Source organism: Calypte anna, chromosome 2 (assembly GCF_003957555.1).
Source record: "Calypte anna isolate BGI_N300 chromosome 2, bCalAnn1_v1.p, whole genome shotgun sequence".
NCBI lineage: Eukaryota > Metazoa > Chordata > Aves > Apodiformes > Trochilidae > Calypte > Calypte anna.
Window position 1 is genome coordinate 72,864,446 of NC_044245.1, and position 72,089 is coordinate 72,936,534.

A 72,089-nucleotide genomic window follows, 5' to 3' on the forward strand; every position below is an offset into this window, starting at 1 on the left:
GATCTTGCAATTCCATTTGTTAGAAAGATGGGTGGACTTTTTGAGCATAACAGGCAACTAAGTAGATGCCTGAGTAACAGTCAATCTTTCTTGGCACACTGCATTGACACTGTTGTTTGTACACAGTTTATTTCTATCCACTCCTGCATTTTGTGTTCACACACTCCTACCATAGTTAGCCTGTCTAAAGTCTTCTGTCATTCAGAACAGAATGCATTTCAGAGAGGTGCATCAGAGCACCTCAAATTCCAAAAGATAGGTAATTTTGTCTTTCTTGGACCAAACACGCTGTATTTATATCTCTAGTACAATTGTACTTGTCCCTCACTCTGGGACCAGCATGACACATGGCTGCTTTTTTCAGACTTACGTTTTCCTTAAAAAATACTTTTTCACTGTTTGTTCATTATTACAAGATGAAGTCCTTGTTGGTATCCAAGGCCATATCAAAGCTGACCCCGTGAACATACTTAATACTCTGGATCTTGTGTTTCTGGATGTGATGAACTTCAGAGGATAAGACACTAGAAACTAAGTACTTTACCTGAATGATCACTGACTGGAACTTAAAAAATCTTTTCTCCACTGCAGATACTGCAGTTCTTTATTTTGCTTATAAATATGACTGAATGACAAATTGTTTGTTTTGCTTCCTGGGAGATGAATGCATATCCATACAGATCAGAAACCGTAGAGATTTGGATACATTGGCACAGTCTGATACCAAGTTGACATGATGTTTAAAAAAAGGATATATGAATTTCTCACTATCAAGTTGTATGTTAACTGCAGAGGAACAGTCCATAACTCATGAAGTGACTGCAATGCTACTAATTTGTGCTGTTGGGTAAACTAAAGAACTTTCATGCTTCATACTTTAATTGACTATTAACAGAGAACTGTAGAATAAAGAATGGAAAGTAGGGATTTGAAAGTTTTTGCAAAAATCATGTTAATAGTCTTACCCTATTTTTAGAACAAAGCCTTAGCTCCACACATGTTTCTATACTTTTGCATAGTTAATGTTCTAAATATTTAAAATTTATCATGTGGTTTAAGTACTTTTGCCTTGATTTCTTAGTAAAATGTGTGTATATTGTCCTCAACAAGAATATTCTGAAGCATCACTCCTGTACCTGTGATTGCTATAGAAATCATGAACTCATATCAACAAGAATGGCTTGGTCCATTAGGATAAAAGAATTCAGATTCAATAGAGAGCTCTCAAAAAGTCTAAAGGTGATGTCTGTGGCACCTATTAAACACCTAATAAACAAATGCTACAAAAGAGATTTTCTGGGTAATCAAGACTTACTGAGTGTATAGGAAAGAGAAGATGTGTAAGGAAAGAATTTTATAATTGAAAGGGATACTTTGTTGAAATATTATTTTGATTCACTTCAGAGAGTCCAATGCAATGGCACATTTTTTACCTGTTTTCTTGCATTCAAAACACCCAGCTAAATATTTGTAACAAGTAAGTTCATTACTGGAAATCCTATGAAAATGCACTATCCTACCCCCAATCTGTGCATATATTCAGGTTTGCACTCTGTACGGTTATATTAAAATTCATAGGAGTTTTATGCACATAAGAAATGCACACAAAACAAATCTTCATATTGAAAATGGCATATATCAGAAATAAGGAGCCCATTTCCCTAGATGGGCATTAGCTTCATATTTGTATGCTGTGCAGAGAGCTGACAACTGGCTACCCTCATTCTCAAGGTGTTGATTATAATTTGTATTGTGTAAGCACTTTTAAGTGTGTATGCATGTATCTTAAAAAAAACATGTACATACTTAATTGTAGGTATGTGTGCAAACGAGGAAGCAAGTGCAGTTGTATAGATACCCAGAAATGGTAACTGCATTATGGTGCTATGTTTACCACCTACTTTAAGTGATTCATCTAGGCCTCCTTATGTCACTCCAACACATGGTGCAGGAATGTACACACATATAAACAATATTGAAGATCAAAGTGAAAATGAAGTGAAAAGAACAAAGTGCTGATGAACCATAAGTGATGTTGTCTACAAATATACATTTGCATTGCATCTGCAGTTATGTCAATAAAAACAGTGGCACTTCTTATTACCCACAAAACAGAGACTACCCAATATTATTTGACAACACAAGCCTCTGTTTGACAGTATCAACCATACAAAATCAGAAAATCTAGATACTAAAAGACTATTCTTTCAGCAGACCATCCATTAGACAGAAATGATAGTAAAAATAATTAGAAAAGGCTCCTTTAGAAATGTCTTTTTAGTACAAAGTAATACTGATATCAATATAATACGAATACCAATGTTATACCAATACCACTGATCTGGTTTAACTGGTAATATCTCTTTGTGCCACACTTCATAAAATGTAGTCAGAGTTTTATTTTTCCTTTTTTTTTAAAATTCCCATATGTTTCTTTCACTCGTTCTCTTGTAAAAACATTCTGTCTGGACCCTGCCTTAGAAACTCACATTAAATATTGAAAGTTGTAATAGCTCAGGAAGGCTTTCTGATCAATGATCAATGAACCAAGCAATTTACAGAGCAAGTTCAAAGGACACTTACCTATAAGTCCAACATTTCCCTTGCAAAACCCCAAAATTAATTTGAATTTCCTCTAAGATATTTACAGGACAAGTCACAACAAACTAGATGAATTTGTAAACAGTAGAACGATATATGTCCTTTTGTGTTTTGAGCAGTAAGACTGCAAATACAATTTGATTCGTATATTACTGATCAAATTACTTTAGATTACTTCCCTCATTCAGAAGAAAAGAGCTAGAATAAAAAACAAAATCAAAACCAGCTAAAATCAGAGATTTTGCCTTTATTCAATGTCTATATGTGTGCAGTGATGATAAAAATTGCCAGATTAAGAGTGTTGATACTTTCACAAGCTACAGGACAATTAAATGATACTTCGACACTTTTCTTGTTTCCAAAAATAAAGGGGGAGGGGAGTGTAGGGAAACATGGATGTGATATTTGATTTTTTTTTTTTTTTGGTCATAAACAGATATTATTAAACCACTGTTGTCAAAAGTTTGAATGCTTCAGCTAGTGCTCAGCTAATTTAACCACAGTGTTAAAACTGTCAGTGCTACCCTTTGTGCAGTAATTGAATGGTGCTAAGGAGCTTCATGACCTTTGAAAATGCCAGCTCCCAACCAAGACCTGATGAAAAGTCTTAGCAAGCACACGCATCCTTCTACAAGATGTAACTGTTACAGCTGTCACACTTAGTTTTTTTCTAATGTCAAACTCAGTTTGTCGTGTTTGGCGTATTGAGTTCTGTGAATATGGGAGATGTCTTTTTATTTAAAAAAATAATAATTTTTAAAAAATGCCAGAGGTCTTTTTATATATTTCATTTAATGGTTTTTAGAAACATAAGCAAAACGGCGGTGTTAGATAGGTTTTGTCTAAAGATTGAAAGATAATGTCTTCGCTCTGACTGCCTCCTAAGGTTTATGCATTAATAGTAATTACCTGAAAAATCTGAGTTTCCACTTTTTGTTAGAATGCTATTTCACTGAAAGAATTTCAGCATTTATTTCACAACATGTAATGGAATTGATTATGATGAAATTCAAGAGGGCTTCTTATTATGAAAAGGTACCACAGGAAAAATGACACTCTTGCTTCTATTTTATTAATACTGTATGCATAAATTCCTATGCATTAATTTATAATGAGCTAATATTTCCACACAGAGTAGCTAAATAAAAGGTTAGAAAAGAATATGAATCATAGGAAAAAGGAGGTGGTATTTCACACTTCAGATTCTGAGCTCAGTGAAAATTGCTTTAGGTAGTTCTCAGGAACACTAAGAAGGCCTCCTGACACCTCTGCCAAATATTACAATTTCATTCTTAAGAAAGAATGAAAATAAGTCTGTGTAAACAATAAAATACATTATCAGTACAAATATTCTGGTAGCATGGGAGAAAGATTGTAATGCAAGACAGACAAATATACAACTGTAAACAGAGCTAGAGAAATGTAACTACTGTTTTTTCAAAATTATTTATATAATAGATTTTGGGGCAGTCTAGTTACTCAATCAAAAATAATAAAAATAATATCAATCATTTTAAAAATAATATTTGCTTGGGGTTTTGCTTGTTTTCCTAGCAGAAAAAAATGAAACATCAGGATGCAACATTTCCACAAGAGTATTTTACTAGACTTTGTGTATTCCAAATGGACTCCCCATCAGCCTCTTTTGCTGGAGTTATGTTATATTACTTGGAGCATTTCCATTCAGACGGGAGGAGGACAGAGAAACACAGACTCAGAATTAGGACAACAGTTTGAAGACAGGACCTCCAAAAAACCAAAAAAAAAATTAAATCATGAAGTCTTTCTCAGTTTCAGCAAAACCAACAAAGACTGCAAGGCATTTAGAGAAATTATTTCAAGTTAGAAAACTGTGTGACCTTTCTCTAAAGAATCAATGCCACTCCCTAGCAGTCATGGGTTTCTTTAGACTAATAGGATTTTTTGTTGAGATTTCTCAGTTGTGTTTTCCTCAGCTGTGTTAGAAATCCCTGGTTAAAGTTTCCCTGAGAATCTAACTTGATTATCTTCTGTTTTCCACATCTATTATGCTACATTACATGTAGGATATATAGGGGAAAACGCCATATATTTATTTGTTCTGTTTGAAGGTAAAATAAAAATACATTTTTATTTTTCCAGATTGCCTACACATGTTCACATCTGTTACAGTTTAACCCTGGGCCAGCAATTAAATGAATGAATGATGATCTCTATTAATCCTTCTCTCTGACAAGGGATATAAGACAATAAGGGATACTTAGAGTTTTGAAACTAAAATACACAGTTTTAATAAGCAGGAATGATGAAAGAGAAAGGTTAATAGATACATACAAATATATACAAAAGTAATATCACATTCCTCTTCCCTTTTCCCCCAGTAATGCCCAGGCTGCAGGGCAGCCTGTGAGAAGTCCCAGGCTGGGCTCCTGGAGTCAGTGGCGTGCAGGATCTGAAGGCAGGAACACACAAATTCAGGAGATCACTCACTGGGATCAAAGGCAGATGAACGAATGGATGGAATCCTCCCTGATGGACCCTTGATCTCTCAAATTTATACAGAGTATGATGCTTATGGGATGGAATACTGTGGTCAATTTTGGTCACCTATCTGGTCTACTCCTCCCTAAAGGAGGGTTGCAGGTGTAACCCCTTTACTCCCTTTCTTTTCCTGGAGTGTAAGATATTTTTCAGAACTCAGCAGTAGCCTCATACCTTTACATACCATTCTCAAGCCGTAATTGTAAACATAAAGTGTTATCCATTCTAGAAGCAGACACTGACTGAGAAACATGCTGCTAACTTCAGCAAGTACAGCTGCTAAGTAGAGACTTAACTGAAGGTAAAATTACAAGAAAGAAAACCAGTCTTATCCTGGCCTAGACCAGGACATGTCATAGTATCTTAATTATGGTATAAAAAATGTGTCATTCTGTGGTCAAAAGAAGAGGTAACTAAGGTAAACTCCGGAACTGTGCACTGTACAATGAAGGTGTTTTGTTCCTGATGGAAACTGAAACCTATGTCACCAAAACCTTCGAGTTCCTTAGACTTCTTGCTCTTAGAGGTATACAGTACTAAATATGTACACACAGTAAAAATTGACCTCTTAAATACTTCATCTTGAAAATAAAGCCAACACAAAGTTTAACAACCAGAAGAAAATTGCTCGGATAAAATCAGAGCAGAAATGTTGACTGTAGGTTTTTATTTATTACATCTTCTGACAGGGAAATTACATATATGATGAACATATAGGCTTGTGGTTTGCACTGGTCTTACAAAGAAATAGTAGGTATACTAAACCTATGTATTACTGTGATAGCATGTATCCAAACAGTTATCCTGCATTCCTTGTCCTCAATATTGCCCTTAGTTTCTTCCTTATACCACTAAGGACTAGAGAACAGATAAACATGTAATTTTCCAGTGCAGAACTTGAACACCAAGCATACCTTTTTATAACGTATTCTGACATATTATGGACCCGACAACCTTTATAATTTTAATATTAAGAACATGAATGTAGATCAAATCCAAGATAAGCAATGATGCAAATAACTCTTGTTTTCCATTAGTAAGCTATTATTTGGAGTTATTATTCATATACCTGTATGAAAAACCAGAAAAAAAAAAGGTAGGAGTTTTATACAAAGACACTTACATAAACATGCTATGATAGAACAAAAAATATAAGAACTGTACAGTGAAAATCAACAGTTTGACTTAAAAGTAAAGTTTTCCGTGGACTAAACCTATTTTCACTACATTAACAACACGAATTTGTTAGCTGACATTGAAGCAGAAGTCATTTATATGTCCAACAGTACAGGCTTGATCAAAAAAACAATTAAGTCAATCAAAATGCGCTCATTGACTTGATTGGGTTTTGGGTCAGTATATAAGTTGCATAAGTAATAAACCCCAAGTTTTGCTGCTAAACTTTGAAAGGTACTTTCATGTTATTTATCAGAAAGGTTGTCAAATTAAAATTACTAGTTTCTGACATTGTAATTTAGTTTGCAAGATTTTATGAACAGTACAATGTTGTGGCACAGCTACTTCTTCACATATGTCTCACTTTATACAAAATTTTCCTGCAATACAATGCAAATTATACTTTCTGGGCCTCAGTGACCATTTTCTGTAGAACAAACCTGGTAACCAAGAATGTCCTCTGAACAAGCACATTGCACTGCTAGTGGTCTGAAAGCCATAGAGCTCAGAGTGGAAGTATAAATTATCTGATTAAAGGAATTCTGCCTGCGGAGCACGTAGGTTAACATCACACACCTGAGGATTTCTCCAGAGGTGACTGCTGAGGTAAACTGGCTGCTATTGAACTGGAATTTCCTTGAAATATTTATTGTTTATCCTTCTCCTTAGATTTGTGCCATTTTACAGTGATTCCTACTTCAGCCCCTGATTCACAGACCTGTTCTAGCTTTAAATTTTGAATAAAATTTGTAACCTTCTGTAAGTACATCTGCACATCTGCAAGCATTAGCACTACATATTCAAAATGTGTAACATTCAAAAGTTGCTGGGTCTGGCCCCTCAAGCTGAATCAACTGATCTAAGACTATTTGCAAGTGTTGTGCTCCCTGGTTCTGCTCTTTTACAGTGGGATTAGGAACATTTTATAAGAGGACAGGGAAAATCCCATGCCAGTGCCAAAAAGAATATGGGGTAATTGTCTCATTTTGCATATCTAACATGTTTTTTATGAAAATTAAAGGAGAAGAATTATAAATTTTAGGATTGTTTCAAATAAAGTAATTTTTTTTATCATTCTAAGTAAGCAACATTGTGATTGTCTCAGGTACTTTTATATTGTGCTTTTACTTTTAGTACGCTTTTTTTGTCTTGAGCATTATGCGAAGTATTTGTAACTGCTACAGTTCAGTATCACATAAGCCATTGCTGAATTTTGTGCAGGGCACCAAGAGGTTTGAGTAATTCTTAGTTTGTTGTCTCAGCAAACTCTATTTCAGAATTGAGTTCTACACAAAGAGTTGCACATCTAAGATCAAACCAATTCTTCCAACTTAAAATGTCCAGTTTCCTGAAGGATTTACCCATCCCTGAACAAGCTAAAGGCCTATGTTAATCTGGGTTAATGAATAAGAATATGAGATCTTGGTTAATGAATAATGAGTAGCAAAAAGAAAAACCAGGCACAGTAAAACATGCATTGTAACTGTTTCTGAATATGAAAGCATTACTGAGGCAAAATCTTCAGTCAACTATATGTTGATTATAATTCAAATCAGTTAAACATGCACACAGATGGACTGTCAATAGTGATGGATATAGATAATTCTCTTGTTTTTTCCTTACAGTGCCCCATTATCACATTTATTATTTGTAACCTGGTGCTGTCTGCTAAGAATTAATCTTGTTCCACTACAGAAAGTCGTTAGGGGTCAGGTCACTGATCTTCACAAAAGAGTGCAAACCAACAGCATAGGTACAGCAGATTCATCAGCGTTCATGACAGAGTGCAAAAAAACATAATCAATTTGTTTACAGACAAAGGTGTGGGTTTTTTCCAGCTATTGATTTGTATTTATTCTTCTACACCCTTAGGAAATGAAGTTTTATGATTTCTGAATAAAATTGTCCTCTTCTGTTTTGTAATGACAAGTGGATGATTGAATTACCATTTGCATGTGCCAGATAGATCTCGTACTAGCAGCAATCAACTAGTAGCAAACTCCTAAATGTTTTGTATGGTCTATTATGAAGCAGAAGCATAATCAAGGCATAGAGATGCTTGACAGAAAGCAACAAATATTATGTAAGTATTGACTGAAAGTAGCTAAGCAACGTAAACTTTAAAACTTTCCTGGAAATCCAGAAATCCACAAAACATTGCTCCTACTGGATTGTATCTTGTTTTCTGTAAAGTTAAGAGAACAGGAACATTCCTGTGATTACTCCAAGTGCAAATCTCCTTATAGTGCTCTGTTAGTGGTCCTTAGCTGTGATACAGAAATGAAAGCACAATCAGGCATCCAGGCCAATTTCTTTACAAAGTTCCACTGAGCAAGCCAGAGGTAATACCATTAGTAAGAGTGTCTCAGTAGGGTAGAGTAGCTGGTCATCATGTCTGATCAGAGCCCATCATCCTATTAAAGGATTTTGCTGGTATAGAGAATTAGAGGAAGAAAAGAAAGTGAAGAAGAAAACAGAAGGAAAAAGTGCATTTTGGTACCTCTTTTTGTCATGTGGAGACAGAAGGGAGGGAGGGAGGGAGGGAGGGAGGGAGGGAGGGAGGGAGGGAGGGAGGGAGGGAGGGAGGGCGGAGGGAAGGAAGGAAGGAAGGAAGGAAGGAAGGAAGGAAGGAAGGAAGGAAGGAAGGAAGGAAGGAAGGAAGGAAGGAAGGAAGGAAGGAAGGAAGGAAGGAAGGAAGGAAGGAAGGAAGGAAGGAAGGAAGGAAGGAAGGAAGGAAGGAAGGAAAGAAAACTACTTATGGCAATATTTAGTGAAAACCATGCCCATAATGTTGATTTACCTCAAAACCCACCTTGGAAGGATAAGCTTCCAAAATCAGAGGACAGCAAGACAGGTATAGTTTCTGAGTTTGAAAGAAACTACTTTCAGTCTTTGTGATAAAAAACACCAGCATCATGGTCACATCAAGTATGACCTATATTCAAACCAAAGACCTGGACATAAGTACATCTTATCTCTTACCACAGTTTTCAGCAGCAGAGAAAAATCTGACAAATGGGTTTACTCCCTTTCCTTTTTTAATTGTCAAAATTTGTATGAAAATTAAAAAATCTACAGCAATAATAAATGACTAGACATATTTCCAGTATATACCCTATTCAGTACATAAAAAAGTCTATATTTCTGGGAAAGTCAATAAAATTGAAGTGTTTGGGTTTTTTTGCTTGGTTGTTTTTTTGTTTGGTAGTTTTTTTTATATGCACACAGACAAATGTACAAGCACACAAATACACTTCAATAAGAAGATACAGGGCTATGAACAGTGCTCAGGCTCTTTGTTATGTTTTATTTTTTTAAATTTATCTAAAACACATGGGATAGAGCTAGAAAACTCTTCAAGTCTTGGCCTTGTGACAAATAATATAGAAAAACCTGTTTAGTTTTCTGTATGTTTAAGCATTTTCTATTTCTTGCCAAACATCACTCTACTATATTCCTCATACTGTAGTGAAATGAGGTAATGAGGCAACCAGGTGCCACTAATTACCAGGCAGTGGGCATGAGCTTGTGTTAAGCCCACCTGTGCCTAATTAGGGCGGGCCCCAACTGTGGATGAGCAGGATTAGGGGGCCAATAAAAGGTGAGGCTTGAAGCACAGGCTCAGCTCATTCCTAAACAAGCCAGCAGAGAGGTCAGTTGGATATGGAGCAGTAGCACTGAACCAGGCTAACCAGTCCTGAGGGCAACAGACCCAGAGCACTATTTGTGCACTTCTGCTGGAACACCTGTTGGACCTCAGAGTGCCGTGCCCTAAGAGAGGTTCGTCTTGCAACATCATACTTTTTGTAGTCAGCTATTTATTCTGATGTACATGAATTGAGCTTTGTTACTGCTTTAAGGCAGTTATAAATTTACTGATATATATATGAATGTATGATAATGTTACATGAATTTGTAATTACAGAATAACCCACATATCAACCCTAAAAATTATTTTTCTAATTTGAAAAGTAAATTAGATAACTTTTTGTCAATTAGAAAGGGAGAAGTAAAAATTAAAAGGTATCATAGTTAATTCTTTTAATGATTTTTATTACTTTAATAAACATCAAGCAATTTATCTTCTATGAAACAAAAAAAATTATTAAAAGGGTTGGCACTGAATTAACTGTAATATAACAATATTCCAGCTTCTGTAATAGTCTGTTTAACATGAATCACTGAAAGATGGCAATAAAATTTCATTTATCATTTACTACTGCACTGGTTCCAGGTAGACAGAATGATTTTTGTATAAACACATAATTGATAAAAGAAACAGGGAGAAAGATTTTTTTGTTTATTACTTAACTATCACATTGAAAAAAGCTTGATTTTGTTAACTGTAAAGAGTCACTAAAACAGAATTTCTATGGATATAGGAAAGCCAGCTTAAAAGAATAATATTTCAGCTGAAAATAAATGTTAACCCAAAATAGGTGAAATGAAAATACTAACATTAATAATTTAATTATTTGTTTATAGAAAAGCCTCAGTCACTTTCAAAGAACTAAAGAAAAGGAATATCAAATACAATGAGGAAAAAAAAAAGAAATGAGAGAGCAAAAGTAGATTAAAAATAATTATTTCCAAACTTTAGGAATATTTTCAATTGCTTATGGTGAAAACTTGAAAACTGACCTTAAGATACTGGTAGGAGCATAAAGCTGGGACAGAAAAGTCATAACTGCAAATGCCAACCTTTAACCTTCTCTTTAAGCCAAAATGACTTCAAAAGTAAGTATTCACTTACTTTTTTGATGGATGCATAACCTGAGAGCTAAATGGGTTGAGATCACTCTCGCTCTGATGACCTAAAAGAGACATGCAGGTCATGCTTCAGCACTTATTTGTTAGTAAAGCTTCTTAGCACACATGAAACTGTGGGCATTGAAATCTTCATCTCAAAAAGAATTTTTAAAATTCCCCAAACTGGCTGAGCTTCTATGGCTCATTTACTCTGCTTCCTTGCTCTCTGCAGAGAGAGAGAGCAAGATAAGTAGAATTCATGCAGAACTGTGCTATGCTATCAACAGAAAAGAGACTCCCTGGGACAGACAGGATACTTTCCTTTATGGTTTTAAAAGCCAACTGCATTTTAACACTCAATAAGGGTCCCCTGACACAGCATAGCCCCCATTAACCCCTCTACTTGGCAGAGCACTTATGCGTGGGGGAGGAGGGCCTGGAGGGGGATGAGAGTATGACCTAAAGCAAGTGAGATCATCTGCTTTCTTATGTGAGGCTGTTCTGGTGCTGGCTTCATATGTTACTGATATTTTGAGCTGTGTTAAATCGTATTGTTTGCTCCCTGACCTCTTAAGGGAAGCCAGAAGAAGTAAAAGGCTGAGACTTGGATGGGTGCCAGCATAGAGTAATCTCAGTTTGTGGGTGCAAACCTGCAGGAATTCTGGTGTCATGTTCTGTGTAACAATAATGTATGGGTGCCTGAGGCCACATATTAAAAGCCATTAGCAAACCTAACACAAAATTTCTCCTTCCTGGGGATGTAAGTATGATTTTGGTTTTTTAGAGGTTCCTCAGGAACCAGTGGTGTAACTCTTTCCAGAGGTTCAACTGTATTTGATTTGAGTTCTGGTTTTGATACAGTATAGCTAGGTAACTTGGCTCTGCCTTCTGGGGAAATGGTAAGCTCTTAGAAAGAGCTGTGAAGTCTTTAGTTCAGTGACACTCAAAGAAGAAAGGTAAGATTCCAGAAAGAGTTAAGACAGTTGAGACAGTAATAGTTATCTGCCCTAAGATTCATGAGGAAAAGCACTGATGTGAAAAGGCATAAAATCCTAAGGAAAAAAACCCTGGTGTCATAAAATAGCAATTCAGCAACACTGAGGATTAGCTCATTCCAAGAAGTAACACAAGCTGACCCTTCCCATCAGTCAGATTATTGCTTGGACAACAAAGACTCATATATAATATTAAGGGTGAGTGTAATAGTTAATTTTCTTTAACTACCTATTTTGTGGTTCAGCCATGAAATAATTGCTTTGCATATCCTGTTTGCAGAGGTACTTTGCTTATGTTAAACATCTTTCTGAACAGAGAGACTCAGAGAGGGTTTTTACATAAGCCTAGAGTTGGGACAACAAAAAGAGACACAGGCCTCATAGTGGCTCAAATTTATCAAAATTTGACATAACCAAACCCAGTCAATCATAAAGGTATCATATACACTCTGTATGCATGCAGTACCCAGCACTCCTTCACCCAACTGGTATTCATGCACCTGACCTGTACAGGTGGAAAACAGTCCTTGATTTCTCATAAAAAGCTAAGCCCATCAACATTCTTCTGATATCAAGTCCCTCACTAAATCCAAGACACAATGTTAGTCTAGCCGCTAAGAAGGAACTCACCTCTATGCAACTGAAATGAGGACAAGAACAGTGCTACAAATAACAATGTATTCTGTCTTGGGAGATTTGTCTTGGACAGTAGTGCAAAAGTTCCATCTTCTCTACTGCAAGAGTAGTTCAGTGATTTAACAGGCTATGTGCATACAGAAGTTGCAGGATGACCAGCCTTGGAGGTTTCCAGTATTTGGCTAGGCAAAGTCTTGCCTGATCTGACCTAGTGCTGGTCATGGGCCCACAATGTGAGGGGCATCAGACAACATGTCTTTGAGGTCATTTCTTACCAGTGTTTCCATAAAATACTACAATATTCTACGGGTAAATTGTGTGAAAATATGTTTGTACAAAATGCAGAAAGCAGGGCACATTATAGGCAGTGTTACAATTCTGCTTATTTCCAAATGTATTTTGAAGCTGACTGCTGTCTACCAACTTGCAAATCAGAAAGAATGCTTGGTAATAGCACTGTTGGACCTAAATATTCCTAGTTCGAATCTCGCCTTCCGACAATTAGAATTTCACAGCATGTATAGTAGACTTTGCCTTTCTACCCCACCTTCTTTTTTATAATAATGTCCTTCATGCCTTAATCCTTTCTGACTTTATTCTGTCCTTTGAAATCAAATAATGACAGTAAAAGGTTAGCTTTGAAGCCCACTGTTCTCTAAACTATTTCCTCACCACAGAAGCTTAACCTGAATGTCACAGTGCAACTCTAGAGTTAAGAAAAATCTGTATCTGTGTATATATTTGAAACTTGCTTGACAACATTGAAAGCTCCACTGAGTATCCAGAGGAGCCCTAGGATTTTCTCTTTTAAAATAACCACAGGAAAAATAAGTATAAAAATATAGAATAATTATCAACCTCAAGTCTGTCAAAGTAATAAACACATGAACCCGATTCTGCAAAACTTGACCTGTAACCTAGAGAGGCATAAATCTGCAAGTGAGTCACTCCACAAAGTCACAACACAGTTGTCAGGCCAATATCATCAGTTACAAGCTGAAACATACTTGTTCTGTCAGAATTCAAATTGCTTTTGAATAGTTTCATTACTATATCGCCAGGGTCCTGTGCAGAATTATTTGCTATGTTGTAATCTTTTTCCAAAATCAGATAAAATTACATTGTGATGACTAATCCACAAGTACTGTCAATATGAATGAAGACTGATCTATGGAAGAGACAACAGGTCCCAAGATGCTCATTTCTCTGTTTTTTAAAAACCAATAAAGGTTTGTTGGCTTTTTTCCCTTTTAGTACCCATCTTTCCTTTAGGAATGTCTCCATTAATTGAGGGAATATTATGAGGCAGATTCTTCCAGACATGACTGATAATTCATAATAAAATTTTCATACATTAATATCAAATTACCATTTATTATCATCACATTTATATTTGGATCAAAACAGCAAACTGAAAGGTTCTAGTTCAAAAGCTCTAGTTCAAATACTCAAGTGCTCACCTCTGCTCCCATGAAGAAGAACTTAATGGATACATTGAGAATTTTCTTGCAGTAAAAGGAATATGGACATAGGAGTTTGTAATAAGGGATATCAAATTCCAGTATTGCTAAACCCCTTGTTTCAAAATAAATGCAGCAAAGAAAAAATAAAAATAAAGCACAGTTTCTTTTGAAATATTAAACAAAAAACTTATAGAATTGCAGTTCACAGTTACCTCTGTTATTCCATACAGATTATAGCCATTCTGTGTACGAAGAGGGTTTATTAATCTCATTAAAGCTGAGGGGTACATCACTCACATGGGCATGCAGATACTAAAGACAAAATTGAAGTATAAACTTTGAATCAAACTGGAGTACAATTTGGATTGTGTTTTACTGGCTTATACTGAATGGAGATTTTATAGCAAATATGTTGTAGAACAAATAGAAAGCTGGTTTCAAAAATAATAAACACTGTTTTATTTTGTTTTATCCATAAATACATTATAAACCTGTTTATGTGTCAGATCTTACCCAAAGTCCCAGAAATTAAGTGGCAATAACAAAAGAAAATTTTTGTGAATTAGTTCAATAATTTTTATAAGGGGTAAGATTGACTCATTTTATTCAATATTACATTGTGAATTAACTCTTTAATTTATAGTTAATTACATTTAAGACATTTCTAAAATCTCAGAAACAGAATAAAAAAAAAGTTCCGTAGAATTTAACAACTTAGTTATTGATCTTAGTAAATGAAAATATCGAGCAGGAGGGTATCAGTGAATTCCACTACTTTCATCCAAGTAAATACACCCTTGCAAATAAACAAAAAGACATAGTTAAGGGACAATGCAAAAAACTCTCAGAAGGTCAATCCAAGAGCCATCCTTGAAGCACCTACAACATCCTGTTCTCACTGATGCACAAAGCAGGAAACAGGAAAAGGAAAGCTCCACTCACTTTCCATCCCAGCACACAGGGAGGACTTCCAGGTCACTGGCCTCTTATTTACACGAGCATTCCAGTAACATTTATGTGAAGAATCAGAAGAATGAGCCAGACTGTTCCTTCCTATGGCTAGCCCCCTTTTCCCCTTGTCATGTCACTCCTGCAGATGGAGACCCACCAGTCTAGATGACATATTTCAAGTGTTCTTTCGCCACTGGGAAACTCATACTTGAGAGGAGCTGACCTGCTATTACTGCTGCTGATGTGTCCCTTAAAGCAGGAACAGTCTATAAGTACAATTAATATAGGGAGTGATCTGTGTGCTCTTTGCAACAAAATTACATGCATTAAAGAGCAGCTTTTGAAAGGAACATCTTATCAGCTGGTGACTGGCTGAAAGACAGTACTGTTCACAACAAAAAGTCAAAGGAATTATTTTCTGATTCTTGTTATTTGAAGAGGAGAGGTAAAGTAAAAATGCTTGTCTTCACTTTCATTTGTGAAGTAGGACATCCTTTTCTATCCTATACACACAGAAGTGTTGCTACAAAACGTAAACAAATATATAAGCATGATTTAGAAAATAATAAAATGCTAGGAATCAAGAAAAGAAACCTTTCTCTGGATGATTACTTCCATAAATCTTACCTGTGAGGCTTCTGGAATATCTGTAAGAGCTACTGGCCATTCAGCCCAGAATACTACATCAGTATCATTGTAGTAGTTCCTACATTGTGGTTTATTTTATTTTTTTCAGGTAAATGTTTAACATGGGCACATTTTCAGAATAATGTAAAACTAACCAGAAGGGATAAACTATTTGGCAAAAATGGATTCTACATTAAAAATGGGAAGCTTTGCCATTTCCACACACTTTTTTCTGTAGCTAATAATCCCAGAAGGATAAAAAAAAATACAACAAAACATGTCTTAAGGATGTGATGAATAAAAATGCTACCCTGCAAGTAATTTTTTCAATAATGAAATTATTCCTGTTTCCCCCCTTTAGAACCAAGCAAAAACCAAAAAACCAAGCAAAACCAAACAAAAACAACAAACAAAACCAAACAAAAAACCCAAACAAAACCAAACAAAAAAACAACAAACAAACAAAAAAAAAGCACCCAAAACCAGAGCATGCTTTCATTCAGACAAGAGTCCTCACTACAGGAAACCATGGTGTATTTCTGTGCTGAAGTACACTGGCTCCCGAGGCACAGGGAAAATAATCATATATCAAAAGGTAGCTACACCCACTGAGTAAAGAGTGCAACCAGCAGCTAGAGTAGTAGAACAGTTAAGACTGCATGTTCTTGGTTCAGTCTGAATTCAGTGCCCAAATCCAGATAGATGCAAAGAGTAAAAAAGTAAAACCCAAAAGAGAGTATTGCAGTAGAGAGCAACTAGTTAACAAGAATGTGTTCTTGGGAAAAGGGCTACCTCATAATGTTATGTGATGCCTCCATCTACACAGTCTTTTGACACAATTCTCATCTGATGTGGCTCACAGGTGTGGTGCACTCATAAATCCTTGAGAAAATGGTCCTGTCCCTGGGGCTGGAGAAATTTGTACATTTTAATCAAATAAAGAGAGAAATTACTTCTTAAGGATTAAAAACCAAAACGCTGATTCAAGTATATTGGGGCATATTGCGTGGCAGACATTGCGGATACAAACACTCAGGGTGTGAGGAGCTGACAGGATTAACTCAGGAGGTGTTCAGGTCCCCCCGGGCATGGTTTCTGACTGACAGTCTCTTCAGGACTGGAGAGTCAGATTAATCCCCACAGACGAGGAAAATCCTAACTTCGTTTTCAGATTATTTCATCATTTTTTTTTTTCCCCTTACCTAGTTCTAGCCTGAATGTTTGAATGTGTACCAGGTGGAGATGTCCCGGTACCGGCAGCAGCATCAGCCCCGGGTGCGGGTTCGGGGAGGCCCCCGTGAGGAGCGGTGGGGAGCACGTTGGGTTCCAGGAGGCTCCAAGGGCCCCAGCGCAGGGCAGAGCTGAGCCCCTCAGCCACGGGCGGGCGCCTCGGGGAAAGCCTGGGTCAGAAAGGGCAAAACGCTGCCTGGCAGCCAGGGCTGAGGGAAACAGGGGGAGAAACAGCCCTGCGAGCCCCGAGGCTCCGGAGAGCAGGAGGAGGGCAGGAGGGGCTCCGGGCGCTCCAGCAGAGATGCCCCTGCGGCCCCGGGAGAGAGGGACCCCAATGGGGCGGGGGTTTCCCTGCAGCCCCGGGGAAGGCCCCAGGATGGAGCAGGGAAAAGTCTGAGGAGGAGGAAGGAGAGGTAGAGAGGGACTGACTGCAGCTCCTATTCCCCATCTGCTTGAAGGGGAGGAGGTAATGCATGCAGTCAGGAATGAAGGAGTGAAGCTGAGCTTGGGAAGAAAGGAAGGGTGTTCTTGTCTCTTTTTTAATCTATTTATTTTCTGACCATTCAATTTTACTTTACAATAAATTAAAATAACGTTCCCTCATGTCATGTTTGTTTTGCCTGTGAACACCACAGAGTGCCACTGTAAAATTCAGCCAGCCTTTTATTTTACTGAAAAAAACATCAAAACCAGCAACATTAGCAGATAAATACTAGGATTCCTGCAATTTTTAAAAGACAGGCTAAATAAATAAAATGCAAAAAGGAAAACTAGTCTAGTCTGTTCCTGAGTTGTAATATAAGCAACCTGTGACTCATGTGCCCTGCTGATGATTTCTGTTGCATTTCTGTACTAACAGTATCAGTTGTGAGCACACAGAAAACATTTTCTTTGGGTATTGGCCAGCCACTGAGAGCCAGAGAATTCTTAGTAAGCAGAATGGGGAGTGTTTCAGAATATAGCAGAGGAAAAAATGACAAGTGAAGGGTGAACATGTAGTCTGAAGCAGTGAGAACAAGAAATGAATACAATATGAAGGGAACAAGAGAAAGAAATGTGGGCAAAGTGTTTGGAGAGCTTTCCCCTGAATGTTACTAAAGCAGTGTTCCTGTTGACATACATGAATGCTGCATCATACACATTAGTAGTTCAGCTCCACAGAGAACGGAAAGTTAAAGGAAATCCATCAGGATATCAGAGTTCAGACATGACATTTCTGTAACTGAGGGCACACAAGGGAGCAATACTACTGGTAATATTCTGGAAATATCTTTCTACTTTCAGTACTGAAGTGGCCATTTCTATGCAGCTTGCTGGAGAAAGGGGAGGCTGGGAGAACTCTTTAGTTCAAGCCTGGAAAGACATTCAAAGTCATCGCTTCCTGACAACATTTTGCAATCACATCCCCCCAAACACATTCATGAATAGTTATAACATTTTCAGACAAAATGTTTCCGAGTTTTTTAAGCCTGCTACTGAAGAAAACAAAATAATCCTATTAAATATTTTCTGTCTGCCTTATTGTTGTACAGCAACACAGTTTTCAAGCAAAACCATTTTCTCCAAACACTGTAATGAGCCATTAGCAGCTTTTGTGCAGCTGCCACTGAAGAGTCATTGGCAAGTCACTGTTTTGTCTCACATTTCCCATGGTAAGAGACCTTACTATGAAAAGATTCTGAAGCTGATTACCTAAACTGTCCCAGGTCATCTCAGAAGCTGGCCAATTTTCAAGAAATTACTAGAAAATCCCAGAATCCATTACCAGTTTATGGAAACTTTAGGGAACCCAGAGACCTGAATTCAGGTGTGAACTCAGTCAACAAAAAAAGAGGAAATAGAGCCTGAGGAATTAATTGGTTTATGTGTTCTTGTGACCTGAAGGTGCAGAATGAGAAGAGAACGTACTATAATTGCAAAGGAAATCTTAAGTATCATGATCACTTCCCCTCAGTCCTTCACCGTTCACTGCTACTTATCATGCTTTAACTGCTTTAGGCACGATTTGGGCCCATCTCCTATGAGCTGCCAACAGTTCCTAACACTGTTCACTCCCCCTCTCACCACCCTCTAGTGTGTCATTTCCCATTTCTTGAATATGTTACAGAGCAGCATTTGGCTTCCCTCACCTGCTCAGCAGCTTCTCACAGGAGCCACCTCTGTGCACACACATGCCAGTGCCAAAACTCCACTGCACTAACCCAAAACACTGTTTCTCCATACAACTACTCCCTCATGGTCATGGGATTAGATAACTGGTAATATACTTTGAAAGACCTCTTGCACATTTGCCTTAAGCTTCAGATTCAAAGCAGCACCATTTTTATCTGTGGCACTCTGCAGCTCAGCTTTAGTGTTACCATATGTGCTCATGTGACATTATTTGCATAACAAATGATATCTGTCTTGGTGGATTTAAGGCATGTGATATTAGAGTGACAGTGCAGCAACACAGCAAAAATCTTATCTAAAAATAAAATGTAACTACAAGTGGATTTGTATCCAGTATTTTTAAAGCACATTTCAAGCATCTAGGTGTTACATCTCAGTGGGAATGTAGCTTACTTGATTTAAGGCACTAAGACTCTTACTTGGTACAATTATGGCAGCACAGGGAATTTTATTCTTTCACATTTGAGCAAAATATCTACAGTACTTGAGGTTTTCAGCAGAGAAGTAGGAAACCTAAAGGTAACCAAACACCCTGTGCTGTTGGGGTGAGGAGAGTGAGGAGGAGGTAGGAAAATTGTGAGCAAAGTAATTTCAACCTGGGAAGAAGGGAGGGAGTGAGGGAAGTTGTTTTTAAGATCTGATTTGATTGGTGACAAATTAAACAATTTTTTTTTCCTCCAAGTCTGTTTTGCCCATGACCATAATTGGTGAGTGAACTCTCCCTGTCCTTGTCTCAACCCATGAGCTTGTTCTTATATTTTGTCCTGCCCATCCCACAGTGGGGGGGTAGTTGCCAGCTGGGCCTAAATCACAACTGCTATAAACATATGTATTCTGAGATCATCATTTGACCCATGTATTTTATACCTAGCTTAGTTATTGTTCCCCTTTCTTTTGCCCTCTTACTCAGAGTGAGGATCTATAAAGCCAATTTATTTCTGTTCAGCATATGTCACAGCACTGAGCTATGAATAGGCAAATGACCATTTCTAATGTAATTCGTTTAATATAACACACAAGAGCTCTCAGGTTAAAATAGTGTTACCTAGGGTATGCATTTAATTTTTAACAATTCCATTTAATAGTGGCTGGTTATGTGACACATGGAACACTTTCACCCATGTCTTTTGCCTTTAGTTCTGTAGGCAAGATCCAATTAGTAATTCAGATTTTTAGGTGCTTGGTTTGAACATATATTTACTTTCACAAAAGTATCAGGCATCAAATTCAGTCTTTAGACTAGAACAATATGCAGTTGTACTTGTTTCTAAACCTTCTTCAGTTTGTCTTATCATAGATATTCTGGTACATATTTTAGTTTTATTACCAGTGAATTTCTTTAGCTGTGCAAGTGTTGTCGAGGACATCAGCTGCTTACATGGCTTGATTGAAGTTAGACAAATATTTTGGTTTTCTTGTGACTGATGGTAGGTAAGGTCCTAAAAAATTTGTAGTTAGTGAGAATTCAAATATAAGTCAGACTAAAACAGATTCACTTTGCAATCAGAATTGAGTAAGGCATAGGGAAAACCAGCAAGAAGTAAGGATATGACATCCAGTTAACATAAAACACATTGAAGCAGCAGCACTGAAGAAAGCACGAACAAATATATAAAGGGTTTTTCCCTACATTTGTCAGGTCTTTGGTGTGAAAGAGTTCTCTAAGTGCAAGGAAAGGTGACACTGGAAATGAGCAATTTGTCCAAACAAATTTTTAAAAGCAAAAAAACAAAGTTGAAAAAATAAAGACACTAAACATAGTTAAGTATAAACACAATAATCACAATAACCCATATATGTGGAATGAAAGGCAAAGAGAGGAGTGAATTTCTGGTGAGTTGACCTTGGATGGACATCAGGTGCCTACTAAGGTGTTCTATCACTGCCTTCCTTAGCAGGCCAGGAAGGAGAGAAAATAAGATTAAAAAGATCCCTTGTGGGTCAAGATAAAGGCAGTTTAATAAAGCAAAGGCTGCACCAGAAGCAAAGGAAAATAAAAAACATTTATTCTCTACTTCCCATTAGCAGGTGATATCCAGCTACTTCCTGGGGAGGAGGTATTCTGTTTGAATAGATGTTGCTTTAGAGGACAGACACTGTAATAAGGGACACTCCCTCCGCTTCCTTCTTTTTCTTAACTTTTTTGGTTTAGCAGGAGTCATATGGTATGGAATATCCCTTTGGTCAGTTTGGGTCAGCTCCCTTGGCTGTGCACCCTCTCTACCCACACCCAGCCTGCTGGTGCAGGAGGAATGCTTAAGAGATGCCCCTGATGTGATGTGAGGTCTGCTCAGCAGTAGCCACAGCACTGGTGATACCAACACCTTTCTACCTACCAATTGCCACAGTTTTGGACAGTAACCAGGCAGTGAAAGATGCTTTCATAGTATTATCCACTACCCTCCCACGGGAAGATAAAGAAGAGAATAAGGGAGAAAGACTTCAAGGTCAGAAAAAAAGACAGGCAGGTTTAATGAGGTAGTAATAGGGAATTACAAATGTATATACAAATATATAACTATGGAACTTGCCTTCCTCAGTTGGTAATTACTTCCCAACCACAGAAATCCCATGCTGGACTGGGCAGAAGATGGGGTCTCAATGACAGCTGAAACAGCCAAGCTAGTCCTATTTTAGAAGGTAGAAGGCTACCTGTCTTGGTGAATGATGTTCTTCTCTGGTGAGGAAACAAGGAACAGCGGCAGACAAGACTCACCCTAGATAAAACAACAGCCAAAAAAACCTCCAGAGAGCTCTCTTGGGAGCCATTTTATACTGAGCATCATAGGAAGGAATACTGTGATTGGTCCATTTGTGTCTCCCTGACTCATTCTCTCCTCCCACAGGCTCAGCTGCTCTGCATTACAGCTGCCATATCAAGAGGCTGGCAGGTGCCGGGGGTGTCCCAGACAGGGTTTTTTCTACCCTGGTCCTCTCAAACCAGGACACAATAAAAAGCACAACACTATGAGGGCTGCTATAAGGAAAATCTCCATCTAAGCCAGACCCAATACAGAAAGAAGTCACCAGTACAGCTGTATCAAAATTAAAGAACAATAAAAAAACAAGTGCAAGTGAAGTCTGTGTAAAACCATCTAGCGTGCAGTTTCAGAGTACTGTTTCCATTTGGATAAGTACCACATTGGAACCTTTTAGTAAAAGGAAAGGTTAAAAATGAATTATTTGACTTTAAAGCTTGAATTAAAATATTTTATGATTGGTTGATTTTAATTTTCCTGAGAAAAAGCTTTAAAAATTTGTTATTGAAAAAAAATAAGTGATTTAAAAGATGACTCAGTAAGTAAGGCAGAAAGAACTTTACTGACAACCAAAAGGACCAAGTAGTGTTTAACAATGATGAAGTTAAGTGTCTGCTCCTATGAAGGAGAACTGAAAGGCGACAGACCTAGGAAGTACACAATTAATGATGCTACCACATAGCATATACTAGGTTGAATAAAGAATATGCATTAGAGAGTGAAGAGTCAGTATAAAGCAGAGAGGTGGGGGGAAAGTGTTAACATAGCACATCTTACATGAGTGGACAGAAGAGTGGAAAGGAAGAAAATTAATTAAATTCAACAGAAACAAGACAAAGAAACTTCTCTAAGTCTAGTAAACGATAGTGAAAAACAAAGACCATCTTAAAAAAGAGCAACTATTGCCTTGTTTGCACTGAGGCTTTCTTGTGGTTTTCTTGAGTTCTGACATGTCACAGTGCTACAGCATGGGTGACTTCTCAAAAGCACGAGACTTTCAGTCAGGTATTGGTACTGCCACAAATTCCATCATACTCTTCCCGTGTGACTTGTAGCAAGTAATTCCACCATAGACACTGCATGTAAAATTAAATTAAATTAAATTTTATGAAGTGTTGTAAGATTCTTAGACTGAGGGTGAAATAAGAGTACAATATCATTTATTGTATTTTACTGTTTCACTGAGTCTGTGAACATGTCTTTAACAGTACTATTTCTTGTTTGGAAAAGAGCTTGCTTGTAGGCTTCATAATATGTGATCAGATGAAGCAGATGGGACAATTTGGCAGTAACATGGAACTATTATCACATTTTCAAGTGTAAACATAAGATAATTAAAATCAGCACAAATTTTACCAGACACTGTATTACTGTTTGGAAATCACCATTTACATTTTCATCCATAAAAGGAAAAAAATAGGTGATCAGCAATATAGGTATTAAAAAGCAGATATTCCTAAAGAACTGAGGAACAGAATTCACTTATATATATTACTGTAATTTAAACAATATGGAAGACAAAACTACAAAAAAAGTGAGTAGTTAGGCATTCGAAGGGACTGCCCAGGGTGATGCTGGAGTCACCATCCCTGGAAGTATTTAAAAGCTGTGTAGATGAGAGACTTCAGGATATGTTCTAGTGGTGATACTGATATTGATATATATATTTTAATCAAGGGGAATGTTGACAGTTGTATGTGATGATCTTAGAGGTCTTTTCCAACTCTGACAACTTCATTTTGTCGTTTGTCAATGTCCAAAGTTGTGATTCTGTGAAATAAAATATCATCCCTTTATTCCATACAGTCAGGCTTGCTTATTTGCTTGCTTCTGGTAGTTATGAAGCAAAGGAAAATGGATGAGGAGTACCCTGTACAGGAGAAGAAGCAAAAACCCTGTTGCAGACTTTCACCTGGGGAGTAATCACATGGTTTACTACAAAAAAAATCAACTAATTCATCTGGCTCTTTGCAAAACAATCCAAATTCAGACCCTTTTTCTTAACTTTAAATACATGCTAAACCCTTTGACAAGTGCCCTGTATTCTGTTTGCAAATAGTTTATTATGACTTTTGGCTTATCACTCATGCTGTGATTACTCATTGAAATATACACTTCTGTTCCTGTACCTGGATCAGACTGGGAAGTAAGAAATAATTTCTGCAATTATAGTAAATAGTGATCAAATTTCACCTACAAAACAAAAAAGGGAAAAAAACCTTTTAAAAATACATTCTTAATCATCTTGGTATAGAAGTGTATCAAATACTAGAGCTCCATAAATAACAGAATATAAGGCATATAATATAATCTGTGTATAAAGTTGATTCACTGTTTCATTTCCCCTTAGCCTATAACCCCTGATACATAATACAACTGTACACATGATAAATAATTATTATGTGAATTCACATAGGGCATCTCCTCAGCTGCTTGCAGCTAATGGGCTGTAGCAGTCTTCTTTAAGGAAGTTTTTGGAACTCTTACCAAGGATTATTCTCTCCCACACTCATTAAATAAAGCATGACAGCTTAGTTATAGGTGTTGCTTATGGGACTATAACAACTGAAATGGTTTCAGTTACAGAAGTCTTCTATAAATATCTGGAACGGGATATTAGTTTTGAAGACTACAAGCAGTGGAATGGATCTGGCTTGTAATTGTCTTTTCTATAAAGTAATACTGAACATCAACTGATTACATGAACGTACAAGGGCAGAGCAACACTGTTGTGTGTACTATTACAATTACTTCACATTCTTGGCATTTTTAACATACCTCCATGAAGATGTAAAGTTACTAACCATTGTGTCATTGAATCTACACTAAGAGAATCAAAGACATCAGCTAGAAAAGCAGAATTTAGAAAAACTTTTATAAGAAGCTGGAAGAATGTCATTATATTGTAAAGCTTCTATATTTATTGAAGTTTGATTTGTTTTTACTTAAATGCCTCTCTCATTGTAAATAAAACATCAGTATGTGTAGGAAAACAGCTGAGGAGCAGGCCTGCATGGAATAGAGGAGTGTTGCAAATTCCCTGGCACTCACTGATCCTGAAGAAGAACAAAGAACTGTAAATAACCTAAGGAATTTGCCATCTGGACAATGTTATCTCCTGGTACCAGGTGCCTCTAGTGGGAAAGGGTAGATAAGGTTTTATGTTAGTAGAAAGAGCACCTTGAGGTGCAAGTTGTAGATTAATCAATAGATATTAGGATACTATATAAGAGTAGTGAACCACACAATAAATGATTCTGATTGTGCAGCAACTGGGGTCTGTGCCTTCATGTCTTCCATAAAGACTGATTTCTGATTTCAGTTACTCATAGATAGCATGATGTTCCTCTATAAAGATAGGAGTGTACAAAAATGTATTAGAAGAAAATAGGTTCATTTTACAAAATTTTTAAAGCAATTCTTATAGAAAAATGCAATTAGTTGAAATTAACACTTTTCCCTTGAAGATGAGATACAAATAAAACCATGAGATTGCTGGTCTTTTGTATGCAGGTTTTCCTTGGACCTTTTATCTCACACAGAATAAATACTTGATGGTGGATATTTTAAAATCAGGATGTTTGTCTATATATATTGGGATATGTCTTTTTAATTAATGTTTTAATAGAATGTCTAAAATGAAATGTCCTTGATTATTTCAGTAGAAAGTCAAGTAGGAGTCAAATCATAAGAAGATACATTGGTTTTGCAGATTTTCATAGTATAATTATTTTTATATATATTCCCTACATGGAAAAAAATCCATGCGATATCTTAGATTTTAAATCAATAATTTTTCCAAGCACTTCAGAAACGACAAGAACAGCAAGCATGTATGCATTACATTACTCCCCATAGCTTTTAATCTATAGCACTACAGCCTATATCTCTGTTATAAATCACTAGACTACTACCATTTCAATGCATCTATAAGTGTGTGACCTTAATGTCTTCTGCAGTCTGTGAGCACATGATTAAAAAGCAGAAACAGACAACTGGCCACCATTAAGGCTAAGTAAAATAAGCTAATTGTACAGGTGGAAAGACTACAATGTACATGGCCACGAGAGCATGGATGCTGTTGCAGGTACAGAAGTTGACAAACATGAAGAAAAACTAGTATAATTCAAAAATTATACATAAAGCCCTCTTCCAGTACAACTTACTTTGTATGCTTGATACTACCAGGTGTATTCAATGGACTGAAAAAAAGAAAGCTTTTTTATGGTGTGTTAGAAGAGTCATGGATCTAAAAGAACACTGTATTTCAAAAGATAACCTACTTATCCCAAGCATTTTCTTTCTCAGATATCTAAGTGTGTAAACTTTCAAATGTATGAATTACTAATGAAGATGAAATATTTTAGTTTTACATAGCAAAAGTGAGTATTAGTAACAGTAAAGACTGATCCTGAGAAAGTGCAAAATTAATAAAAAACCAACATGGAAACAGACTTTAACAACAAATTGAAGATACAACACACTTTGTTTATAACAAAATAAATCACAATTCACCTGTGATTCTAGAAATTTCTTTTTAAAGTGATTTTTTACACAAAACCTGCAGCTAAAATCTTTGAAAACCAGTTGAACAAATCAGTATATTTCTATGTTAAAATTATTAACAAATACCATTTGTTAATACAACTGATTAAATACTATAATTATCATTATGTGCATAATTTACTGTAGCTATCTCACATTTCATTTATATTGGCAAGCTCTTCTTAAATGAATCCACTGATGATTGACATAAATAAAAATCTATGATTATTAATTTTACACATTTAACAATACAATGTATTAAAATTATTATAATGTGTGTGTGCACATATATATATGAATGTAATACTTAGAATAATCAAGACACAAGCTTTGGCCTTCCAGGGCAGAAAAAAATGAAGCTTGTAACTGAGAATTGTTATTGCTTTGTTTTGTTTCTTTCCTACAGCTGACCTTGAAGCAGGTTGCAGGTGACTAACATTCAAGCAGAACAACAAAACAGTAATTATCTTCTAGAAGGGCTAGCGGAAAATATGTTGCGGCTGGTGCCGAGTAATATTTGTAACAGTTTCATTGGTTTTTGAGAAAAAACAATATAGTTTTTCAAGTACTATTGTTTTTCTAGATGTAAAATTTTTTAAATGGAAGTACCAATGCCATTGTTTTATAGGAAAATAATTTCCTTGATAACATTTTAAATCAAAATAAACAAACTCCAAAGATATTCCTTACTAATCATACTTTTCAAACTTTCTATGCCATTTTTATATGCAATCCCACATTGTAACTACCAACTACCCTGAAAGCTCTTCTTTTCAGAAGGAAAAGCCAAAGAGGAGAGCATAGAAGAAATGTGATTTATTTAGTGATATAATTATTGAGTTTTGGCTTCTCAATGATTTTAATCTTCCTTAGTGATATAAAGGTATTCCTTGCAATAGAAGGGTTAAATGTTTTAATTATAAAATATATATTGTTATTCATGTTTCATTTTCATAGCAGACTATATCCAACAAGTGGAACAGCACAAGCTCAATGCAATTAAATGATTTTCATGGGTTGGTTTTTGGTGGTTTGGTTTTTTTTTGGATACTGGGTGTGCAGTCCCTTATTAACTACATTGCAGATGCTGTCTTAAGTGGAGCAGGTGCTCGCAGCTTCCAGCTGTCAGGAGGACAAGGGCTACAATCATTAAGCTGAAGTACATGCTTACCCAGGAGGTCTAATAGGTGTCATCAGCTGGGGGGAGCCCATGTTCAAATCAAGTCATTCGGATAATCACCATCTGAAGATACGGAATTACTGACTGGCTAGAAATACACCTTTAAAGGCATCACAGCAGTGATTCAAACAGATTTGTCATATAGAGTTTTAGAGAGAAGCTGAAATGTCTGTCATTCCACAGCATTTGAAAAAGAAATTAAATCCTTTGGTAGGATGGTACGGTTTTGTTTAAAAATAACACTGTGCTCCTGCCTTTTAAAAATGCATTTCTGCAGCATTCACCTGGATTTATAAATATTAAACTTGGTAATATTTAAACTTAGGGAGGAAAAAAATTAGAAAATTTTTTTCAATTGCTTCAGTGTTATACTACTTACTTGATCAACATCCACTCATTAAATTGAAGTCATACCTGTAGAAGGAGTAACCCTAAACTTACTGGACACAACATGTGTGAAAGCTTTTTATGAAAATGTAAAAGCCCTTAAACTAATAAAAATATAGTAAACTTGACATAGAATAAGAAATAATAGATTCTGTCCATTTTTTAACAATTTTTTGTTTTGTTTTCAACCTTACCAGCAACTCAACTTCAGAAACATATTTTCCTAGTGTGCTAGATTTGATAAAATGATGTAGAAATCTATGCAATATAACAGAAAATAATAATACTTCCACTAGGGCCATTCTGAATTTTCCTGTGTGACAACTTTCCCAGCTGGGACTCCAGGTGGATATAAGTATGCTATAGCAGTAATAACATAGGCTTCATTTATGCACACAGGCTCTGATCTGAAGTACATATTTAAAGATTAAACTTTTAAAACAAATTTAAAAGCTATGTTGAATTGCTGTCTTTAAATGAATAACTATCTTCTTTTACACAGAAGACAAACTACACTAGTATCTACAGGGATTATTCACTTGAATTCTGTTAAACATGTAAATTCTGTAAAACATGAGTAGAATGGTTCTGTAACAAGCAATTCATTAGGAAAAGAGTTCTACAAAAGCCAAACCAAATTAAAGCTATCCTGCTATGGACAACATGTCATTTTTTACTAAATAAGTTAAATTTTATAGCTTTTACCTGCCTAAGTGTCACACTAAATTCAAGGCCTAAAGTACTATCTGTGGGGCTGCCCAGACCCAGCACATAACCTAAGTGTAGATTTACTAGGAAGATTAGATGTGCTTTTTTTTCCGAGACTTCAGTGCTCTGGGCTAAGAAACATAAAGATAGGCTGCTGTACAAGGACTGTAAATTATGTTGCTCTCCTAATAAAATTCATCCTGCGAGTCCACTCTCTCATTTGACTCAAAAGAGGGACATGACCCAATTGTCACTTGCATCACAGCTGAAGTCTCCTGTGATGCAGCTGTACCAGCCTGCTACAAGATCATGCAATAATCTCTGAAACAGAAGTACACCGTGTGGAAAAGACGTGCCCTGAATTTTAGTTTTCAGGTTATTTTGGAACATATGAAACTTTGAAAAAAAAAAACAAAACAAAAAAACCAACCCCAAACTTAAACATAATGCAAAGGATAAAATCTCTAAGAATCGCAATTTGCAGTCACACCATTGAATCTGCAGTTATCTATCACACAAGTAAATCTACAATTATATATATTGGTATTACTGTTAGAGTTAACTGTTATAATTCAAATGACATCTCTGCTGGTGTTTGATTCACATTAAAATTAATAGCAAGACAATAATGCACACCAAATAAAAGTTAGCAAATAAATAACACCAAGCAGAAAAGCATTTACTTGTGTTAGTGAAACTGTAGTGAACATCTATCTCACTGGGTTACAAAATTTTGCTCTGAAATCTGCCAGTCAGGCCAAGTCACTGAAAGAGGCATGTGACTGAAGATATGCAGTGACCACCAGAATCCTTCTGGAGCCTCTGCATTTGGTATAATGTTCTTTAACTTTTTCTTCCTCCCCCCCTCTTTGTTTCTCTGCCTACTTTTGAGTCTCTGACTGCTATGCTATTTTCTTCTCTTTAGGGATAAGTTTTTCTGAAGTTGCCATTGCTGGAGGACAGGCTGGATCTCTGTCTGCTGGGGAGGCTTTTTCATCACTTGCTAGCATTTTTTCCTACTTTTGCAAGAAAAAACCCTTCTGATTCTCTGCCACATCCTGCTGAGAGTTAGTGAGCAAGTGACTGGGTGTGGGTTTACCTGCCAGTCAGGGTCAGCCCATCACAGTCGCTACCAAGGCCCATAATGCAGAAGTAACAGACTATAATCCCAACCCTGCCAGTGTTGATGACTTTTCATGACCTAGTCAATATATCTTTCTGTACCACTGTTTCTTACCTGCAGAGGTTTCCTTTCTAATAGGCAGACAAGAAGACCATCTTCAAGGAATGCAAGGAGGGAACTGAAGGCTGATAATCAGCCTCACCCCAGCAGTGTACCCCAGCAAGACACAAAACTAAGTACATATTGGACTGTCCTAGCTGCAAGTCAAAGAAAATTACTGTTTTCTCTCTTTTTGGCCCTTATGAGACCACAGATAGAATATCATGTCTCATTCTGAGCTTCCATCTATAAGAGACAGAGCAAAAGGTGACTAAAATTGTCAGTGCTCAAACACATGATTTGAGAGGAATGGGTAGGAGAACTGGATTTGTCCAACCCCCAGCAGATAATATTGTGGGAGAACCTCTTATTATCTACAACTGCTGAAAGTGAAGACAGAGCCAGAGGTGCACTGCCAGGCAGTGCTGAAGGTCTCTAGCTGTAAATTTTAATGTGAATTGAATACTAACAGCACTGTGATTTTAATTAGGACAACTGGTATAATAGTGAATAAAACTTTAAACTAATGTAGAATTCTAGATTTGCTTCTATAATAGAGAACTGAAGATTTAATGGGGTGACTGCAGTTTGCAGTTCTTCCAGCTTTTATTCCTTCTGTGACAGGGCAAAAGGCAACAGACACTGGTTACATCAAGGAAAAATCTTTATAGGTATTAGGAAATATGTAGATAGTGAGGGTGGTCAAACACAGAAACAGCTGCCCAGAAATACTGTGGAAGATCTAAACTCAATTAGACAATAGTCCATGCAATTTTATTAAGTGGTTTCATTTTAAATTTAGAATTGGACCACATGCCTTTCACAGGTCTCTTCCAACTTAATCTAGAATTCTAATAGCATACAGTACACCAGTTGGAGATTAGTGTATTGCAAAAGTAAAATTAACTGCTGTACTGAAAGTAGAAATTTCTGAATGAGTTACACATTAGTAGAATTCTAAGAATAGAGAGAAATCTATCTCAGAAGCACTCACACATACAGAAAAATGGACTACTTTATTGAAAACTTTAATTAGGGGCTTTAACCAAGAAGTTATTTAGATTAACCTGAACAGTTTACAGTGATTTTGTCAAGAGAATCTTCACAATTGAACAACCTAATGTGATACACTCACACTACGTGATATTTCTTAAAATGTCCTCTGTATGTTTTCTGCCTTCATAGCCAGTTTTTGGCCTGCTGAGAATGTTACAAAGGGAAGGAAGGGGAGGGAGGGGAAATGCGGTAAGTAAAAATAAAGTGTCCTTGAAATTGATTTCTTTGTTCACCAAATAAAGTTGCTGCTATTTCTGAGAGGCAGAAGTTCATTCAGAGGCATTCTTTGACCATGATGGGGACCCCTTCCTCTTCAATCTTGGGTTTGTTCTTTCCTAAGCCTGGCCCACACCACCACGATACCCCACTGCCCAAGTGCACCCCAGAGAGGAGAGATTCATCTTCAGGCTTTCAGAGCAGCCAGAATTACCCAGACCAGGTCAAGCTCTGCACTCCAGATCTTGTGCCAGCCAGAGCCCTGCAGCTTCTCCTTAGAGAGGTAGAAATTGTGTCCAAGGACACAAATTGTGTCCAAGGAAACAACAAGGAAAAATTAAAAATCCTTCTGTTTTGAACCATAATGAATGTTGCAAAATCAGGTATTTACTAGTATCTGTAGGTCAACCCTCATGCAAAACACCTTCAGTAAAACACAGCATAATTGTGAAAGTGTCTTTACATACACTAACGATCTAATTTATCCATAAATCTGTAGAATGCAATAAGTGCTACAGAAACTTTTCTTTATTAAATTCCACAGAATCCTAAACACAGGCTTGTCAATTGCTTTAATTTTATCCAGCCCCCCTTTAAAAATCTCCATGACTTCTGAAAAAGGGAAGTTTTCTGTATCTAAGTGTTCTGAAGTTAGTGGCAACAGGATTACTCTTGAATTATATCAAACCTGCACAGTCTATATCTTCCTATGTGGGCAAGAGCTGAACTAAATTTTGTATCAGCTGGGAAAAATAATTACTTAATCATCACACTGTATTTTTATGTCCCATGAGATAGCGGAGGTAACTCCGAACAGAACAGGTAAACCTGGTTTATCAAGATCTGACTTTTTGAAGTTTAAATCTGTAGCAATATTTCACCCCATTAAGCTTTGAATTATTCTGGACATCAAGAAATTAATTTTCTAAAACATAACTGAAACTTAAAACCTCCCAACATAAGAAAATTCTGCTATTTCAACTGCTACCTGTATAAAGAAGTTAAAGTGTAGTAGTCTATCATGTGAATTTACAGTACACTGACTTTGTACAAAGCAAAGAAGGGAACTCTGCAATTATTGTATACCTTGTATTGTCTGGAAAGTATCACTACTGAAGTGAAGTAAGCAAAGTGTAAATTCATAATTTAAGTTGGTTTGGGAGAAATGGTCTGGCAGACAAACACAGGAAGTATGAATTCAAATTTAGTTAAAACATTACCCTCGTCAGTTTGGGCACTTTTATTTTCACTACTATCACTTGTAACTGAATATTCAGTTTAAAACACAAGGACACAGAGAATTAGCCACACCAGTAATACTTGCCATAGTACAGATAATGAACTTTGAGAACCTTATTAAGGGAAGTTTCTGCTTCAGCTTTCTTCTTCACAAATACAAAAATACAAAAACTTTGCAAGGCTCAAGATGCCCAAATTAATTTTGAAGCTTCTTCTAGTATTATTTCTGGACTACCTTGTGTGGAAGTTCTTCAGGCTGGCTCGTGAGCTGTACAGGAGAGCAGAGAAGAGCTAATAATTTTTATAGGATTGTTGCTATTTTTACTGATGGCTGTTCTCAATTTGCCATCTCTACGATATTGATCAGTGATAATGTAGTGACAGTATTATTTCATATGAATTTCTAAACACACTAACAACATAAAGACAATAGTCTCGGGACAGACCAGAAGTTGTTTATCAAAGCATTGTGGTTTACAGAACCCTGTACGAGTTTCTTTTTCTTCTTGCAGAAAAAGCAAATATTTCTTAATCTTCAAAAATCACTAACAATTTGTAGCTCAGTACTTATTTACAGGAAGAGATGACACTTTTATATATAAAACTCCCAATAGATTTCTCTTCCATAAGCTCCTCTAGTTTCCCTTACAATCAGGTACTTCATGGCAGCTAGAATGGGAATCCCTTGTACCAACAACTTTTTGTATGCTAAAATGTCTGATAGAACGTGAATTAGAAGCAGAACCTCTGTAGCTTCCACTGAGAGGTCCTAAGACCTCATGCATTTTGGATAGTACAATAAAACTACACCGTCTGTTTTGTGAGGACAGAAAAACACAAAGATACCTCATATGACGGCGACGGCATTAGATTGAAATATTGGACATCTTGTTTCCAAATTTAACTGCAGACTGCTAGGTACTGTTGGACTGAGTATTTATTCTCTGATTGCATCTTTTCTTTCTCCATAAACAGGTTACTCATCTTGCGTGCTTTGTTTTGGCAATTATTTATGTATTTTCTCTTAATTATCTCCTTGTGTGGGATGTTCTGTGGTGTCTAGAAGTAGTGAATTGCATTGTGAATTTTATGTAACACCATGCAAAACAAACATATTTCTTGTGAAGCAGAGGAGAGAGGAAGATTTAGAATTAATGTAGCATTAGGCTTCCTTTATGGCCATGAGACTTACCAACTCCTGCTTTTCATAACCATAATTTACCTTTCCTTAAACAGAATCACAACAAGGAAATACAGTAGGGACCACGCATTTCTTAACTTAGTCAAAATGATATTTTACTTGTGTAGGACTCAGAACTCTATCGTGATAAATTGCAGTGCTTTCACTAAGCCACAGTGCTTTTTACTAAGCCATTATGTGCTTTTATGACTGTGGTTCATGCATAGTAAATTGAAAAACAAGATAAACCAAATACAGGCCATAAATTCTGTATTCTTTGAAGAAAAACACATTTAATGGATAGGAACATTTTCCTAAATAGAAGGCATCTCAAAATTATTTTCCAATAAATTCAAAAGAAATAAACCAGTGAAACAAAACTATTAAAACATTTTAACATCATTAGGATATAGGGAAATTAGAAAATATTCTATTATAAAAAGTTATGTGGTGCAATTTTTGGAAAAAAAAAGACTTGGATTTCTTTTTAGTAATAACTATGAAATGCTTTGACAAACTGTACTGTTAACTTAGAGTTTCTAAGTGTCAAACAATTAAATTATGATATGGATTAAAAAATTATATCCATATCATTTAAAACTTGTTTTCATTTTAGCTAAGGATGATTTTCTTAAGAACACATAGTTCTGTCTGATTGGCAATTGTGAGAATATTTTCATCCATAGAGTGGATATGACAGAAATTATCAGTATACTGTTCCCAAAGTTTTACAGAACACATGAATACTTCTTTGTGTGTTTTGGATGTCCTTGCTACATGTATTCTATAGACGGAGTGAAATAAACATGAGCAGAAAAATATAAACTGTGCATGATAAAATCACTTATATATGCATTTTTATTTTGACTGAAAATTTTAAAATACTTAAAATTTTAAATAAAACTCTTGATAATTGATCAGGTGAGCAACAATAACTTAGAGAACAAAGTACCTTAGACAAATATTTTAATGGCTGATAGTCCTGTAAATTAATTTTTTTTCAGCTCCTGATAGAGGATCCCAGGCTTCACACTGCCCTGCAAGCTCTTGACATAGAGATTAAAAATTACAGGTGGTTGAAAAAAAATCTAAAAATTATTAAAGTTTCCCAAAAATATTGATGGGTTTTGTCTCAGTTTCATTTGCTACTTTTTCCTACAGAGTTATCCTACTTTTCAACATGACTCCTAGGAGACCATCTATCCAACTAATTGTCCCCTCCTACTCTGCTGTTGTTCACTGCCCGATTTCAAAGCAACTTAAAAGTAACCAGAGAGCTTCATAAATATTCTTACCATTAAAAGTCTTCTTTAGTCAAGAAACAGCCTTGTGTGATTACTTAGTTTTGCTGTGCTTATACAGGTTCACCTTGACTGTTACATTGGCAATTATTTTCAACATTTCATCAGAACATTTAAAACGTGCCTAACAAGTATGGTTTTATAAGCGAGTTCTATGAGGGTCCTAATGTTAATAAAAACACATTTAAAATGCCTTTTATTACTATAAATAAAGCTAAATGGGCAACCACACAGAGGAAAAACACATGTGAGAATGAGCATTGCTTGGTGTAGGTATCAGGACATAGTCCTGGAAATCTTAAGTGTTATATTTTGGTCATATCATATATTTTGGCTATACTAAATTACACAATACAAAACAAGGAAAAATAAAACCTATCAATTTTAAACAGGTGTTTTTTAATTTCACAAAATACATATGTAAACTGTTGAGTCACACAGGAAATACTTCCTAAAACAGAGGATCACTAGTCAAGTGTATAATTAGTGGTACTCTATAATGTTCTAATAATTTCTACTAACATTCTATGTGAAACAGACACATTTTACTTGCTGAAAATGGAAAACAGTGTGATATTTTATTTCAGAATTCCAACATGAAAGCAATAAACTGAAAACAAATTAACCAATGATTACATAAAACTAGTTTTTGGTGTTTCTTTTTTTGTTTTTTTGGGGTTTTTTTGGTTTTTTTTTTTTAGTTTTTTTGTTTGTTTTTGTTTAGAAAAAAGTTAGAAAGTCTCCATTCAGGAATATCTAGCTTTTTTTTTTTTTTTTTTCCTTTTTTCTTTCAAGCCCCATTTATTTCACTGGCAATAATAGAGGAAAATTTTAAAAAGACATCTGCTGAGGCCTCTTCTCTCAAGTCTGGTTTAGACTCAATCTGAGGAAGAATTTCTCTACTGAGAGAGTAATTAGGCTCTGGAATGGGCTGCCCAGGGAGGTGGTGGAATCACCATCTCTGGAAGTATTTAAAAGCTGTGTAGATGAGGCAATTCAGGACATGCTCTAGTGGGTGAATCTGATATTGATATATATATTTTAATCAAGGGGAATGTTGACAGTTCTATGCAATGATCTTAGAGGTCTTTTCCAACTGTGACAATTCTGTGAGTCTGTGATTTTAGAAGATTACAAAGCGTACTCAGTGAAAACACATTATAAATACAAACATTATAAATACAAACAGATATACTTGTTCTTTTTCATGAGCATTACCATAGAGTAACCGGGCATTTCTGCTTTAAAGAGCCTCAAACTGTCAGCAGCTGAGACTGTACAGTTCATACATTCGGGGTACAATGGAACTGTTAGTAAGTTTGCAAGGAAAGGCTAGAATGACTTCCTTGAAGCATGATACAGACCTCTCAGTTTAATCTACAGGCCTTCTATGTACAAAAACACGACACACATCAGATGTGTTCTAAACTCCCAATGATTAAGATAATATGCAAAGTACTTGTCAACAAATTAAATTGCTGCTGTGCATCCCATATTTATTTATCCCAGAGTAGCAAGATAAAACCCTAATTTTCAATGAACTCACAGGTGTTGCTCAAAAAAATGAGCCACAGTAAGCTATGAGTTACAGTTTTATATATGCAGAACAACTTATTTTGAAAAAAAGATTACTATTTCCTTTGAGTAAAGCCTACATAAGCCAGATCAGAATTAGGTCTTTCAATCTACAGAGAAAAATTGAGATCTAGGAAGAAGGAAATACCCCCTGAAAAAAAAAGGAAAAAAGGAAATATCTAGAAATATAGAAAAAGGAAATATAGAAATATAGAAAGAGGAAATATCTAGAAAAAAGCAAATATCCCTAAAATGAAAATCTAAAATCTGTGGGGTTCTGGAGAAAAGAAATGTGATTCTTTAGAAACGTGATTCTTGTTCATTACATTTCCAACAATGTAATCACATTTATGAAATTTTGCTTACATCCTCACTAGTATAGTCTGGTGCTCAGCAATTATTACACTAATTGTTTGATACAGATAGCTATAAATTAATCTAATTACACAGATTCTTTGATGAGAAAAGAAAATTATTTCCCTCTGCAGCACATGTGAAAAAGACTGATGGCATTACTCAGTATATAACATAATAGGACTAAACTACTCACATTTTGACAAGCAGGGAAGAGGAAGGGTAATAAAAGCAGATGTTCACACAAGTTCATGAGAGTGCTATATCATTCATACTGTTGTAGTTGCAGTATCTAGTCACTGTTATCTGTACTGCCACTGCTATTATTGATCATAGTAAGAAGTGTGTTCAGTAGTCATAAGAAAACTAAGGAGTGTTGCAAGACAAACCTCACTTAGGGCACAGCACTCCAAGGTCCAACAGGTGTTCCAGCAGAAGTGCACAAATAGTGCTCTGAGTCTGTTGCCCTCAGGACTGGTTAGCCTGGCTCAGTGCTACTGCTCCAGATTCCACTGACCTCTCTGCTGGCTTGCTCAGGAATGAGCTGAGCCTGTGCTTCAAGCCTCACCTTTTATTGGCCCCCTGATCCTGCTCATGCGCAGTTGGGGCCCGCCCTAATCAGGCACAGGTGGGCTTAACACAAGCTCATGCCCACTGCCTGGTAATTAGTGGCACCTGGTTGCCTCATTTCACTACAAAGGAAGATTATCAGGGTTTTTTTTTTTTTATGTCAGGAGCTCAGCAAAATATTGCTTTTGCCCTAAAATACATAAAAAGACTAGATTCATACATTGTGCTAGTTTAGCATAAATTAACAGAAGCTCCAAAGACTCAGTAGATGATAAAAATATTTTCTTTGAGTTGTTACTAGCAGTAGCACTGTAAAATTGCCTTGATAAACCTTGTTTAATATTGTTAATGTTAGCTGGATTTAACCCAGCATACAGCAATGTCAAAATTAATAAATAAGAACACACTAATAATAGAAGTTGTCTCATGACACTGGAATAAAATGCAGCTAATTAAATAAGAGTTATCTTTCCCTTCTTTATGAAACTTTGAGGAAAATCAGGAACAGTTTGCAACCAAAAAAACCCTCAACAAACAAAAAACATACAAAACATAGAAAGAAATCAATGTCCCCTATTAAAAATAGATTATTACAAAATTCTCACCTTAGTCCCTGAATGACAATAGGTACAATGACAACCCACATATCCCACAACACAAAAAATCAGATCTAAATATGTAAATCATCTATCTCAGAAAGCCAAAGCATATTGGCCTTTTAACACCGGATTGCTATGGAAAGCTTTGCACTAGTACCATTAGCAAATTCGAGTTGTAGTAGAAGTATTTTATTTTTAATTTCTTTCATAAAGGTCATAGCTCATGAGACTTGCACACAGTCTTTTGAAGATAGATCGAAATTATTATTTGTCTTGGAGTTTGAAATGTTCATGAACATTGGTACACTTTAAAGAGAATAAGGCTGAGAAATGCAGAGATGCTTTGTAGTGTTTAAGAATATGCACTAAGTATATAAAGCCTCAAAGCATAATGTTTCTTGTGCTGGTTTTTTTGTTTTTTTTTTTTTACTAAAAGAATCCACTTGTTAAGCACAGATTAGAATACCCATTCAATCTTACTTAATTTTCCTATTGACATAAAATTTATGCTTTTTCAAACATTTTTTTAGTTTTAAAAATATCCTTTTAAACCACACTAAACTTAAGCTAACAATTTTATATTTTTCTCTTACATACAATATTCTGTTTGATGCAACTTAATATTAGTAGCTTCTGAAACATCTGTCAAAGATAGCTGCTTAAGACAGTTAATTGCTAAATCATGTGCAGCTGTACACATTTTTATAACCTTTATAGCTCATAAAAGTGCTTCAGCAGCAATATATCTAAAGAATTCCTTACATTATAATCAGTGTTATGTTTTTATTCACAAAAAACAATGCTTGCAGTTTCAGATGCAGAAATATTAAAAAGCTTCTCTTTAGTAGATTACATCTATTTTAAGACAGTGATTTTTCTTGAGAGTATAATAATAAGGAAAACACTGGGAAAATAAATCAATCTTGTTCTTCTGCAGAAAACAGCATCCTCTCTGCAACCATTTCATGAATATGCCAAGAAAGAAACTGCTTTCCAATTTCAAAGACCTTGAGTTTCTTACATAGTAAGAAGAGATAGTGATTAAATCTATAATGGACCTCCGCAGCAGAAGATTGATTTCAAATTACTAGGAAAAAACTTCTACTGGGAAACCAAAACATATTTTTTACTTTGGCATCAGCTGTTTTGAATTTACAGTTTCCTACCAATTAATTTGAAATAATAATACCAACCCATACTAAATGAGTTACTACATGGATACTACATGGATATAGAAACAAAACAGTCATGAATGTTTTAAAAATTTTCAATGAGATCACCACACAAACTCCTAGGAGAATATTTACGTAGTTTTATTCAGTGCAAAGACAGGGTACTGTGCATTAAATGAAGTTTGATGTGACATATTGAAGGGAAAGATAAAAAATAAGAACGTCAAAGCAATCTGCTTAATGAGCTAAGAGTTGCTGGTGAAAAAAAAATATCATATGAATACTATTTCCTATGAAGGGCTGGTGTTAAAAAGATTTTTTCACTTTGATAGAAATATCATTGTTTTGAGTGTGGCTATTTTGTCCTAGTTCTTAATTTGGTTTCAATTTAAGTTGGACAGAAGTAATACCAGGGCCACTACACAACTACAGAAATATTCTAAGAGCCACCAATCATAAGGAAGATCTATCAGGTGCAGCCACTCTAGGGGCACATATGCTGCAGAATCCAACTAGAGACAGATCCGTGAGCTGATGTTTGCCCCAGAGTGACCAAAGTGGTAGTTTCATGGGTTCTTGACTTGGGGACAGATTGCCAAACAGATTACATAAATTCCATGGCTTATAGCATTCCTGCCCTCAGGAAGATTCACCAGAAAGCTGGGAAATATTTACTATAAAACATCCAAATGCATATTTCGTGGAAAAACATTCTCCAGTGAAAACTTCGCTTTGTCCAAAGCAGATACATTTGGAAGCTGTGTTTTACCTTGTAAGATGTTGATTTTGCAGCCATTATGGATTTTTAATTTTTTTTATATAGATGATTCTCAGAAAATGCTTGTAGAAAATGGAAGTTCATAGAATTTACTGAGTTGGAAGGGACATATCAGGATCATCAAGTCCCTTTGTAGGGCGCCCTAAGAATCACACCGTGTGCCTGAGAACATCATCCAAATACGTCTTGAACTGAGGAAGGCTTGGTGCCATAACTGCTTCCCTGGGAAGCTTGTTACACTGCTTAGCTGCCCTCTGGATTAAAAACTCTTTCCTTATATCTAACCTAAACTTCCCCCAGCAAATCTTCCTACTATTCCCTGAGGTCCTACCATTGGTCACCAGAGAGAAGAGGTCAGCACCTGCTCCTCCTCCTTCCCTAGGGAGAAAGCAGTAAGATGCAATGAGGACTACTCTCAGTCTCCTCCTCTCCAGGCTGCACAGACCAAATGTCTTAAACTTCACTGCATATGGCTTCACCTTTGTAGCCCTCCTCTAGAAACTCTCTAGTAGCTCTATGTCCTTTTTGTACTGTGGTGCCCAAAACTGCACACAGTACTGGAGATGGGGATGCACCAGTGCAGAGTGAAGTGGGACAGTCACCTCCCTCAGCTGGCTGCCAATGCTGGGCTTGATGCACCCCAGGACTCTGTTGTCCCTCCTGGCTGCCAGGGCAAACTGATGGCTCATCTTCAACTTGCCAACAAGCAGAACCCCCAGATCCCTTTCTGCAGGGCTGCTCTCCAGCCTCTCACTTCCCAGAGTGTATAAACATCCAGGGTTACCGTGGCCCAGGTGCAAGATCCAGCACTTCTCCTTGTTAAACTTCATACAACTGGCAATTGCCCAGCACCCTAGCCAGGACTCTGCAGGGCCTCTCTGTCCTCAGGAGTGTCAACTGCTACCCCTAATTTGGTCACATCTGCAGACTTAATTAGTAAGCTTTCAAGTCCTACATCTAAGTAATTTATGAATATATTAAAAATAACTGGCCCTAAAATGAATCCCTCTGGATGCTAGTGACCCTGCTAGTGACCACTTGCCAGCCGTATGTGACCCTATTCACTATGACCCTTTGAGCTTGACCTGTCAGCTACTTGGTCACCTTGGTCACCCATCTTGTTATGTGCTTCTTCAGCTGGATGCCGGACATTTTATTTAGAAGGATACTGTGAAAGACAGAGGCTATCGACTGTGTCCTCTCACCAACTGCAAGCTCCACACATTCCAGCTCTTCCACTATATACAATGCCACTCTTCCACCTCTCCTGCCCTGTCTATCCCTCCTGAAAAGCCTGTAGCCATCCATCATGGCACACCAGTCACAGGACTCGTCCCACCAGGTTTCACTGATATCAAGAATGTCATAACTGTGGGATTGGGCCATGGCTTCTAGCTCCTCCTGTTTGTTCCTCATGCTGTGTGCATTTATATAAAAGCACTTCAAATGTGGTTCATTGTGTCCACATCTTTGCGCATCAGATTGAAGAATCTCACTAGTGGGAGCTTTCCCACTGCTCATCACTGACTGTCCTGCTATTGCCCTTTTTGGCTTCAAATCAAGTTTAAAGCCCTATCAATCAACCAATCCAGCTAGCTCTTGAGCAAAAATTCTTGCTTTCTGCAAGAGTTGCATGACATCAGGCATCAGTAGACCAGATAAAAAATAGACAATCCTATGGTCAAAAACCCCAAAGTTCTGCCTGCAACACCAGCACTGGAGCCACATGTTCATCAGCTGGGGTTGCCTACTCCATTCAATATTCTTCCCCACTACTGAAAGTATTGAAGAAAATACCACCTGCACACCTGACTCTTTAATCAACCATCCCACAGCTTGGAAATCCCTTTTAATTGCTTTAGGGTTTCTTCTTGCCATCTCTTCACCACCAACATGAGAAACTACTAGTGGGTAATTGAGGACTTTATCAAAATAATGAGTTTTCTGGTGATATCTCTTACCTTAGTCCCAGGAAAACAGCAAACTTCTCTGTGAGTTGGGTCCCGTTGGCACACTGAATCCTTAGCTCCACTCAGAAGGGAGTTGCCAGTGACAACTACCCTTCTATTTGCCCTTATGTGGGTGGTGGTGATGCGTGGGGGTGGCTGCCTAGATGACCCCTTAATTCCTGAAGGACTTTCACCTGCATCATCAGCTGTTTGCTTATCCAATTGCAGGGCCTCAAACCTGTTGCAGACAGGCTTGTTTCTGAATAGGTATAAAACATATATGCACAACAATAATATTCCCAGGTTTTATATGAGTAAGCACTGTTACAGAATAAATCTACATACATACACAGTAAGAACAAACCCCCATATGCAGTTCTAGAAAGGTTTTTTTCTTAACCTGACTGCTTAGATGAAAACTCCCACAATCCCATTTAAGCACTGAGAACTTTAGTTAGTGAGAAAGACACCATCCCAGTTAAAAGATGAGCAATAATTATCATTTTTCAAGCCTAAGTTTTTTGTTTCTGCCTTATTTAAAATCAATATATGAAGAAAAAGTTTTTATAATAATATACCTAATGGGAATACTACCTTCTACCTACTGAAGAACATCATGCACTATGCACATGACAGACAAGTAAGTATAGGTAGCTTTGTTTCAATTATACATAAAAATGTATAAAAATAATGAATAAAAAATGTTCACTTAACATAAAACTCACATTTAGATAACATGATTTAAGAATGCAGATGGTGCTAAGGTGGTGCTAAATATATTTTTTTGCATTTCAATATAGGTGATTTCTTAAGAAACACAATACAGTGATATAGTAGTCTCTTGGCTAACTCTAAACAAGATTTATTAGTGCTAGAAGCAATACATCTACATTGCAGTAGTTTTCTACTTGCTTCAGCACTTCACAATTGAGTCAATGCTCAATGGTACAGAAACCACAATTCTTGAAAATAGTTGTGATTAGATCGCATTTTACTTCCATTAAGGAAGAAATTGAATGTGGAGTTAGGTGTTTTGGGAACTTTTTTTTTCCATTATTTTTTACTCTATTCTGTGTCTTTGCAAAGAATTGAAACTTCTTTTTTTTTCCTTGAACATGTCACAAAGCAAACAGTAAGAAGCAGTTCCTTTGCTCAGAGTTTCAGGAACCTTTTCAGTCAACACATATACCCAAAACATTTGCTCTCACACTACGGTGCTCAGAAAATAAGAATTAAATGTGCCATTCATTTCAAAGAAAAGATGGGGTCAAGTCTCTGGCTGGATTATGAAAGAGAACAAACACTCTCCAGGAGTATAAAAAGACACCATGAGACACACAAAACCAGCATGTTCTGTAAGCTTTTTTTTGAAATATTGATTGCTTCCTACTATCGTGTTCTGAAAATGGTGGAAGTTATCTCCTATGAATGCAAACTGCACAAAAAATACCACCTAAAAGGGGAAGTATCACAGCTGAATTTCTTGATATAAGTAACACCTTTGCCTTTCTCAACAAGAGAATTACATCTATGAAAAAAGCTTGAAAGGAGTGAATGTGAAGAATTATCTTTGCTTTTGTATCATAAATAATACTGTTCTCTGTTGTGGCAGTGCAATTACAATATTTGGATCACTACCTCATTTTGTCAATATTTTAAGAAAACAAGTAATTTGCTTTGCTCCCTACTATATTCTAAGATGCATACATATTTAGCAGAATAATAAAGTTCCAAGACAAAAGGAAAGATTACTCAGTTTCAAGAATAAAGACAACAGATTTTATACAATATATTATTTATCTCTTTGCAATATTATAATTTCTTCACTTAGCTTACTGGATAATATATGAATAAATCGCAGTAATGCTAAGAGCAGTGGTTTGTAGATTCTTGGATCAGTGCTATGTTATGAGAAAGATGAAAGTAGAAAAACACATATTGACAGAATTTATTCTTGTCACTAGCTCACTATGCAACCATGGCTAAGTCCTTGATTTAGAATAAAAATGTAAAAAGATCCTGTTGTTAAATTCTGATTATTAGAGCCAATCTTGTGGTCCTTAGTTAAGCTATTTAGAATATTAAAAAACCCCACAAACAACAAACCCGAACAAGCCAGATGCTAGTTATGCTTCAATGGAAACAAAAGCTGACAAAGTAAATAAAATAGGTAGCAAAAATACTGCCAGGAAAATACTGTTTCCTTGATCATCTTCTTGGGTATGGCCATGGGTATAATTACAGGCAGTCTAAAGAGTGTCCATAGATGAGTGGCTCATACACCATCCTGAGGCTACATACTGGAAGATATACATACTCACACAATTTTTTTTTTATATTGGTAAGAGTTTTTAATGCAACGGTCAGAACATTCATTCAGCAGAGACTATAATATTGTAAAAGCAGTCACCTCTAGTATAGGCTTTTTGCAAAATATACCCACTTCTCTATGCTGATATCATGGGTGCTCTTCAAAGACTGTGAACAAGTTTATTGACATCTATTGCTTATAGACTACTAAATGTTTGCATTTACACTCATATTCACCTGTGAACTCTGTCACAGTATCTTCCCTCTTCCCTGATTATTGCTTTTTTACTGAATGGAAAATGGAGAAGGGGAGCTTGAGAAATTACAGTGATTGGTTTCGGAATAGCACTTATGAAGACTGAGCATTTAAACAGAACATACTTAACCTAACTATGACTACTCAGACTAACAATTTCTTTCAAAATAATAGGGTGAAGTTTTTATGAGGTAGTGAGAGAGTTCATACGTCACATGCCAGAAAAATGAGATATAAAGGGAAAGTTCTCTCACTGATTATTTTGTGAGTATAGATTGTGTGGTGTGTTTTGGCAGAAAATAAAGTGTATATTGAGAAACATGACTGTCTCTTTTCCAACTTCTTTTTCAGATTATGGAGCAAGGCAAGGAAGATGTGAAGTGGTGTCTAGTTCCAGGATGGCCAGCACAGGAGGGACATGGAACTATTGTAGTGAGTCCAGAGAAAGGTCATGAGGATGACAAGTGTTCTGGAGCACTTGTCCTATGAAGAGAGATGAGAGAGTTAGGGTAGTTCAGCCTGGTGAGGAGAGGGCTCCAGGGAGCCATTAGAGCAGCCTTTCAGTACCTGAAGGGGGCCTACAGAAAAGCTGTGTGGCAGTTTTCACAAGGGCATGCAGTAATAAGACAAGAGGGAATGGTTTTAAACTGAACACAGGTAGATTTAGAGTAGACATTGTTTCCTATGAAGGTGGTGAGACATTGGAATGGGTTGCCCAGAGGAGCTGAAGATGCCCTTTGTCTAGGCAAAGAACAGAAGGAAAAAAAAAACAACTCCATGGGGGAATTCTGGATACCCTGAGAAATTCATACAAGCTTGAAGAGTACTGATAAACATGTTGCAGGGAAATGCTGGTCTCTAGTCTTCTAGTGCTAAAGAAGTTTAAAAAATCTTTTGAAAACAAAAGAATTGTTGCAAACATGTCCAGTTCCAGATTTCCACAAAGAAGCAATCACTGTGCCAAAGCTCAGCTAGCTCCTGGGAGCAACTTTCACCTGGTGGTCTACAGAATCTGTTTTATGATTACTCCTCTTGATTCACAAGATCAACACAAAAATAATATGAAAATGTTTATTTCTCTTTCATCACCCAAAGATACTGTGCATGTATGTATTTAAGTACATTTCAGGATAATTTTGGTTTTGTACACAAAGATACTGTGCATGTATGTATTTAAGTACATTTCAGGATAATTTTGGTTTTGTACACAAGCTCAGTGAACTAGTGCATTTGAATTATGTTGGCTACATCTGATAGTCATCAATACGAGTCCTATTTTAACACTTAAAAATTGATATGTTGCACAGCAGAGCCATGATTTGCCAAGAAAAGATAGACTAATCTTGCTAATTCTCTTTCTCTTTGCTTTATCTATACTCAGTTAAGTATGAGAAGGTTACAGTTTTGTTAGAGAGGTCCTGTCTCACTAAGGTTTACACCAGCAATGACTCCAGAGACACAGTTTATTCACCAGATTTTGAAATATCACTGCAGAAACCAAATCTCTAGGTTTGGGGAATCATCTTTAAATTTTGGCCTCAAAATTACTCTTGCTACATTGACTTTCATGAGGATTTTTCCAGCAAAAATATGGAACTAGGTAAATATCTCAAACAGAAAGTACACAATGAGAAGGAATACGTATTAATGTGAGAAAAATCCTGTTTCCAAAGGTCTCAAAATAAAATGCAATACATCGAAATCTCTGCAAGCTTCCTTGTGACAAGTACTTTTACGCTTTTTAAAGAGAGTGAAACAAAAGGACAAAGAAATTAAACTACTTGGAATTATCAGTGACAAATCTGGAAGAAGAGTGTATTCAGAAAGCTCTTGCAAATAAGTGAGACACTTGAGTGATGTGCAGACCAAAGTTTAGCTGAAGGGCATCTGAAATCCTTTGTGTTCCCTAAATAGGAAAGCCAAATTAATTAATTGTCATGGATTCTACTCAGTGCCTCCACTTGTGTACTTTGTGCCGAGTATGCAGAAGTTACCACAGATCAGAAATTTTTTCAACTTTCCTCTTTGACACGCCTTGTTAAAGGACAGAGAAAGAAAAGGAAAGACAGTGCACTGCAATGGTGGAACAGAAAATGCTGTCACTGCATGAACAAGCTAATTTAAAAATGTCCCTATTCACTTATTTTTAAAGTATAAACTCAATGTATGTTAATTTCAGAACAGCAATTTGACATAGATTAGTTGCTACTATGGCTGTCTCTGCAACAAATTCTGCTTAGTCACAGATAGTAAGACATTTCAATGCTACATTAGCCAACATGGCAATTTCACATTTTATTTTTTGATAAATGCATTAAAAGCCAAACAAATAGAGATCTTCTATTACTTATCCATCAGTAGACAAACTGTTGCTTACTACTTATTGATAAAATCTTACTAATTGTAGAGAAAATAATCTCACATGTTTTGATGATCATATACAGAAAAACAGTAACACTGCTGGGGTTAAGGGGGAAGGAAAGTTAAGTCCTTAAGTACCTTTGAGGATCTAGACTTAAATGACTTCAGTTTCCTTTATCTTTTAATATGAACTGAAACTTCACAACCTCTTCAAGAGTATTTAGCACTTGATTTATTATACCACCTTAAAAATTCTGGTTGTTATTTTCATCTCTCTGGGTCAGAGAGGTTACATTTTGTCATAAACCCAGCTGACTCTGGTATCACATTAATTGCTTTCAATGGGTCAAAGCTGATGACTTTGCAACTCATCCTACTCTACTTTTTGTGCCCCAACGAAAATCTCTCTCAGACAAATAACTACTATGTTCATTACATTGCATTATTTTTTTCTTTCTGTACTTTTTATAATTGTCATCTTCATATTTAACTGATGCTCTAGCAAATAATTTCTATGTAAACGTATCGCTTTATTTAAAAAAATAATTTTATATGAAAATTTTACTGCTTGCTTGAATTTAACTGTAGTTAAACTGTGAGCACCAAAACATTTCAGAAGCAAAAGTTTCTTCTTAGCAGAGGTGCTATTTTCTTCTTACCAGTATGGGGTGTACAGAGCTGTAGAGCATACACTGCCTGAAGTAAAGGACAGCAATTGTAGCATGTCCAGAAGAGGATTGTATATCAGAGGTTCAGTCATGCTCAGGTGGCTCACAGCTTAATCTCTGAATTCTCTTTGTTTGAGAGGGCAGCAGTCTGCTACTTCTGTTGGCTGACAGCAAGCATGCTTACCTTTGGGTAATTGCAGAGGGTCACATCACTTTTAGTTCATTGCTCTTTTGGGAACCTCTGTGTGTGAAAAATGAATATTCATCCTGTCGGAAGTTTGGAAAGAGATATAATATTAGCATTTTCCTTGCCATCCTTTTTGACCAGAATAAGCAGATACCATGCACAAGCTAATAAAAGAATGCAATGCATACACACTGCCCTTGTTTTAAGAAAAAAAATCATGGCTTCAATTTTCATCAATGGAATTATTAATTATTTATGTATATGTGATTTTTTTATCCCATAATTGTGGAAGCTGTGTAACAGCTGAGACAACAAAGTTTTTGATCCTAATTACTTTCCTTTGCCAAGCAGAAGGACAATGTTAATTCTTCCTTTTTTAGCTAATGGACAGATGCCAGAGACAGTTGTTTTTGCAATGTACCATTTGCCACCCAATACATATTCTAATTTTTTTCCTGGAGGGAAAACAATACATAGTCTGGATAATGTTTTTGCTTGAAATGCAAGACAAATCCTAGATTTATGGAGGGCCTAGCCTGAAACACATTGTGTTTGAAAGAGCTGATTGACTTTCAGGTTTTTTTTTTTCAGTTCTACAGATTAATCAAATTAACATTTATGAGTAAAATTAATCATTGTTTACAAATAAACATTAATTAATGTTATCATTCTTGCACAAGACTTCATGATGTCTCAGAGTGTATTTTGAAGTGTTTTTCTAGATCCATATTCTACATTTCTAAATATAAAGCTCAGATAGTCAAAATCTGTGAACATAATAGTTTCACATATTCTGCTAACTAGTGGCTTATTAGAATTTAAAATACCACTAAAATTACAATGAAAGAGAAATAAAATTATAAATTAACACTTAAGTCATCAGTGGACAATTCTTAGACCTGCTTAATATATCTGGAAAAGTACTGTAGAACAGCCAGTTTAATGCTACTAGTCAAATGAGTATTATCAAAATAATGGGATACATTGCCTGTTCTGTTGCCTGTGTATCATTATTAGAATTACAGTTATTGTAGCAGACAGAACCTTCCTTGGGGCACAGGGCTTCAAGGTCAAACAGGTGTTCTGGCCAAGATGCACAAACAGTGCTCCAATCTTGCTACCTTTAGACTTGGCCAACCTTATTCAGTGCTTCTGCTCCGCCCTCTGAAGCTCACCTTTTATTGGTCGCCCAATCCTGCTCATGCACAGCTGGGGTCAGCCCTAATTGGGCACAGGTGGGCTTAACACAAGCTCACGCCTCCCACCTTGTAATTAGCAACACCTGATTGCCTCATTGCACTACAGGTTATCAGGCCATTCTAGCTTATTTCAGCACTTAAGGTGGGAAAAGGCACAAAAGTGGATAAGGAAGATATTTGGAAGGTCATATCTCTTGGCAAGTCTTTTCCCAAAAAGCTGTATGTGTTAACTGTGGATAACAGTATTCAAGAGAGCCTTCATAGTGCTCTGCCACTTTGTTCATGCACAGGATGACATTGCAGGACAGGAAGAGTCTTTCTACCTATATACAAGGCAGACAGTGGTTGAAACAGAGTAAGTTCTTTTTCTGCCTTTTAGAAGACAGGTGATTTTTGTTCACAGAGAAAGGAAAAACCTAACAATGTTAGGGCTACTCAAGCTACTGGCAAGACAATCTTGAAATCAATTATACTTCAGAATTAAGCAGCATCTCTTGAAGAGGAACATCTTCGGATTCCTTTTCTTGCTTTCTCCTCCAGCATAACAATCAATAGAACAATAAAAAAAATCTCTTCCTTGCTTTGAAAGGAAGAAGTCTTATTAGCTCCCACCTTTCAGATATTAATACTTTGGATCTCAAAGGTAGTCCCAAGTATTTTATCTTGTACGAATTTTTATTTTTTGACAATGGCTTTGTGCAGACAGCTGAGTGGACAGATTCTGGAGGACAACATTAAAAACATAGTATTTGTGAGCTAATGCAAATGGAAATCTGCTTCACTGTGTACTATGTCCAGAACTTTATCAGGATTCCTCCTTCCTTTTCACTTCCATTTCAACAGAGAATAATAACTTCTAACGCTGGAATGTACATCATTAAAACTTGCATAGCTGACATATTATTACCATATTTTCTTAGCCATTTTTATTCTCATTTAATGTTCTTTTCCTTATGCTTGCTTCTATTCTCCTATGTCTGCCAGTAAAAAGAGCAACCTTTTTGTGGTTTAACACGGGCTGCCAGCTAAACCCCACACAGCCACTCCCTCCCTCTCTCCTGGTGGGATGGTGGAAGGGTGAAAGTGAGAAAACTTTTGGTTTGAGATAAAGATGGTTTAATAGGTAAAGTAAAAGCAGTGTAGACAAGTGAAGGAAACCAAGGAATTTATTCACTGCTTCCCATTGGCAGGTAGGTGTTCAGCCATCCCCAGGAAAGTGGGGATTTCTCACGTGGGAAGATTAACACCATCATTCTGATTGCCCTCCCTTCCTTCATCTTCACTCTGCTTTTTATGTTGATCATGATATGAAACAATATAGAACATTGCTTTTATTAGTTGGGGTCAGCTGTCCCAGCTGTGTCCCCTTCCAGCTCCCTGTGTACCCTTCTCCTGGGAGGTGAGGTGGGGAGCAGAAAAGATCCTGACTCTATGTCAGCCCCGCCTAGAAAAAAACATCCCTGTGTTATCAACAATGTTTCCAGCACAAATCCAAACTATAGCCCTAGAAAACCTACAACAAAGAAAATTAACTGTATTCCAGCTAAAGCCAACACATAATATCTAATAAAATTGCTATAGACAGAACAGTGTAGAGGGCAATTTTGTGCTTCTCCTTGCTCCTTTCCTATTAACTACTTTGAAATAACCATCACCTTTCTCTTGACATGAGTAAGTTCTACACACTGGGAAAAAAAATATTTCAGTTGAACTGAGTTTTTACAACACCTCAAAAAAGCATTTTCTGAAATTGAAACATATTCTAAAGGATGTAGAAATATATAATTATTTTCCTGAAAGTCTGCTTCTCTTACTATCAATTTGTGTAAAAGGAAAAACAACACAACAATATGGGACAGAAAATCTTTAAAGGAAATGTCTTCCAATTTTTCCGAGAATTTTACAACAATGATAAAAAATAAAGTGTGTTTGAGTATACTTTTATGCTTGGTAGTATGTGAAAAAATCATGAGATTTCCACAAGCCGTGGCTTGTGTAAGTTATTTGTTTAAGAAATTGTCTATGGCCAGTGCAAAAATTGTATAATTAGGAACGGTGCAAATGTGTTCCTGTTGCAAGGAATACCTATGCCATAAAAAACCTAAATCCAAGATGGCAAGGACAGCAGTGCCAGGACTGCCCCCTCCCTGGAAGTGGTCAAGCTGAGGCTGGATGAGTTGGTTGGCTGAGCAACCTGATCTAGTGGGAGGCATGCCTGCTGATGTAAGGGGGTTGGAACTGGATATTTATGGTCCCTTCCAACAACAGCCATTCTGTGTTTCTATGATTCTATGTTTTATAGAAGATTGTCCTCAAATTGGTTATGCTTATGGGTTTCAAAAATTACACAGTTCGTGCTTTAAGAGTAAGACTGTTTTCAGACTTTGGGCAAACATCTCATTCATAACATCAATAAAGGACCTGAGTCCATATTTGCTGACCTAGGAATAACTGGACCTGCTTTGGACTCAGGCTACCAATCTGACTTTTTATGTTGCTTTGGACACTTCTTATCTATGAAACTATCAGGGGATTTCTTTTCTTTTTAGATTTTCTTCTCACATCTAATTTGAACAAATAAGCTGTCTGAGGTAGTGACTCTCAGCATGGATCAGGCAAATAGAGGGATTTTAATGCATCTGGTGGGATATCTAGGTACTACATAAATCAAAGTAATGAACTTCATAGTGATATACCAACACTGTAAAAAGAAATAAAAATGTTACTTTAATTTCAAAGACAAGCAGTGCCATAGAACACTGCTCATGGAAATGTCCTCTGAAACACAGAGGATATTGTCAGTGTATGTTGAGGCAAGAGCATTGTACTGTTTATCAGTAACATCCCTCCATCTGCCCAATGGCTGGAGCAAATTTTGTCATTGTAAATGTGCAATTAAACCTAATTGACTAAAATGTTTTAGGCAGCTTCGGATGGGAAGTGATAAATAAAGCAAAGAAATACCAATATTAATATGTCACACTTTTTAACCCTTAAATATTAAGTTGTGATTTTGATGAGAACATACTTCCAAGAAGTCATTGTAACTATATGTCTTATGGAAGAATTTCCCTCCAACTACAAATGCCTGGCCATCAACAAGATAAAGCACTCAGTTTGCATAACATTTATCTTTTCAGCTTCCTACTTTTGCATTTTCTATAAGCAGAATCATTTTATTGTACAGCATTTTGTTTTGCTTTGCAACATCACAGCTGTAACAGCCAAATATATCGAAACAATGAAGCTTCTTCTTCAAAGAATAAAGGAAACATCAGGAGAGATCTATAGTTCCACCCTAATGAACCAATTCAATGAATGTTTATTCATCATAGTAACAGCTCACATGGGATTGCCAGAAGCACTAGCAATGAGAAGAAAATTGAGACTCTGGTACTTTATTTTACTTTCTGTTATAACTGGTTTCAAATTTTAGTAGATAATAGCTACTTAAATCTGATAATTTTACATGGCGTGTATAAAAATGAAATGAGAAGAAAACTGGATACTATCATGCAGAAAGATGGCATGTCATGGATTGGATTGGAAAGGAAGGGAGGAGAGGAGAGGGGAAAGGATTCACAGAATTGGGTACTATAAACAACTGTGCAACTGAGATTGCTTTGAGTTAGCCTCATTGTCAGTTACTTTGGTCTTTTTCTAATGGTAGAAGAAGAAAATTCCATACTCAGAGTGAAGGAGAGACGCCATGTGGTTCACTGCAAAGCTTCCCATGCTATCTATATAGGTTCTGGAAAGTGCAGTCAGTGTCAGTGTCCAGAGGATCCTTTAATGTGACCTTATACCCTCTCGCACAGGTGTTTTTTAAGTCCTAAAGTGGCTCAGTTGGAACAAAAGCCTCAAACGGATGTCCTAAAATGACATGGGTATTTCTCATTCATTTCAAACTCTCATGTTTCTAGAGCATTGTAAATTATCTAAAATTATTTGATACTCTACAGACTTCTTCCCAAAATTGATGATCATCAGATGAAGAATGTAATTTCTGGTAACATTAGTCTCAGATTCAGTTCCTTGAGGGCACATTACCTGAATCCATTCAACTTAGCTCAGCTCTCAAGCATTGATTTCCCAGCATTTCTCTCTGTATTCCTCTTCAGAATAGTCTTTCCACCAGCTCCCACTCCAAGTAACTGCAAGCGACTTTCTTTGAGCCCATGGGCACAGTCCTATAGCTAGGAAAGATTTTTCTGATGCTATGCATAGCTGACTAGGTGCCATGTAGTCAGAGATATACATGAGGGAAAATATGCACAACTGATGCAGTGACATGTAGCATAACCCAGTTCCCCTCATCCCCAGCAATGTAGAAGGGAAATAAAAAATTCTATGCCATTTTTCGAACTTCCACCTCTGAAGTAAGCAAAATCTATTCCACTGACAGTGGCCTGAGAACACAGGAAAATCTTGCTCAGTGTTTGCTTGTTTGTTTGTTTTTAGATTAATGTCTAACTATCCTCTGATGGGTTAAACTATATGCAGCCATATTATTATTCAATATTATATTAAAGAAGTTTCCTAGGAGACAGAACAAGGACATACATTGAATCCTACTTCACACATACATACTTTGAAAGACTCTACAGTGCAACTTCCTTTGGTATCCAAAATTCTGAGGAATTTAATTCTAAAAGCATCTTTTTTGTGGTTTCACCCTGGATGCACAGTGAAGAGGTGTACATACAAAATGTACTACAAATTATGAATATGCTGAACCACAGAGTGGCCTCTTCTAGACTCTAGGTGGTTTGAAATTATGATCCCCATGAGCAAGACAGGTACGAGATAGAAGCAATGCAGAAAACTGTCAAGAAAAGTAGTTTCAAATGTTTTATTTTCCCCTCTTATGTTTTGGGTACTAGCCACCTTTGAAGAGCCCCATGGGATAAACAGGTTAATCATTACAGAGTAGCTGTAGTCAGATAACTCTTGCAGCAAGTCATACGAAGTATGCGCTTCACTGTCAGACAAGACAGCATAAAGCTTTGTCTTGTTCTGATAAAAGATCTATCCAATGGGAAACACATTTTTAGAAATGGATCATAAGAGAACATCACATTTAAAGATATTTTTTCCATCTCTGTCTTCTCTGAAATAGACTGACAGGCAAAGTGTCTCTTTTCCTCTGAGTTTTGCAAGGTTATCTTTTAAGTTGATTTTAGGTTCTGTGAAACATTGATAACAACCTACCAGAGCTGATGTGTTTACATCGATTTTTCAGAGGCAGGAAACATACATATCTTATGACCCGAGTAGGTCTTAAAATAAAATCGCAGTGAATTTCAGTAAAAAACACTTTATTACAAAAAAATTAGAGCCAAAAGTCACTCAGAAGTGGGATTCTGAAAGCTTTATCTGCTTAGAAATTCCTTATACTTCTAGCAAGCTTGTGAATTTGGATGTTTAATTAAAATTTAAAAAGAAAAAAGAAAAAAAGAGTGGCTGAATGTCATTTAGTTGCTAGATATTTTGACTTCATTTTGGTGAAGAAGCAAATGGTCTGAGTCTTGAGTGAAGAGAGGAACAAGGAAAGTGATTATGAATGAAAGTATAAAGAACTTAATATTTTTCATCCATGCTGGGAAAGAAAAAGGAATCATACTACTCATACTACTACAAAAGAAGTGTCATCTGCAATTACATATATGCATAACTTTATCAAGAGAATCTGTAACAACATTTATGACTCTTTCTAAAATTGCTGCTTATAGGAAATGCTGTGTCTGACACTGGCCTTGCAATGCAAGGTCACAGAGAAATTTGATGAATTCTTACCTCAAATGAAAAAATGGATGCTTGCTACATTCCAAATACATGTGAGAAAGGTTCTGTACTAGTCTAATTGGAACTGAGCATGCATAAGGAAATAGGATCTAGCAAAATTTGAAGCCACTTTTACACATTTTAGTCAGTCTACTCTGCTTCCCACTTGACAATAGACCTTCAGCAATCCTGAAAGCTCATCCATGCTATGCAGACTTTCCCAGGCTCTAAGTGGTGTGAAACATTACTTAGACTCTCTGTTGAGAATTCTTTATGCCTATGCATTCCTTCCAAAGCCCCTGATACCACATGCTGGGGATGTTAGAAAGCAGATAAGTAATTTTTTTCCCATGCTGCTTGTACTTCAAAAACAGTGTTTTAAGGCTTCATTTTGTATCTCTGGTTTTTGTACTAACATATGCAGCATTAATATTTGATCTAGAAATATTTATTAGAAGCTTTTTACACATATGTATAACTACAGTCTTCACATTAATGTTAAATGTTAGTTCAAAGATTGTAGCTGATGGAATGAAGCGGGAGAGTACAACTCTTCTTCACAAAGGTTTGCCATACTGCCTTTATGTACTAGACATACCTCACAGAGTTAGCCACAACCTAAGTAAGGCCCCACAAGGACACGTCAAGAAAAGACAAGTTAAACAAAAGGCTTCTTTTCAGTTTTGCAAATTCATAGAAAAATCAGAATTGTTAAAATAATATTAAGCTACTAAAGTACTTGAAAGGGTCATGAACCAGGCGTACACTAAGCCTTGTGATTGCAATGGCAGCTTTTGAGAGAATTCTGTTTTAGAAGTATGCGACTGTAAGCAGTGTCTTGGTGATGCCTGACTGTGTTTACAAATTCTTTTTTCCAGTTTCTCTAGCCTCCAGCAAGGATTCTTTTCTCTGAACTTCCTTCAGAATATCATCTTCATATTTTAATAATTCATGCAGTTTTATTGTTGGCTAATAAAAAATATTTTGCAGAAAGCTTCAAATCTGTGCTTCAGTTTTGTAAGACAGCTATGGAACACTTCCAACAGTACTAAGACAGTTTTGGAGATAAGAATCTCTATAGACTGAGGCTAGCAGCAGCCCTCTCTTTAACAATGTGATTGCAGGTCATATATATCAACCTGCTGAAAATATCTGCCCCCTTGACTATTTCTGTGACAAATGTTGTGTTCCTTGATAACAGAAAGCTGAAAGATAGGTTGATGTTTCTGTCAGTGTGCCATATCTCCTTTGTCACTTTCCTTCAAAGTAAATTTCTTTCATTTCCTCTTAAACAGTTCTTTGCCTTATTTAAGGAAGTCTTTCTTTCAGAGTATAGAAATGCAATTCCATGTCTAGTAAATATCCATGCCTGCTCAAAAATTCTTGAAGATAACATAAAAAATGATCCTGAAACCACTATAATGGGAATTTAAGAGCAAGTTATATACAGTTACTTCTCAGTTTTGACAATAGTACTGATTCATCTTTAGATATTCATAGAAATATTTTGAAATTGTTCTCAAGCTTGAGAAACTTACACAGTTCAAACAAAACATGTAGAAACAAGCTGTTTCAAATATACTATTTTGCTTTTTTCCTGCCACAGAAATAGTTACTGCAATTGACACTTCCTACAAGACCATCCCTGCAAATGTTCCCACATTTTGTTTTATTGAGGCAGGATTTTCCAAACAGAAAAACATTCCACAGAAATATTTTATTGACTCTCCTAATTCTTTTTTTTTTTTTTTTTTCAGATAACCCCACTGTTTCTTCCTCTGTATAGTTGGGCTCATAGCAGTAATTTTTTTCTTAAATTATGTTGTCTTTATTTATGCCTTCCCTTGTCATACTGTAAGTACAAACCTCAAGTTTCCAGAGAGTACAACATGGAAGGAAATGTTACCTTTAGAAATGGTAGATTTCTCCTCAGTAGCTGTATTGTGACTTGTGGAAGACACTGTACTGATAAGTTAGTGACTTTGAACAGACCATGTTTTCTCTATTTTTCCTTAAACCTAGGCCTTGAGAAGCCTATATGTTAGCATGAGAAGCTTCTGTAGGGGAATCAGCTTGCTTGCCCTAAGGTTTTCTGTGTTGTGCTGGTGGGTGTTATGACAGAGATAACAGCCCATTATGTCATTAAAGTTTCTGTTAGCTGAACAGATTCCTATTATAATCAGTAATTTATAACTTTGGGAAGAGTAAAGTCTATGTGTATCAAGAGGTGCTATGTTGTCATCCTGACCTGGATACTGCTGTATTTGTAGGAGTCAGTGATGCATATCCCAGTTAACCTGAGCAGACACAGGCCTGTGTTGTTCTGGGCCAGGCTACATGTCCAGCATGGCCTTAAAGCTCGGCTGACCTGCACAGATTCTCAGCTGCAGGAAAAATTCAGCCAGGTCATCAAAACTGAGACGTCTACAGGCAGCTCCTACCCATTCAGTCCCAGTGATTATGCCACCTGTGTAGCCTCACCTTTATCTAACTGTGCAGCAAGAAGATCCTATGCAAATATCTGTTTTGTTTGACAATGCCGATAATTAGTATTTTCCTTAAATAATAACAGTTCAAATAACCAAAATTGAGAACAATTATCTGCGGACAGGATCTGTGCAGCATACTGTAGGGAAATCCATCTGAGGTCTGTTCAATGCTGCATGCAGAGTGCCCAGCATCTGAAAGGATGTAAGATTTACTTACTATCTATTTTTTTTAATTGGCATTATGTTGTTATTCTCTTATTTAACAGCTGCTTTTAACCATTTTTTTTGCCTGTCCTTTCTTACTGAGATCCAGAAAGAACCCTGTACCAACTCTCATTCAAACACCAGGTACAGAGCAATAGGGAATTCAGAGACCGAATTTTCTTCAAGAAAGGATTTGAAAAATAGGACAAAGAAAATGTGTTGGTGTGAAACAATATGTTGGACAATTTAGTCAAAGATGAGTGTTGCTAAAAAACCAGAAAGCATAATCAAGCTTTAATGTCATGCAAAAATCAGCTTACTTTAGACAGAAGAGATTTTTCCCTTTGGATTGTAACCAAACCTTAAAATACACAGGAGGAAAAAAAATATGTTCAGAATAGAGTAGGACAAGTTCCTTAATATGGCAAAACATGTTTAGTAACTTACAACGTTTCCAGAGGTATAGGAAGAACTTCAACCCATACAGAACTGGCACTCTGCAAATGGCAACTAAAAGACTGAGCTAAGTAGGAAATTACATCGAATGCAAGAAGGACCTTTTTTTCAGCATCTCAGGCAAGAGCCTGAGATGACAAGTGTACCTGTTACTTTGCTGCAAGTCACAAACCAAGACATTAATGACCATTCCAAATACTGACCGACAAACTAATAGAGCTGTGCTTGCAATACTAACTGAAGATTGTCTTAGAACAAACAAATAAACAGGGAAGTGTTCCAGCGCTTCACAGACTTAGTGGAAATTAGCGTTAAAACCTTAAGTTAGGACAAAGTAGATGCTATTAATATTGCCTCCCAATCACCACAAACTCTAAGAATCATGTCTTGGGAATGAGTAATCATAACCAGGGGTAATGCCATCTGGAATAGGAGCTAAATTATGTATTTGAATCAGTGGCAAATACTACGACCAAATGGAAAGCTAAAAATGATCCAGAGCTGCCTGTAATTTATGATTCTATAATGAATAAATGGGTTAACATTTTCAGTTTTCATATACATATATATGTCATATATATATACACACATATCATACACATATACCATGTATACATATATAACATATACACATATACATACATATCATATATCCATCATACACATATATACATCATGTATAATTATACATCAAGGAAGTTTACTGATGTAATGCTTTAGCCCCAGCTGTTTAGAACCTGGGATTTGGAGGAGAAAATCCAACTAAAAACTTGTGATTCTAGACAAGGACATGAAGTTTTTCGCTTACCAATTATGGTCACAAGCAAAACAGACTCAGCTTGGGGAACAAATCAATTTAATTTGTCACCAATCAAATCAGATCAGGACAAAGAGAAACCAAACCACATCCTAAATACCTTCTACTCTCTCTTCTTTCCAGTCCCAAATTACTTCATTTCCACTTTTTCTACCTCCTTCCCACTCAGTGGCACAGGGGGATGAGGAATGAGGTTACACAGTCAGTTCATCACATGTTGTCTCTGCTGGTCCTTCCTCATGGGGAGGACTCCTCTCACATTCTTCCCCTACTCCAGCATGGGGTCCCTCCCATAGGAGAGAGTTCTTCACAAACTCCTCCAAGATGAGTCCCTCCAATGAGGTGCATTCCCTCAGGAACAGACTGCTCCAGCCTGGGCTTCCCACAGTCATAACCTGCTTTGGGAATAGCCCTGGCACAGAGGTCTCCATAGCTGCAGGTTCACATCTGCCCCACTGTCATCCTTCACAGACTGCTCCCCCATGCTTCTCCATAGGCTGCAGGGGGACAGCTGCCATCTCACCACAGGCTATGGGGGAACAGCTGTTTGGGAACCTCCTCCCCCTCCTTCCTCACTGACCTTGCTATCTCTGCTCTGGCATTGCTCTTACCTCCTCCTTTCCACCACTCTGCAGATCTTTTTGCACTTCCATTTTCTTCTCCTTGAATATGTAACTCGCACAGGTGCATCCACATTCACTAAAAGGCTTGGCCAGAATTGGAGCCAGGGGAGCTTTCATCATCTTCTCACAGGAGCTGACCCCATGCCCCTCCCCTACAGCCCCACCATACTTACCCAGCACAACTGAGTATCACCTGATCTTTTTTTTTCCCCACAAAAATCAGCCAAGAGTCCAATGACTACTCTGTATTCTTTGGAAGCTGTAAAAAATGAGCTTGTTTCTAATTCCTGGATTTGATAGCCTAACGTAGGTACATATGTAAGGAAAATTGTCATATGATGTTAAAATTTTCAAAAAAATAATTATTCTCTTAGAGAAAGATACCATCATTAACCACTTATGAAATGGTACTCTATTGTAGCAAAACAAGCTCAGAAATAAGCACAGGCAGAAAAATTTTTGGCGTATCTTCTTCCCATTGACCTCTAGGATTTTTGAAGGTATATCATCCACAGAACATCAAGTATGGATTTGCAACTTTGTTATTAAAGAATTAATTATTTTAACATATTGGTTTAAGATAATATACTACTATTTACATTAAGTATGAAAGAATATTTTAGTGAATAGTATTTTATTAGAATAAAAACTAATAAATGCACTTAACTGCAGATTCCTTTGTAACCAGCAACTGCATTCCAGTCATGATTAAACCTGAAAAATACAGAGAGGAAAAAACCTGTAAAATTCCAGCAGTGACCTGTAGCGCCACTAACAGCAAGTCTTCCTCTTATCTTTAACTGCCCACTCTGAGTTCCTACACAGACAATTAAATAGAACTCCAGACCCACCATAATCACACCATCTGGAAACATCTCTAAGCTTTTTGCACTGTGCATTTATTACTGGCTTACACTCTGGGCTGTAAGAACTACCATACCCTATTAAATCCTGAATAGATCACATTGAGGTTGCTCTAATTTCACTGCTCTAATCCTTCATTTCATTGTTGTGCTGAACAATTGTAACTATTTGAGTTAAATGGACAATGAATTAAGATGTACCCTTATTGTACAGGGGTACTGTAGAATAGTACTCCCATTCTACACATAAATATTTATAAAATACAGTTTTTATACTTATAACAGCAACCATAAATTACTTTTTTATGTTACTAAAATGCAAAGTAGTCATGAAGAATTTATAAAAATGCTTAAAAAAATTTCAGGTGATTGATTTTTTTTTACACTATTTCTGCTGACTTGTCATATGAAGTATGGTAAGATACAAGGATAAAAAAAGATAAAAAAGGAGGTAACTCCAAACTAATAATGCTAATTGTGACAGAAAAGCTGGTCACTAAAGTGTCAGATCTTTGACAGAAGAGATCTGGAGATTTTCTGCAGTAGCTTAAGACACTACTGAATCTATATAACAAACTCAACATATGCTACCCCTGAAGCAACTTCCATTCTCAGACCAGACTTTTGGCCCAAGTCCCATAATCAAAGATTAAAGCTAATTTGCTTGAACTAAACTTGAACGGCTAAAGCTTTTTCACATTCTCCATTCTGCTGACTCTGCTGGTAGAGCTGAAACATCTGAAAGAGGGGCAATAACAAATTCCAGGAAGCTGTCTCTAAGAGCAGCAGTTGCTTGCTTAGTGAAGATGACTCAAAGCCTTGAATAGGCAGCATGTATTTGTCATTATTTTTGTGACTGAACAGCCAAGTATGGATATTTATTTTTGCAAAGCAGAGAAAATATTCAAATTTACTCGTTTTGTGCTTTTTTTAATAAAGCACGTGTTTTGTGTGCTTTATTTGCACCTTTCTAGTAAGATTTATTAGAAAATATTCAAATAAATAAAGCTATTGCTGTCTGTCAACTAATTAGTCCAAACGAATAAATAACCAGATATGCTGATCTGTTCAGGATCTCTAAAAAAAAATTTTTCTTTATCACCTTTACAGATGAAGAAGAAAAATAATGTCTATTTTATGAGAAAGGCTCTTGTCCAGCTCTAATTTTATTGAGCAGCAAACAAATATTTAATCTTATGTTGATGCCATGGTGACTGCACATTGGAATTAGATAGAGGGTGTTTAATGTTTCATTCCTGATTTTCAGGCTCTTCATCTTAGTAAGCCTATGAGCAACACAAGTTCTTTTAACATTTTTTCTCTGGACTGGCATTAAGAACAAACCCTGCCTTAATTATGATTCTCTTACCAAGAGTTGGATCCATTCCTAATCAGGAAAAGCAGATTAGCTGGAAAAGTCTCCAGAATGTCTTAGGAAAATTTAGGTGCTGTCATAAGAGCAGAACCTCACCACTCCATGACATTTAATCTAAATTTAATTTATCAAGCAGAGTGGATTTAAAAGTGGATAGAACTTTTTTCCTGCAGCCATCCAAATCCATCCCTGTTTAGGACAGTTACAATCATAGAATCATAGAATTTTCAGTGTTGGAAGGAATCTTTAAGATCATCCAGTTCCAGACACCTCCCACTAGATCAGGTTGTTCAGAGCCTTGTCCAGCCTGGCCTTGAACACTTCCAGGGATGGGGTTTCCACCACCTCCCTGGGCAACCTGTTCCAGTGTCTCACCACCCTCATGGTGAAGAACTTCCTCCTAACATTTAATCTAAATCCACACTCCTCTAGTTTGAATCCATTCCCCCATGTCCTATCACTACTGACATCCTAAAAAATCCCTCTCCAGCTTTCTTGTAGGCCCCCTTCAGATACTGGAAAGTTACAGTAAGGTCTCCTTGGAGGCTTCTCCTCTCTAGAATGAATAACCTTGAATCAGTCTGATTTCATTGGAGAGGTGCTCCAGACCTCTGATCATCCTTATGGCCCAATTCTGGACAAGTTCCAGCATGTCCATGTACCTCCTGTAAAAGAGGCTCCAGAACTAATTTGAAAAGAACTAATTAGAAAGAGACTCCACCACTCCAGGTGGGGTCTCAAGAGAGTGGAGTAGAGTGGAAGAATCACTTCCCTGGATCTGCTGGCCACAATACAGTTCGTTTTCTGGGCTGCAACTGATGGCTCATGTTGAACTTCTCATCCACCACCACTCTCAAGTCTTTTTCCTCAGGGCTGCTCTCCATCCAGTCACTGCTCAGCCTATATCAGTGCTTGGGATTGCCTCAACCCAGATCCAGGATCTTGCACTTGGTCTTGTTGAACTTCATGTTGTTGGCACGGGCCCACTTCTTCATCCTGTCAAGGTCTCAGTTCAATGTTTCCAAGCCCTGGCTGGCAGCCCAGAGCAATTACACACCAAGCAATGCATTCTACCTCCCCAAAGGGACTGCTTTTTCAATTATGCATTGGGTTTTGTTTTTGAATAGATTGTCAGCATAATCCATGAATGACCCTACTATCCATGTAGTCCAGCACTATTGCTGTGATTTTGCGAATCTCTAAGACCAACCAAGAGTTCTTACCTGGTTTAATATCACTCCCTGGCCTCTGACTCACCAAACCATGTTACAGGAAGGTAATGACGCTAATGGTTATTAAACAAAAAAAATTAAATTGAAAGTTAAATTAAAGTTAAATTTCTGCTTCTTTCCTACTTTTTGTTTATCTCCTCTGCATAGTGAAGTAACCTTTACAGAGTAGATGTAGTCCAGGACTCACTTAAACAGGCATTGTTTTTAGATAGGCTTCACCCCATGGCAATGTCATAAACACTGAAGTTCTCTGTAATAAGTCTTGTAGTTAAATCTGCCTGGAATTAATGAGGAAAGTATAAAAAACCAATTAGGAACTTCATTAAAAGTATTGAAAGAAAGAGAAGAGGAGCAAAAAATATGGAGAGAGAACTAAAAGTTTCTGGAACAAAAAGAAACAAACAGAGCTTTGAAAATAATTTAGTATTGGCTTTGCAGCACAGCAAAATGTTGGAACAAATTGTCATATCAAGCAGTAAAACTGAAATCCACTAGGTTTTGAAAGAAATTGTGCTAGGTATAATTCTCTGATCCTTATTCTCTAGGATTCAGAATGAGCACCAAAGCCCATGTTTATACATACTTGCACAGGAATGGATTTTAAATGACTTGAAGAAAAAGAAAAAAAATCTAAAAAAAGAAAAAGAATCATATTTCCAGGAAAAAAATAAAGCAAAAAAGAAGAAAGAAACAAAAAACATAGCCTTCCTTTGTGAAGGTTTCTTAAGCCAGGAAAGATAAATGAAGTTGCAGTTAGCTTTTCTACATTAATGCGGACATTAATGATATCTTAGTTTTGCAAAAAAGTACTATAATGTGAAGGTATTTCATTATTTTTAGCATGGAAGAAATAAATTTAGACTAATAAGAACTGTGCAGACTTGCATGTTGTAAAATCAATGTCCCAGAGCACAAGTATTTCCAGTTTTTTAATAAATACTTGCTTGAGAAGACGCTGTGTAGAGGAGATTTAGATAATATGACTGAAAATATGTAATCGAAAAGAAAAATGAAACCATCTTCAATTAATATGGACATATTTTCAAAGAAGTCTAAAACCCCTGTTTTTCTTTGAGACCTAGCAGATTTTAAACTGGGACTGGATAGAGCTCATCAGTGAGATAATGGACCTTTCATTGAGCTTATAATGGATTTAAAGCATTTAGATTTACTAATTTTCTGCTTATTGATCCTCAATCTATGTTTTTGCAAATCTGACATAACTGTTTATGTCAACTGGTGTTATATAGGTTTCATAACAATGCAAAGGATGGCAGAGTCAATCTATGAGCTTGTTCTAGTTCTGCTTCATCAGTAGTATGTTTGGGTGGGACTTTAAGATAATTTGTTGCAGAAAAGCAAATTATTTGAATTACAATTAATTTATTTTGGCAACACTATTTCCATCTGCTTAGCTTGTCTGGGAGGTTAGTTCTGTTTGACACATGATTATATTTTTAGTTATAATCTTATATTAACAACAAACAAACATGTTGACAGTAGAAAATATTTTTTTCATGAGCAGTAAAAGATAGGCAAACACTATTTAACACTATTTATAGAAAAACTATGACAGAGTTGAGATAATAAAATTTATAAGTTACAGTGAACATAAACACTGTCATAAACATTAGATCAAAGACTTGTTTCTAATTAATTCATCCTATTTGATTGTTTCCCTAAGTAATGTTGTTCTGTGTTTGCTAGCAGTATTTTTATTCAAACTCCTGTGTCTTTTGTTGCAGTAAGCCATATTCCTTTAGGGCTCAATTCTGCAGTCTTTGCTCAATCTAAATTCCCAATTCAGTCTGGGGGCAGTATTTGCTTGAACAAGGACAAAAGAATTTAATCTGTAGTGTGTAGTTATAGCTGTATTCTCAAAGCATAAATGCACTTCATTTTTGCAGAAATCTAAAATTTAACATAGACCAGAGGAGTCTTAAATTCCACTCCACTTCCTGGTTTCAAATTTTGTGTAGTTTCCTTAGCTTCCTTTTTCAATTAACACTGCTACCAAAAATATGTAATAATGAGCATTAAGTTTGCCTGACACATAATTTGATGAAAGGCTCTGTATGCCTATTTTGAGTCAAATGCTGAGAAAGAAATTTTTCATATAGTATAGAGCTCTGATCATGCACTTAACATTGTCCTTTTCATGAGACTAGGAAGAGGTTCTAGACCAAAATCTGCTAGGGAAATTTGGAGTCAATCACAATGTTTAAAAGAGTAGTGTGACATTGTAGCTGAAGTACAAGTGGTACTGGCATTGGCTACCTGGAAAAGGGCCATACAACTATCTTTCCTTCTCACTCTCTACCTGTATTGATCAGACAGTAATTTGATTCTGTGTGTGAAGAAATGTTATTAGCTTATTCTTCCAAGATCTTGCATATATTTCAAACTCTATTACCTGGTGCATTTAATACAAGTAGATCTACTCTCCCTATGATAAAACTGTCATATCACAACTAAGTCAAATAGGATACAGCACAACTCACATTTTTTGATTCCAAATATTTAACGGGGGAATAAATTAACCATCTGTATGAATACATGCAGTTATCCTGACCCAACAGAACTGAGCGCTGGACTTCGAATTCTCATAGAAAATGCCCTCTAAACCAACTACCTTTTGGTAATATAAACTTCTAAATAATATTTGAAGAACTAGGGCAGAACATCATCTAGATTAACACATACAATGCTGGCAATTGTATATAATTGAGACTGCCACAGAGCACAAGTACAGATTAACTGAGAGAGTATGAAAGGTTTGCCAAAGGGCTGAAAATTGTGAACCCTTACTCCACATTATACTGCCCTGCAGGCCTATAACACCCATCTTAAGCTAACACTAGAATATCCCCTTAGCAAAAATATACTATCATATATATAACATAAACTATTTCCTCTACAACAAAGAGCAATTAAAAATATAAAAATCTCTAATACCCATTTATGGAATATATTTCATTTTGCTGATTTTTCCTAAATAATTTTTCTTCACATATATCCCAATCTTTAGCACCTCCATTCCGCCATACTCCAAAAAGTTCAATTAATTTTTATTTCTGATATAAAATCCTTCTCATTATTGTATCTTCTTTTCTGCTTGAATCCCTTCACTTCTGTGAAGTTGAGCTCACAAATTTCAGCTGAGTAAAACCTGTAAAAAGTAGCTAATGTGATGTGTAGGCATGTCATAAAAAATAGCTGTATCCTGGTTTACCTGTTTTCTTAAGAATGCAAATATGATGGATCTAAATTTTGTTTCCCTAGACATAAAAGAGATTACAAGAGAAAAAAAAAGCTTTGATCAAGAAAAAGACAGTTGATACAAACTGACTTGATTAGATGAGGATTAGTATGTTCTTTTCAATCTCTAATTTCTGTAATGGGTAATACCCTTAAAATGTTAATTAAGTTATGGAACTTAACATGCCTGAATTATAGTGGTAAGAATTCAAACACAACAATTTAATTTTTGGCAGTGAAAGGTGAAATTTCTTATGTTTTCTTCTTCTTGTAAGAATAAAATATTTTAAAATCAGGTTGGACTATTCATGTGTGAACTTTTTGTATTTTACGTACTCAAGTGGCATTTATTGAGAAAAACATCTAGTCAAGCATTAGAGGATGCTAATGAAAGTAAATAAGCTTTCTAATTTTCTAATAGAAATTTTTCTAATGACTCTTTATGCATCTTTAATAATGATCACTTTTTCAAGATTCCAGTCATGACATCACTCTCCTTATCTGAGCCCTGAAAAAGCTGTTTAGGGGTCATGAAAGTCCTAAGTGAACTTCTACTTACACCTTGATTACTGTAAATTATCTCTAAACCACATAAAAGCCAATTAAGAGGCAGCAAGAGTAGCTATATTTAATATAAATAATATCTATGGCTCGTGTTGTCTCAGCATGATTCAGTTAAAACACTTAAACTATGACTAAAATTTGTAATACTCCTGAGGTAGAATAAATTTGTTTATAGAAGGGCTTCTTCAAGCTATAAAAAATATGTTTGTATCTAGACTGTGTCATTTTAAGCCAGAAGTATCACACTTTATACATGAACAAGTAATGATCTCTGTCAAATGCTGGGTGAATTTGAAACACATGAATATGATATTCATTCATTAACAACTGTATGCCATGAAGATGCCATGACAAATACCCAGCAATGTATAAAAAAAAATCAAAAGGATAGTTATTGAAATTAACCATAAACATTCTTTCATTTTTACTATAGCTTTGAAAAATTGCAAGGAAAAATACTTCTTGCCACATGTTAGCATAATGTAGTAACATGTTGATATATTCTTCTTACTCAACAGTTCCAGTGGAAAGATTTAAAATAGTTTCCTGACTATTCATCTGTAAATTCAGACCACTTTGTCCTGTAATTGAATCCATTTACCTATGTAGGTTGCAGTGAACACTTTCTGCCATTTCATTTCTTTCCTTCACCTCAAAGATGACTGTCTTTTAGAATTACTGGGTTTCTACATTTATTCTCAAATATGCTTCCCATGCAAAACTTTACAGTAGTCAGGATAACAGAGAACTGAGCTAGGATTATTTGTCTAAACTCTAGTTCCAGATATTCTGGTAATTTGGAACACTGTAATAAGATATTTAAATCAAAACATACATGCTTTCGAAAGCCACCATTTCAATAGCCACCATGAATTATAAGTATACCTGTAATTATAGTTATATATTATACATATATATATAATATATATACATGATTCATGAATTATAGGCATAATTATATTTCATGAAGAAAAGGTAAGCCAAGGGCTTTGCCTTTGCAAAACAGTTCCTTTCAACTCACTGAATATGCATCAATTAGCAGACAAACTCACAGAATAAAAGAAAGCCTTGAAGAGACTTCACTTTTTGTCAAGGAGAAAGGGAGGAGTTGGCAGTGATGGATGTACACTGTGCTTAGTATGCTCATGAAGGCTTCCTTAGCTCAAGGAATGCAGGCTCAGAGATCCCCACATGTGGAGGACAGTTCATCTGCTAACACAGATATTTTGTCCACCCAAGCAGTGATGCTGCTGGGAATAACTGCAGACAACAGGACAAAGGACCCATATTTCTCTAGAGCTCTTGTTGCAATTGAAAAACACTGTTATCCTGGATTGAAAAAGCAGTATTAAGAAGCCCCCTGGTACTTGAGTTCTGAACCCCTAAACCACTGAATTTTTTTCTTTAGAAATTATTGGATCTAGATTTATGTAACAAAAAATAACTGCTTACTTTATTTCCCTCACTATAAAGAAGATGACATAAAACCTCTCTAATCTGTGTACATTTTCCTGATTTAAGAAGTGGATACAAAGTACAATAAAGAAGAATTTTAAGCTTTCTTAAGTACATAGTTTAATCAAGTACACTTTGCATAAAAGATGCAACAAAAATTCCAATTAAAAAGTAACCTGGGGTGGCTTCACCAGTTCTAGTGTAATGGGAACTAATCCCTGTTCTAGGTAAATTAACTCTTAAGTTTTAATTTGCTCTGATTTCCCTTAGAGTCATCCTTATTTAAGGATAGAGGAGTTTGCCACGATGTTTCAGCCTTCTAGGCTGGTGACTTTATCCTCTAATGTTAGCTCAAATGAGAAAGATACATTTGATTTACAGCATTTTCTGTATCAAACAACATATTTTTTTTAGAGGTGAAAAACATTCAAAACATTATATACATCAGTGTGTATGCCCATGAACATCCTTCCTTGCACTCCCAATTCATTCGTCTTGAATTCATCATTTTTTGATCAGTGACACAAGAAATGTATGAAATATTTTAAAGTAAATAAGAGTTAGAAACACTTCGTAACATAACACACAGTAAGACAAGACAATCTCATGGAAACCCTGAGCAATTTAACCAGACCTAGCTGCTTTTGAAGCATTGGAAATTATTACAGAAAGTCAGACAATTACTTGACCTCACTTCTGACTTCTGCTTAACATGAAAAAACATCTTGGATTTCTGAAGATGTAACTATTTTCAGAGGATGTTCACAATCCAATGTGCATTATTCCTAATTTATGTTTAATTACTGTTTCTTGGTTTCAGACTCTGATCTATCTACCACAACTAGTCCATCATTTAACTAGTCAACTACACTTGTCAACAATCAAAGTTACCGATTTAAAGTTCCTTCTTAAGTGAAGGACACCAAACACAATGAGATGTCAAACAAAAAGTCATCACCAGGATTAGAAAAGCATAAAAACAGCATACAAATGTTATGTGTTTTAAGACCATGTTTATAAAGTTTAAGAATTTTTGCTCTGTCTAGTACAAAAGAAATGCAAAAGTGATGTAAGGCTATCAATAATTAATTTTATTAGTATTTTAAATCAAGTTCTGCTCTTTAAGTGGGCTATGACTTCATATTTTAGAGAGCTGGTCACAAGAGGGCAACCTAGTTACATACATATGGAACAGTTCTGATGTTCAACCAAATGGAAATTAATAATCTTTTAAAAATGTAAAAATAGGGTGTAAGAGCAGTTAATTGGTCAGTGTTTCTGATAGATTAAATATCAGATTAAAAGGATTAAAGTTATCCTTAACTCTGTCCCTCTCTACAGATTCCATAATACTATCTGGTCACAGCGTAACAGGCTATTTTCAAATAAATGTGTCATAAAATTTTTGCTACATTCATAAAGGATTTTTCAGCTCTTATTGGAAATCCATACAACTTCTGCCAGATCTGTATAATCATCTATCTATATTTCATGGGAAATAAATGAATTAGATAAGTAAACCAGAGCATAGTCTGAAAATGTCACTTTGTGGAATTTTCTCTCTTAAAATATTTTATGCTCTATTTTAACTCATTGATTACATGTTTTTTTTATCTGTAGGAGCTGTACTTCGTTCAGAAAGAATAAAAGAGGGGAATTAGTGATTAGGGAATAATGATTAGGGAACTGAGTTGAGGTATAATATGGGTAGTACATTAAACCTTAATTCCCTCATTATTGTTTTCTTACTATGATCAGTAGCAGAACTTCAGTAGAACTGAAGTTCTTTAGTGCACCAATCCTAAAAGAAACACTTTATTTGTGTTTCAATGTAAAGATTCTCTGATAAAAGCAGAGATAAACACCCAGTAAGATTAATTTTTTTTAATCTAGCCTTACAAATATTCTGATAAAGCTTTGTCAGTCTGATATTCTGAAAAGAAAAAGGCTATTGTCTTAGAGCTGATAATCACTTTCAAGGTTATTCATTATGTTTTTACTGGATTTAATTCATATAACACACAAAAGAGCTAAGAGAATTCCCACCATAGGTGCAATGCTGATCAGCAATATTGTCATTATTAGTTACCACAACATCACAAATTGTGTAGAGGAAATCAGCTGGAACAAGACTTCGAAGGACTCTCTGACACTGTCAGACAAAAACAAGTTCTAATCACTATAGTAACAGCTGTGAGCAATCTTCTGGTTGTATTGCAGTCAATAGCAAAACTCCTTTAAACATCAGAAAGGCCAAGAGGTCATTCTGTGACAGTCATCCATGAGCATCACAACTAGCATTGACATTTTAGTTGTGAAAAAGAAACAAAAAATGAACTTTCCCACAGCTCATTTGGGAATGTTTGCATTAACATTGTCTAGAGTTCTTGAATGCCTAACATATATACTGAAAAATCTGTAAGGCCAAGTACAGCCTTCTTCAAGGACAGATACTTAAATGTACAGATCTGTTACTTGCTCAACATGTTTCTGGGAAAGATCTGTATAATTGTTTTTGGCTTTCTTGTCAGTCATCCTAAACTGAACAAATTTGAGAACAAGTTTTTTTTTTTTTGAAAGTGTGGTGTGTAACACATAAATTAATTTAATCTCAGACCTTCAAATGTCATGATCCTTCTCCATAAGAAAAAACTCATAGCAGGGAGGGAAAAATGAGGTGTTAGTAATTTTTTTGCTTTTATCATTATCGTCTCTATTGTTTCATCTTCATACTTTACCTTATATAGCACACAAGGTCTATGAGATGATTCACTTGGAGCTATTCTGAAAGAGATCATCTCATCTTGTTAACATCTGTTTTTCACAGATTACAACTTCCTATCTCTTGTTCATTTAGGTGATCATCATGGTCTTGATCTTTCTGCACTCCTCTAGTCACATTTCTTTCTATATCTTTATCACCACAAACATGGACCTTAATGTCTAAGAACTTAGAACTTCAGAGTCCATAGTGTAGCACCAATTTCAGTTACCTATTCTCAGATGAATGCCTGAAAACTTAGCCCATGTTTTAAGGAGGAGCCAGTAGTCATGGTTACTGAATTAATCCATGAAACAATTACATTAACAGCTGAAGAGCTGTTACACTGCACCTTCCCTACAGTCCACACAGGTGAGCTAAAAATGCAGCCACATTGGACCTAACCCAGGGAAAATAAAGGCATGTCACTCATATGGTCTATCCCATTGATTTCCATGTCTCTGTGGAATCTCTATCTGCCTAATTATTTGTGTGGAAGAAAGTAGGTGACACTCAGAAAACCATAATGAAACAATATGCATGCCCTGGTGACTGCAATCTAAAGGAAAAGAAGAATGTGGTGAAGCATTTTTTAAAACAAAACCCTTTCATCAAGCTATAAAGCAGACAGATTTCAATCTCAAAACAAGGTGAAATGATATCTCTATAAAATAATGAGTAGCAAAGTTACTGGGACAACATTAATTTTTCTTTGCTTGTAGAGCAGAAAATCAAGGAGCTGATCCTTCTTAGTAGTTATAATTAATACTAATTTGAAAGAGCTCCTGAGTGTAATAATCAGACCAGTCTTCACTGCTTGAACTGAAATACCCTTTTAACTTGTTGGAAAAATGTAGGCAGGTATTTTCAAAGAAATAATTTCTAACGTTCTTTCTATAATTTTATTTTACTGCACATCAAAGTAAAAAATAATCATTATAGCAAAATATACAATAAGGTTTACCAACTCTAGTGGTCTTGGAAAAGTAAGAAGTATATAAGGTATTTAGTTTTCCATAAACTGCAGAGATCTATTTTAATCCTTACGTATTCACTTTCACTTCTCCTGAGATAATTCTTTGTCCACTTCTCTGAGGAACACAAACCCCTCTCCAGTGAAAGGTCACATAACTCAAAACCCTTTCCACTTCTTCGTTCAAGGAACCCCACATGACTGAGTAATTTACAGAAATTTTAACAAGCAAGACTCTTATCTCCTACTGGTCATGTCTTTTAACAGTACCATTATCTTCTAACGACCTCAGAAATCTCAGAACGAAAAGCAACTCATAGAAGTCCAGCTGCTTTCCTTCTCTG